The following is a 72089-nucleotide window of genomic DNA, read 5'->3' as shown; positions in this document are numbered from 1 at the left end:
ATTCACTGTCACTTATGTAATATTATTTTGTTATTTATCATTTTTTTGGTGACTACTTACTGTCAAATATATGTAGAACACAGCACAAATTGATCGCCTGCTTTTAGAATTTCCCAACAGGAAAGCCCTTCCTACCTCCTTTCAGTGAACAAAAAAGCAGTATTTTCTTTAGAGTCAGGAGTTTCATGGTATCGTTTCCTCATAATGTAAGTAAAAATCCCTCTTATATGTGTGAAATTACAAATCCCATACCATGAGAAGGTCAGAAAATGTGATTTTAAAAAAAGCTATTTTTCTTACCCTAAGCTGGAGTTCTTTATCCTGACCTATTCTGCCTGCTTCTCAGAGAGGCAGGAAACACACACAGTCCAAGATAAACCAGAAACTGAAACTCTTGACTGTGAAGGTCAGTTGTACCATTTTGAATTATGAGGTAGTTCCAAGTTTGGATCTGTAGTTGGAGAACCCAAAGTCATGGTCCTGGTGCCTGTTCAGAGCAGCAGTGGCTGGACAGTGATGCAGCAATCACTGAGTCAAGCACCTGGGTGCCAGTCCCCGCACTGAGAAGCTGGATGCGTTACAAAGTTACTTCCCCTTTCCTGGTCTCCATATCCTCATCTCCCATGGAGGCGTCGCATCAGACAAAGTTGTTCTCAAACAGAGGACTCAGGGACCTTAGAGAATATTGAATTAGAAGTCAAAAGCTGTCACTTTGGCTGATCATTTGACATCAGTATGTTCAAAATTACAAACACAAAACTTGACTATCAAAATCAAAATTGCATCATAAAACTTGATAATAAGGGTGGTCATTCTAATATACTTGCTATTTTTACAATTTGAATAAAATCCAATTTTTTTCTCATAGTCATTGAGGATGCCAAGTTAAGAAATAATACATTAGAGGAGGATATGTGTAGTTCCTTCTACCCACACTTGATTTCCCTGCTATTAGATCATCTTTAGGCAATTAGTCTTTTCCTCCTGACCATAGCCAAGGTGTACATCTGAATTTGCCCTACCAGACAGAGAGATTAAGCCTACAGATAACATGGGGTTTAATAACATTCATCTTCTGAGAACACACTGTGTGCCAGACAATTCTTGGACGATACACAAGGAAGGACGAGTGTGTGCTCCCTGCGCACCTGTGGTTTGCTGTCTGCTGCTCTCTTGCATTTTAGGTGCTCCTATCATTTGCCAGGAACTAGACTATGCATGGGGTCACAGGGAGGCCACCGTACCTTTGCTTGAGTCACTCCTCTTACCTGGAGTGCCCCATACTATCCTGCCTTCCTAGGGAACCTCTTGCTCAATCTTCAAAATTCAATTTAAGCATAACTTTTGTCTTATCATGAACACCCTCAGTAGAATTGGAACTCTTTCTTTGTGTCCTTACTGTACCTGGGCATGGTGTGATTATAGTTCTCATTGTATTTTGTTTTCATTGTTGTTATTGTTTTATTTTTTTCTCTACCAGACTATGAATTGTTTGAGGGCAGGGACAACATCTTTACTTCTCCATTTCCCAAACCAGCAACTAACTATTGCTCAGTACTTGATTAGAGAGTGATGAATATTTCAATGCTAATTAAGATCCAGAGATGTTCACCTTTACTTTGCCATAGATTCTCTGGGAAGGTGGGCGCTGTGTGGATGGGTGCAAGTCTCAGCTAAAATAACTCCCCAACTCCCTTCTCGTCTTAGCAATGCCAGGCCCTATGCCTCCTCTCAGCACCATCCCTGATTATTCCCTCCCTCTCTAATTAGAAGCATCGTCAGGTATTTCATTCTACGTGCATATACTTTCCTTTTAATTTTTTTCCTTTGGATGAGCTATTTACAGTCTCGTGTTATTTGCTTCATCATCTTTAACTCTGATGATAATTGCAGAGCCTGCAAAAGAAATTCTCATGGAGGGGAAAAGGTGCTTTCTGAAGGCCTAATGAATCCTTCAGGTGACAAGATAAAATAAGCTTCTTTTTTTAAGAGATGTTTACGTCAAGTGGCAGTTTCATGCCTCTGCAGGCTGAGGCTCAGTAATACACATTCAACTTTGCGGTTGATTTCTAATTCTTGTAGTCAGTTTGCCTTTTACTGAATAACTATAATGTTCCAAAATGTTAATTGCAATTTCTTTCTTTCTTTTTTTTTTTTTGAGACAGAGTCTCTCTCTGTTGCCCAGGCTAGAGTGAGTGCCGTGGCGTCAGCCTAGCTCACAGCAACCTCAAACTCCTGAGCTCAAGGGATCCTCCTGTCTCAACCTCCTGAGTAGCTGGGACTACAGACATGCACCACCATGCCCGGCTAATTTTTTTTCTATATGTATTTTTAGCTGTCCATATAATTTCTTTCTATTTTTAGTAGAGATGGGGTCTCGCTCTTGCTCAGGCTGGTCTTGAACTCCTGAGCTCAAACGATCCGCCCACCTCGGCCTCCCAGAGTGCTAGGATTACAGGCGCGAGCCACCGTGCCTGGCCTAATTGCAATTTCTAAAGCAGTTTTTACAGCTGACTTGTAGGCTCATTTTATAGGTGAGATTCAGAGTAGACAGGAAATTGTTCAAAGTTACACAGCCGGAAAGTGATTAGAATTCTGATACTTGTAGCTGGTTTTCTCGCTGAAGCACTTTCAATTTTGGCAGGATGTCAGTCAGCTATGACTAGTTTTATTGTACGTTTATATACTGTCAAGCTGTATCCTAATAGCCCTTCATCTTTCCTCCTTTTTTTGGGCAGAGCTTTTAGACGTTTCATAAAGGAATCTCTTTTCAATTCCTGATCTGTTTGTTATGGGCTGGTTCTAAAATGAAGGAGTTAAATACCAAGGATCTCTCAGCCCCGTCCTTTTGTCAAATATGGCAATGAGCACTATGTGTGTCCCAGGAGTTGGACTAATATTAGGCCTTTTAAGAGCTATAAAGATCAGTAGTTCAGTTCTGCCCTCAGGGAGCTCACAATCTATAATGGGAACAAAATAACGTCACAATTCATGACAACACAAGACAGCATCTTCAAACTGGCATGAAATTGTATAAACAATCCATAATGGGGAGTTGAATGAAGTTGGAATAATTCTCATATGTCTGACATGATCAAGGAAGGCTTCATAAAGGCAGTGACGTTGGCTGAGACAGGGAAAGACAGAGAAGCTTTCCAACGGCAGTGGTCAGGGCAGAATGTGTGGGCAGAGGTAACAAGATGAACTAAGACCTACACTTGCGAAAATATAGAGGAAAGGCATGAGCCCACTCTCTGTGGAAGCCTTGGTTTGGCAGACACACCAAGAGAGGGGAAGCAGCCACTCCAATAGCCCCGGCTCAATCAGGGAAGGGTAGGGGAGACAAAGAGTCTGAAGGGAGGACGGCTAGCACACTGGTCATCTCTGTTCCTCTTTCTGGAAGGCAGCCCACCCAGAATGTTCAAATTCTGGGGTCATGCAGATCCCCTGGGACCCACTGGCTCATGTGTTTCCTGCATTCTGGGCCAGAGTTGGTAAATGTTTGTGTGGGAATGAGCTAGACTAGCACTGAGGGGCTGAAGGTCCCTAGGGAGGACAAAGGTGCACAGTAGATAGAGAAGCAATATGGTGCCTGACATCTCGGCTCACGTCTGTGGAGCTGGGCAGTGACCCCAGTGGAGCTGGCAGCTTGGTGCTTTGTCCTCAAGAAGCTCCCAGTTCGCTGGCAGAAGCAGCTTTTGGGCTCATGAGGGTAGAGAGGCTCTCCAGCAGCTCCAGAGCGTCCTGGCTGCCAGAGATGGGAGGGAGGGAGAAACAAAGCCCCCCACCTACCCTTTTTGCCAGGATCCAGTCCTCTCCCAGGTTGATCTCTGCTGATATCTTGCTCTCTGCAGCTTCTTCCTGTGGGATCTCCCATTGGTTCGGCACTTTACCCTCAGAATGACACCTGTTCTAGGTTTTCTTTTTCTTTTTTATCTAAAACTTTTCCTTCTTTACGAGATGGTCTGGTTGCTGATGTCTCTGGTCAGCCATCTTTAGAATATATTTATTTCTTTGTTTAGCCTGAACAGTAAAATCTAACTTCTATGAATAGCATTTGGAGCAAGAATTAAAGAATTTTGAAAGACTTTCTAAAAGAAAGGTTACCCTCTTCTTCCTTGAACTGGCTTTTAATATTTAATTAGACCTCTGGTGTTCTCTGAGCCTCATTACACTCTTACCCTGATTTCATTCCATAACAGTCAGAAGCCCATGGCCCATGCCCTCCTAAGACGTGGTCTCAGAGTGAAACTAGCTCGGCAGCTGCCTGTACCTTAGCATCAGATCCTTGCTCCTAATTGCATGTCTTACCAGAGAGAAGAAGGCTAATTATCTCCTCCTTTGGCAAAGTCTCTTGAGAGAAAACTCCTTGTCTGTTTTCTCTCTCTTTTTTTTTTTTTTTTTTTAAGAAAGGTAATATCTTTGAACCTGATTTCTTTTTTTTTTTTTTTTTTTGAGACAGAGTCTCACTCTGTTGCCCAGGCTAGAGTGCCATGGCGTCAGCCTAGCTCACAGCAACCTCAAACTCCTGGGCTCAAGCCATCCTTTTACCTCAGCCTCCTGAGTAGCTGGGACTACAGGCATGTGCCACCATGCCCAGCTAATTTTTTCTCTATATATTTTTAGTTGTCCAGATAATTTCTTTGTATTTTTAGCAGAGACGTGGTCTCGCTCTTGCTCAGGCTGGTCTCGAACTCCTGAGCTCAAACAATCCGCCCACCTCGGCCTCCCAGAGTGCTAGGATTATAGGCGTGAGCCACCGTGTCCGGCCCTGAACCTGATTTCATCTTAGGTATGGAAGCAGGAGAGAAAAAAACTACACAAACAGACATAGACACGCATATACACATTTAATTTTTTGTACAAATAGTTTTTTTTTACCTCTATTTTTCTGGTTTTATAGATATTTAGAATGGCATAAAGGGGTTAGACCCCTAAACCTAACATGTAACATATGTGCAGTGATGTCAGTTAAGATCTCTTTAATTCACATATTACTTCTTTTGAACTCACTGTTCCCACACCCAAGCACAGCAGGACTGATGGGAAGCTTGTTCTCATGCTTAATTTAAAATGTATATTATGTCGTATTATAATAGTATAAAATTACATACACATAATGTGCATGTGTATGTATGATTTTAACAAAATGAGGTAGAGAGAGAAACTATTTTCCAACCATCTTGCCTAATGTCAGCAGCAGCTTTTCTGGACAAATATTGACTGAATCAAGACGTAAGTAAGCCGGGAGACAATATTACAAACGTCATGCAAGGGAATTTTTAAAGATTCTGTTTTGTACTTCGGAGCATAACAGAGATTTCTAAGATGGGAGTTTGGAGAGGCACACGCTCTCTGCCAGGTTCATTTCAGTCCCTAGCCCCGTCTGACGCTGTGTGTGCCTGTGTTATATTTCCTGTCTCCCTGATACATGAGGAAATGGCTCTTTGTGTAGGTGCTGCATTTGTGGATTAGCAAACTGTAAATAATCAAGTGACTCATTTCAGGATAAGGTGCTGGAGCCAAGCCTTGTAATTTTCCTCAATCTAAACCTTCTTTCCCAGTGTGAAATAAAATGATTTCTGATAAGGCAGAGCAGGACACAGAGAGTAAGCAAGGTGAGCCCAAGACAGGGTTGCATTAGACTACAGAAATTCAAGGCAGAGAATGTGTCTGGTTCAAATTTGCACCTTCCAGTGGCATTTAGTGGCCGGTCAGTTGGTGGTATTTTTTTTAGTATTCAGAATAACAATGCTTTAAGTTTACAAAGCTTTTTGAAATGCACAAAGATCTTTCACATTTATTATCTTATTTAATACAAATGCGAGTTGTTCAAGACTGGTTACAGTATCTCTGTTTTACAGATAGGGAAACAGACTCCGAGAAGTTGAGGAGTTGCCCAAAGTAACAGAGCAGGTTACAGTGATTGACTCTGAGTCTGGCATCAGCACTTCGGCCTCTAAATCGTCTCTTGTTTTGCCTTAGCTGTCCTCATTAACTCTAACGATCGGAAGAAAAATGAATGAATGAGTAAAAGAATGATGGCCAGAGCAGAGTGCCATCCACTCTGCTGGCAAAGAAGACCCAGACAGAAAATCCACCAGGATCCTCCTGAGAAATTCAGGCTGTTGGTAACAGATTACAAATCCCCAATGTAGTAGGGGAGGGAAACTCACTCATGTTACACTCTGATGTGCAAGTAATCTGCATTTAAATTTTTTATCTATAATTATTAATAATTTCATCTTCATTAAGAACCCACATACTGCTGAATAGTAGGGGCCACTACACTGAGTTCAATTTGTTAAATGCAATTGAGCTGGTAATCTCCAAAAGCTTGTATTCCCGATACCCCTTCTTCTCCCTACTCCTCCCCAGGTTGGCCTCTGGAGATATAGGGAAAGGTGTTAGGAGACTTTATGGTGAATGGAATGGGAGAGTCTCTGGGCTTCATGTGTGAGTCCTCTGGCTTCCCTGGTTTCTATGGTAACTTCATTGCCAACCTAGTTGTATCTTACCCTCCTGGATTCCTTAGCTGGTGATCTCCTGGTTTCTTCTCTCTCGGCATAGGCAGGACACTGTGTTCTTCCCTGTTTTCAAGGCCCCACTCTGTTCTTGCTGGTGACGGTAGCAGGTGTGACAAGAAGAGGTGAAGAGAATACGGGAGAGTTCAGGTATCTATCAGGTCAGTCTGTAGACAAGATCAGCATTGTTAATTATTTAAAGCAAACCAGACCTCACACTGTTCCTACCATTAGTCCTAAGAGATCACCCACTACCCACCCCCATCTTATAACAACTCTTTCCAAAGTAGCTTATATTGAGTTGCGTATACTGAGTGAAGAGTTGAAGGTTAGAAGTGGTGAAAATTCTTCCCATTAGTCAATGAATTTAGGGGGTGTGACCAGGACTTCTGCTAGTAGGAGGATTTGAGTAATATCATAAGAAGGCATCCTAAGGAGGCCCTGAGGACCAGGGAACTAAGAGTCCTGAGAAAAAATTCTATAACTGCCCTTTTCTACCCACAACCCATCTTCACAGGATGTGCTCTTTGAGGTGAGGCTTTATTTCTATCTATTCCATCCCATCCCCCAACACCTCATACTGGTAACAAGTTATTAATATATTACTTTCTTTAGAATCTGTTCAGTGTTTCTTTAATGTAAACATAAACATGGATTTATTTGCTTGTCCCCACTTCTTTCTTATATAAATGCAACATAGTATGTTTGTAATTTTTGACTTTACTTTTAATAATATATCCTGGACATCTTTCTAGATCAATATGTAGACAGCTTCTTTTTTAATTAATTTTTTTATTACAGTATAGGTATCAGTCCTTACAGATGAACATTTGGGAAGTTTCTGATTTTTTTCTCTTAGAAATAATGCTGTAGTGGATAACTGACAAGTTATTTTGTACATGTGCAGGAATATCTATCATGTAAAGTCTCAGAAGTAAGATACCAAGGTCAAAGTGTAAATGTATTTGTATTAATTTTAAAAATCATTTTATGGATGAATGATTGCCATATATATTTACAAATGTATATATTTAATGTATTCATCTCCAGAAGTTTTGGAATATGTGTACACCTGTGGAACCATCACCATCACCCAGGCCATAACTATATTCATCACCTCCCAAAGTTTCCTTCTGCCCCTTTTATGATGATGATGATGATGATGATGATGTGTGGTAAGGACACTTACCTTAAGATCTACTCTTTTTGCAAATTTTAGGTATATAATATGGTATTGTTAGCTGTAGGCACTATGCTGTAAGTGAGATCTCCCATACTTAATCATCCTGCATAGCTGAAACTTTGTACCATTTAACCATTACCTCCCCAATCTCTCCTCCCCCAGCCTCTAGAATCCATCATTCTATTACTATTTTTAAAAAAATTTTTTTCTGAACACAGAACATTTTGAACACCATTCTATTCTCTGCTTCTATGAGTTCGACTATATAGATTCCACATAGAAGTGAGAGAATGAAATATTTGTCTGTCTGCATCTGGCTTATTTCACTTAATTTATGACCTTCAGGTCTATCCAAGTTGTAAATGGCAGGATCTCTTTCTCCTTTAAGGCTGAATAACATTTTGTTCTATGTATATACCATGTTTTCTTCATTTTTTTAATCCATCAATGGACATTTTGAATTTATAATTTTTTTATTTTAAAGTATTATGGGGGTGCAGATATTTTTGGTTACATGAATCACTTTTATAATGCTTGAGACGTGGATATATGTGTGCCCGTCGCCCAGATAGTGTTCATCGTACCCGTTAGGTAGGTTTTCTCCCATTCCCTCCTCCCTGCTTCCCCCTGCCTGATTTCCATTGAGATTTACTTCCCTCTGTGAACATGTGTGCTCATCAGTTAGTTCCAGTTTAATAGTGAGTACATGTGGTGTTTGTTTTTCCATTCTTTAGATACTTCACTTAGGATAATGGTCTCCAGTTCGATCCAAATTGTTGCAAAAGGCATTAAGTCATCCTTCCTCGTGGCTGTGTAGTATTCCATTGTACACATATGCCGTGTTTCGTTAATCCACTCATGGATTGGTTGAATTTATAATTTTGATTAGATATCACACAATAGCACTCCTTAAAGGCTGAAACATTCTACACATGCACCAGCAATGTAAGAGAGTGTCTGTTTCCACACAGTTTCTCTGGCAGCTGTTGCGTTATTAAACTTTTGAATTTATGCCAATCAAATAGGTGAGGAATGCTTTTTACGCATAGTGTTAATTTTAATTTTATGACAGGGATGAGTGTCTTTTCACATGCTTAGTGTTGAAGTTGTATTTATTTTTCTGAGAAGTTGCTGTTCTCCATTTTTCAAATGGTTCCTTTTGAGAGTGAAGAGGGACTAGACTCAGGCCATTCACCCCTATCAGATATTTACAGAGGGCTGAGACAGTTTACCAGACACCAGAATCAAGCACAGGCCTATATAAGGAAAGCCCAAGGCCATATATCTCTTAAACTGTATCTTACAGGAATGCAGAGACCGGGTGATTTACCCAAAGACTGGGAAAATCTCCCACTGCTTGAACCAGACAAGACTGATCCGCACCAAGATGGACCCTAGCACTGACCTTGTACTGACCTATCCCCTCGTGATAATACTAAAAATCATACCCAGGGTGGAGATTTGACATGCTAGTGAGACATGAGACCCATGAAGAAGCATGTACTGAAACTGTGCTAGCTTGAGAAACTCTCCACCTCTGCATGCTTACGTGTCACCCTTTTCTCACCTAAGTCTTCTTCTTTTTTTTATTTTTATTTATTTATTTATTTATTGTTTTTAAAGTGTATTTATTTATTTTATTTTTATTTTTATTTATTTATTTATTTTTTATTTCATCTTATTATTATGGGGGATACAGAATTTCAGGCCACATACGTTGCCCATGTACCGCCTGTCCCCCCAAGTCAAAGCTCCAGGCATGTCCGTTCCCCAGACAGTGCGCGTTGCATCCATCATGTAGGTATATACTCTCCCCACACTCCCCTCCAGGAGGTATCCTGAAGACTTTTCCTTTGTGCCACCTCCTTGTGCTCCATCATAAGCCTCGTTAAAGCCCTGCCTGTGACTCTGTTCAGCCTCTGGCCAATTTCTGTTGCACAGATTACTCGAAGGCCACTGCTGGTAACACTTTTCACATTATAATTCTATAATATGTTACTCAAGTAGTCTGTAAAATTACTGAAATTAAGAATACTACTAGAATTTATCCCACATGGCACTAAATTTCTTTTTCTTTCTTTCCCTTTTTTTTTTTTTTTTAATACTGCCAATATGCCTGCAGTAAGTTCTTACTGTTCTTTCTTAATGTGGGATTTTTTAAAAATGATGAAACAAGTCCAGGTTAATAATGAAGCCTGCAGCATTGCCCTAAAGAAAATAAGTCAGTTCATACCTGCTTTAAACCCAGAAGCTCATTTATCCTGGCTGTCTTTTTGTGGCAAAGCATTTTCTAATGTGTACTTACCTAATATAGATAAATGTCTGTGTTGAGCATTTATCCTGGCTTATAATCTTTTCTGCGATGAGCCACTCCAGCTTTTCAGTTAAGGGAAAACATAAAAAGAAAAATAACTGATAAATCAAAGAAGGCAGTTGATGTTTTTCCTTTCATTGAATTTATATTAAACAAGGAAAAGCAGTTTTTAAAATTCTCCTACCAACTCAGTAGTGAACTTCTACTCAATGGTAATCTTTGGTTGGGCAGTCTCACTGGTGCCTTTAGTATTTGTAGTTTAAGAATGTGTATTTGCAAGGTCCTGACTTTGTCCTGAAGTGCATTTCTACCAAGAGGCATTTGTTTTCCTGTGTTTATCATGGTGTGAAAAGTAAACCACTTTTTTTAGATGTCACTACTGTTGAACCTCTCACTTCACAAGTAGTTTTTTCACGGGAAGGAACACTACTGAAACGGTACTGTTAAATTCTTCTGCTATTTCTGTGTGGAGAGTATTTGGACTCACTCACCTTGTAGATACAAGCTATTACTAAATTGATTTTCCACTTTTACATTCAAGCAAACCTTTTGTTTTCCATTTGAGAATCAATTACTTTCTTACTCTTCATTTGCATCTCCAACGCTAGAAGCTGGCTTTCTTCACAGGGCAGTTTTTAAAATCACAATGCCTTCCCCCCAGAAAAAGAGATCCATCCCTTTATATGAGTGACAATATTCACAATGAAGATGAAACAGCAAAGCTTAATAATCACTAGTTAAGTGATCCTCTTTGAACATACAGAGAGATAACTCATGATGGAAAAAAATTAAAGATGGTGGCAGACAGTAAGTCTGGGCAAGATTGCCTGAGGACCTCAGTATTCTTGGGGAGCATGTGTTCAAAGTAGGTATGATGAGCTTATCTCGCAAACTGCCAAATGACAATGGGTCTTTTTTTCTTATAAACTTCCATTATCTCCCTCCTGATGTAAAGAATTTAGTGTTAATCATTTAGGGTCTACATCTGTGCGGAGAGCCTCCATGTCTAGCCATTTTAGCTGGAAAGACAGAGGCTGCATATTAACCACGTAGTCACACAGCACAGCAGTGAGTTAGAGTTATGAACCTCGTCAGACTGGGCAGCTCTTCTGTGGGTTCCCTGCTGCCATTTTCCATTTTCGTAGGTCAAATATGATGCCTCTTTATCTCAATTTTGTTTTAACACATTTTTTACATGTTAACAGACATTGTGAACATCTTGCTTTTTAATTTTTTTCTTTCTTTCTTTTTTAAAATTTTCAGCTCTTCAAAGGAAGGAACTATATTTTTTATGCTTACCGACAGCCTATCAAATTCAAAGTGCATATTTCCTGCCTGTCCTGTGTTATTTTCGAACACTCACAACTTGCAAGAGCCACTCAGCTTTCTACTTTAGAAGAATTTTCCTTCACATCTGGAATCCCTTCCCTGGTCTCCTTTGTCTTTCTGTATTTCTCTCCTCCACACGATGAGCTGCTCAGATGTTGTATGTATTTTCTGGTTTCAGCTCCTTGGAGAGGGTAGTTTATTTTCCACTCCGACTGCTTTCCTTGCAAGGGTCTGTTCACGCTACTCTGATCTTTCTCTTTGGGGTGAAGAAAGGGGCCATTGCACCAAACAGACCACGGCTAAATGCTTAGCCTGGGCTGGGGAGCAGAAGAGAGAAGAAAATTGTAAATTTGGATACAATGACGGTTTTTGTCTGTTAAACTCTTACCAGGATCAAACTTTGTGTATTCCTGTGGAGTCATATCCATACCTAGTCTGCTTCCGTAGCCTGTTACTGACGTGTGATTTAATCTGGAATTGCTGCTGGGCAGAGCCCAGCTGAACACTTCACAGTCCTGGAAAAACCTTGAGCTAGGAAACAGTTTTGTTCAGGAGTAAAGTCATTAGAATAGAATTTAGTCTCCTTCTCCATGACCAGACGCTTTGCTGTGAGTAGGAAAAGGAGCAGAGAGACAAGCAGCCACTAGATCTCCATCTTCAACTCCTCATTACTGAGATTTAGTCCATGTCCTCTGGGCTTTCCAGTGAGTCAGATCGTGGGTGTTAATTCCCGTGTGACTCTGACCATTCCCTTTATGGCCTCCTGTGCTGTGTAGGAGGGAACCCGGGCGTGCAGTCTCTAACACGTAGCCAGTCTGGCAGTGGAGTGGGGATGGCATTTACTCATCTCCACTTGCAGGTCCTCCTTGAGTTTTATTCCTCAGTTCTGCATCCTGTTTTGCATGAGAATCGCATCTTCTTTCCCAAGTCATGTTTATATTCAAGTAGCAACTGGCTCCTTGGCATAGGGATAATTCCCAACATCATTTAATGAGTCCTGACTGTATATTGCTCAGTCGAAAACTCAGCTCACTGGCTCATGAGATTCTAAGCATTATTGTTTTTGTGGTTGGAGAATGGCGTGCCATCGTGGTTTTTCAAGTCAGGACCTGAATTGCTAACTTGTCATCCAAATCCTAGTTGCAGTCCATCCTGATGTACATTGTTTCTATGACAATGAGTCAGCCTTTCAGAGAAGGAGGAGTTTTATTGGATTCAAGTCCATCAAGAGCCATTAGAAGAGGGCCTTGCAAACTATCAAAAACAGAGACATCTCTGGACCTGTGCATCTTTGTGCTGACTACTCTGTGTTCTAACCATGACTCAAAGTCCTTTCCATTTCTAACATTGAAAGTTTGTCACCTGAATCCATGCAATCTGGGTAGAAAGCAATTTATACCAGTGGCTCCAAAGCGTAATATGAACCCAATTGCATATTAATTAGCAGCCAAGGCCCAGAGTATCCAGCCTTAACCAGGGCAGATCAAAAGGTTTCACCTGTGGCAGGGAGCGAGGTAGTGATTCTTCTTCTTATGCTCGACAGTTATTGAGGCTGAAGAGAGAAACCTCTGGCTCCAGCAACAGAGAAGAGAGTGGTCGGCCATGAGTTGGATGTACCAGTGATTGTCACTACTAGGTCTGGCTCCAGGAGGAAGAGTAGGTATTGAGTTTGGTTGTGCAGTCTAATTCTGGCTGTGTGACCAGATGGATGTAAGAGACCTCTCCTTGGACAAAACTGTGGCTCTCCAGAGCCCAGGTTACTTGTGTGTATTTTGGTAGTTCATGATTCAGTTTCAAGGCACATCCTAATAAACTGAGAAAGGGCCTGGAAGCTGGATCTGGAAGTCTTGGACCTTTCTGATGTTTGCCTGCGCTTCCTTTTTTTCTGCTATATTATATTCTGCGCCTTTATTAAGGGTGTACCTTGTGGAGTCTCATGAGTCATTTCCACTTTCCAACCCTCTGTAATTGATGCATTACATTAGTTTTGTTTTCACTCTGGAATATGATACAGTAAAATGTCTATGTATTCTCAGCTCACCTCTCAAGTGTCTTAGGTGTAGCTGGACTAGGTCCAATGGCAGGAGACAAAGTCAGCCATTGAGCAACCCAAATATCGGATTTTCAACTCTCTCTCCTTCACACTCCCTTCTCCCCATCCCCCTTGGGTTTAGCACGCCCTCCTAATTTTTCCTACATTCTCCCATCAATGCCTTCCCAGAGGTGCTGCTCTGAGAAACCTTCTTAATTCTCTCCTACTTTATCCCCATTAAATAAAATTAGTTTTTAGTCCTCTGCAGTAACAGACTATGTTTTTACAAAACTGCTATGACATATCACATCCTATTAAATCATTTTCTCACCTGATATACACTGTGAAATCTGTGAAGACAGCCAACCTGTCTTATCTTATTCATTTCCAACTCTTTAGCACAGTCTCTGATGAGGGTAGGCACTCATTAAATGTAGTATCAAAAGAAAATCAATGAATTAACAAATAGCTCTTTAGAGAGAAAGTAGTTGTTGTACTTTGAGGAGTTATTCAAGTGTTGACTGACTGTTAACATATCTCACAGGTGTATTTGCATTCCAGATGGAACATGTGGATAAAACCTTAAGCTAAATTGATGCTATTTTAATCATGGCATGTCAAACATTGCCAATCTCTAGGTGTCTCAGGCAGATCAGCTGTTTGCATATATTTGAAAGTGGAGGCACCTGGTACTTACACAAAAACAAGTGATGCCACATAGATTACTATGACCATAAATCCACTTCGAATATTCATGTAGTTTAAGTTTGGGTCCCTGGTACCCCTAGCCAAACCTATTATTTCATTGATGTCATTTCTAACATGGCACCAGTGTCCACTATGGTCAGCCTGGGGTTCTGCCACCAAATAGTTGCATGACCATGAGTCAGGTTGCTTGTGTAAAACCTTCATTTCCTTATTTGTAAAATAAGAGGTTGGAATCTAAATCTATAATCTCTGAAGTGTACATCAGCTGAGTGTTTTATGTGACCATGAGTAAATTAATCACTCATTTATACTTGACTAGAAAGAAGTGCTTTGTGTGAAATTAGTGAGATCAATCACCTTTCACTGTCTTGGCAAATGGAACGAAGGAGTCATACATGGAGGATTAACAAGTAATATTTAATTGGAAAAAAATGTGTTACATTTTTAGTTGTCATTTTGTTTGACCTAAACAATATTACACCAAATTTGCTTCCCCTTGGAATATACTTCAAGACTGGTTCTTTGTATTCTTTCTGACATCATCCAATGATCTGATTGCTCATATGGCTGGGAAAGAGACTACATTGCAATTTAATAGCTTTCATTAAGTCTATGAAGTATTCAGGTGACTCTTTATTTCCATCCATGCAGAAGACAAAAATAAGAGCATATATATAAGAAAAACTGAATATTCCCCAAAGCAGATGAGTTGATGTCTGAAAGGTTAAATCCTGTGGACTTTAGGTGTCATGAGGGGAAGCTAAGTTGTTATCAAATATCTTACAAAATATATTTACTTTGCAGAATGTAGTTAGTTTTCTAAGTACAGATCTTTATCTTAAGTGTATTTGGATTTAAGGGTGTTGAATTGGGCCAAAGAATATCACAAGATGATGATACCTAAAAGGCCCCCAAGCTCACAAGAGAATGATACATAAAAGCAGAGTGTCAGGTATCTTAGATATGTAGTTTCCATAGACATGGACATTCACATGAGCGTGATTTATTCTCGCTCCCTGGGGAAAATCTACACTGGATGAGGGGGTGTGTATACAGTAGTGTGAAGCTTGCGTGTGGACATGAAATGGGTATAGGAGCTGTTGCTATAATTTGAATATTTGGTAGCAACTGCCTCAGCTGCTCAAAGAATAACACTGCAGAGTTTCTTACTCCATATTATTTTTACCCTTTACTCTGTTTGCAGAGTTTTTTTTTTTTTTTCATGGTTCCATTTGGCAAGCTCTTCCTCTAATGGATTTGATCTTTAGATAAGGCAGCAATGGAATCTTATTCCTGTCGAATGTAATAGAACAGATCTTTCAAAATGACTTTGTATATTTTTGTTCTCAATTACTTTTCACTCACTTGTGGTTTTATTCTAAAAATGGGCAACCCTAATTTCCTTTTATTTCAAAGATTTGTTTTGGCAGGGGTAGGGGCCGTGGGAGTGGAGATGAGGCACCTTAATGTTTCTCCCATGAACTACTTACTATTTTCTAGTTTATAAACACCAGAATGATTTACTACTTACATCCTAGGTGCAGTGATGCTCCTTAAGTTTTTAAAAGGTTGTTTTAGTTCTGCAAATCAGTTAACTAACAAGAAAGATTTCAGGAGCAAATTGTTGTGAGAGATTCTGTTCCGAGTTGGTAACAGAGTTCATAATGAGGATATTGGAAGCGTACAAAGGAAGAGGAGATACTATGCTATGGTCTCGATATTGATGATAGAGTTCTAGGTTTTCTGTTGTGATTTTGAACAGGGAGAGGAAAACATTTGCAGACAGGAAATCAGCACAGCTGACATCTTTGTATGTGCAGGTGCTGCCACCTGTTGGTCGTTTCTTGTCAGTGGCCAGGTTTTGAAGGCTATTTCAGGAGACTCAATTCAGCTGGATCCAGACTTCCTGCTTCTCTTGGTATCTTAGGAGGCTTCCTGCCTTTTTTGCATGGATGGGAATCAGGAAGGCGTGGATTCTAGTTCTAACAGTGCCACTAACTTGCTCTGTGACCTTGGCCAAGTCATAACTACTTTGGGTGGTGGTTTTCTCCTTTGCAAAGCTTGTGCATGCTGAAGTCTGGGCCCTCCCACCATCAGAACTTTGATCTTAGCAGGAATGGGTGCCATTCTTTCTGTCACAGAACATTAGAGAGGCCCTGCTTATTTACTCAGGAAACATTACACCGTAATTACATACTGATTTAGCACATCAGGCCTAGATGTCTATTGTCTTAGTTGGCTCAGATGCTATAACAAATATACCAGGAGACTGGGTGGCTTAAACAACAAACATTTAATTCTCACAGTTCTGGAGACTTGGAAGTCCAAGATGCCTGAAGCTCTGGCGTTGGATGACAGCCTCCTTCAGGTTTGCAGATGGCCATTTTGTTGCTGTATTCTCACCTCACATGGTAAAGAGCACAGGGCATTAGAGCAAGCACGCCTGTCTCTTCTTAGAAGGGCACTGGTCCCATTCATGAGGGCTCTATCCTCATGAGATAATTAACACCCAGAGGCCCCACCTCCTAATGCCATCACGTTGGGGCATAGGATTTCAACGTATGAATTTGGGGAAGACACAAACATTCAGTCCAAAATGTCTGCATTTATAGATCTAAGTCCTTTAGCATTCATTTAAATCATTAATTCGGGATGGTCTATTTTAAAAACTTTTAAATTTCATTTTAAATAACAAAAGTAATTATGGTTATCATAAATCTTTCTGAAATATATCTAAGCAGAAAAAAAGAGAAAAAATCTGTGATTTTACCAAACAGAAATAACTATTTAAATATTCAATTATTTTAAAATGTATATCTGTTTTTTCCCCCAAGATATAAGGTCAACTGTAGGTAGCACACCACAAGGCATATTTAATGCTTAAATATCACACACTCATATACACACATATTCAAACATAGACACATATACAGACAAAAGCTTAGTTCCATTGTAACTGTCAGAGAAAGGACGTCTGCACTATCTTTGTTTGTGAGGGATTTAGGAACTATCCTAAGAAAAGAAAAAGAACAGAGATGATTTGTTTCTTCATAACCATCTAAGCTTTAATATTTTTATTTTATTTTTTTTGATTTTCAGTCCAGGGTGGTTTCCTAGTTTGTTTCTTAGAAGCAGAACCTGAGACAAGGAGTCACGTTTGAATAATTTATTTGGGAGGTGAAGGAAGCACCAGTACAGGGGAGAGGAAATTAGACAGGGAAGAGAAGGTGCCAATAAAAGGCAGCTAATGCTGTGAGCAACTGGAGCTTAAAACAGCTCAAGAGAGTTTGTACAAGACATATGTCTTAGAGTTAACCCATCTGAGCAGCGAGGGAGCTGGGACACTTAGATGCCAATTCTTGTCAGTCATATAGGGAAGGCTGCTCTTGGGGATCATTAATTACCCAGCAGATTGGGCCTGCCAGGCAGGTGGCAGTGAATGCCCTCAGGCAAAGAAATTCAGGGTCCATCAGTCTTAAATGTGCAATACAGGAAACACAAACTCCCCAAGTGGGTTTTTGTGAATAATCATCATGGGGGCTACTTCTACTTCCATCTCTTGGATCCCACACTCATTTATTACTGCTATCAGGAACACAGCACACCCTATAATGACCACTGGTTCAAAGTATATAGAGCATCTTAAAAAAACACTGTCCCAATAATGCTAGGCATCACCCCCAAACTGTTACCCTAACACTAGTCACGAGGCCAGTCGCTTCTGGATGACGTGGCATAAAGGAGGGCATATTGGTTTCATGCTCATGTGCTTATTGCTCCTTTCTCACCGTGAACTGTATCCCTTGGTCTGAGAGGTTAGGTGGAATCCCATGATGATATGCCAAACTCTCTATGAGCCTTTAGATTATAATAACAGACAAAGAGTCATAGGCTGGGAGGGAAAATCCATACCTGCAATTTGTGTTAGCCCAGTGAGAGCAAAACATTGCTTCCTCCAATGTGGAAGGGGTCTGCTGTGATCAACTTAATATGGGGCAGCTCAGGGGATGTAGCTATATGTGGTGTAGCTGCAAAGGATGGAACCATACTGAAGGTCTGGAATCAGTCTTTTCTACTGACAAGGTGAATATTCAGCATCAGCAACATCAGCAGTATCAACAAGGCCTTGGTGAGAGAGAGCCCCTGCTATTGGGTTAATAGATAGCCTCTTTCCCTGCCACCATGGTTACTCTGGTCATGGGTCCATTGTGCTAGCAATGAGGTGATTGAGAACAAAGGCCAGCTGACATTAACTGGTAGAGTCATCCTGTCTACCTGTTCAGTACCTTTGCCAGGGAGTAGTATTGGTTGGCATTGATATGAGGGAAAAAGACCTGCATATGTTGTGCACACACCTATAGTTACATCAACATGCTTCTCATTCAGATCTCTTTGTCTCTGATCTTCCAATCTTGCTTTTCCAAGGTACTTGATCAATCAGCCAAACTATTTGTAACATTTCAGAAGTTTGAGTATATTTTTCATTTAGGCCACTTCTTCTTCTACTAGCGTAATGATTTCTTGTAGAATGCCCAGAAAATCAAGTTTCCTTCAAAGTATTCTGTGTATGATAGCAGGATGGTCAAAATATCTATGTAGCAAGGCTATTAATGTATACTTCTATTTCTTCCAGGTGAATGTGAACTGGTTCTTATCCTGTACCTGATAAAGACTGAAAATAAATTGAAAAGGAGGGAATATTTGCAAAGCATTTTGTAAGGCTAGCATAATGCTGATATGAAAGCCAGACAAGGACACTACAAGAAAAGAAAATTACAGGCCAATATCCCTGATGAACATAGATGCAAAATTCTCAACAAAATACCAGCAAACTAAATTCAACAGCACATTAAATAGATAATTCACCATGATCAAGTGCGATTTATCCCTGGGGAGCAAGGATAGTTCAACATACCGAAATCTATAAATAAGATACAGCATATTAACAAAATGAAAGAAAAAAAATCATATGATCATCTCAATAGATGCAGAAAAGGCATTTGACAAAATTCAACATTCTTTCATGAAAAGAACTCCTAACAAATTAGATACAGCAGAAATGTACCTCAGCACAATAAAGGCCATATATGGCAAACTCGCAACTAATATAGTCAATGGTGAAAAGTTAAGCTTTTCATCTAAGATTAGAAAGAAGATAAGATGCCCATTTTCTCCACTTCCATTCAACATAGTACTGGAGTCCTAGCCAGAAAATTAGCAAGAAAAAGATACAAGAAGCATCCACATAGGAAAGGAAGAAGTAAATTGGTTCTGCTTGAAGAAGACATGATTATATATATATATATATATATATATATAATTTTATATATATATATATATATATAATTTTAAGTGTTACAGGGATACAAACATTTTGGTTACACGGATCAATTTTATAATGCTTGAATCATGATTATAAGTGTGTCTGTCACCCAGACAGTGTTCATTGTACCCGTTAGGTAGGTTTTTGCCCTTCTCATCCTCCCCTTCCCCATGCTTAATTTCCATTGAGTTTTACTTCCCTCTGTGCACATATGTGCTCATCAATTAGTTCCAATTTAATATCGAGCACATGTGGTGTTTGTTTTTCTGTTCTTTAGATACTTCATTTAGGAGAACAGTCTCCAGTTCCATCCGGATTGTCACAAAGGCATTTTGTATCTTTCATTTTAGCAGAATAATACTCCAAGGTATACATATGCCACATTTTATTAATCCACTCATGAATTGATGGGAATTTGGGTTGATTCCACATATTTGCAGTTGTGGATTGTACTGCAATAAACATTCAAGTAAAGGTGTCTTTTTGATAAAAAGACTTCTTTTCTTTTGGGTAAATACCCAGTAGTGGGATTGCTGGATCAAATGGAAGGTCAACTTCTAGCTCTTTGCGGAATCTCCATACCATTTTCCATGGAGGTTGTACTAATTTCCAGTCCCACCAACAGTGTATAAGTGTTCCTTTCTCACTTCTTTCACGCCAGCATCTATTGTTTTTGGACTTTTTATTAAAAGGCATTCTGACTTGGGTAAAGTGATATCTCATTGTGGGTTTGATTTGTATTTCCCTGATGATTAGTGACATTGAGCATTTTTTTCATATGTTTATTGGTCATTTGTCTATCTTCTTTTGAGAAGCTTTTGTTCATGTATTTTGCCCCACTTTTTAATGGGATTGTTTGATTTTTCTTGCTGATTTGCTTGAGTTCTTTGTAGATTCTGATTATTACTCCTTTACTGGATGTATAGCTTGTGAATATTTTCTCCAATTCTGTAGATTGTCTGTTTTCTCTGTTAATGATTACCTTGGCTGTGCAGAAGATTTTTAATTTAATCAATTCCAGTTTATTTATTTTTGTTGTTTTTGTGATTGCCTTTGGGGTCTTCTTCATAAATTATTTGCCTAGGCTGATATCTAGAAGAGTTTTTCCAATATTTTCTTCTAGAATTCTATGGTTTTATGCCTTACCTTTAAGTTCTTTATCCATCTTGAATTAATTTTTGTTACTGATGAGAGATATGTTTCCTGTTTCATTCTTCTGCATGTGGCTGGCTATCCAATTTTCCCAGCACTATTTACTGACTGAATAGGGATTCTTTTCCCCACTATGTATTGTCTGCTTTGTTGAAGATCAGTTGGCTGTATGTGGATGGTTTTATATATGGGGTTTCTGTTCTATTTCATTGGTCTATGTCTCTATTTTTGTGCCAATACCATGATGTCTTGGTTAACATAGCTTTGTAGTATAGTTTGAAGTCTGGTAATGTAATGCCTCCTGATTTTTTCCTTTGGCTTAAGATTGCTTTAGCTATTCAGGCTCTTTTTTAGTTCCACACGAAGTGTAGAATCATTTTTTCTCAATAAGTGAATTATAATGTTGGTATTTTGATGGAGATTGCATTGAAACTGTATGTCAGTTTGAGTAGTATGGACATTTTAACAATGTTGATTCTATAAATCCATGAGCATGATATATTTTTCCACTTATTTATATCATCCTCAATTTATTTCCTCAGTTCTTTTATAGAGATCTTTCACCTCCTTGGTTAAGTATATTCCTAGATATTTTATTTTCTTTGTTGCAATTGTGAGTGGTATTGAGTCTTTGATTTGATTCTTAGCCTCTCTGTTATTGGTGTATAGAAATGCTACTGATTTGTGTACATTCTTGTTAGCAATTCCATCTTCAAAGAATTTCTTTCTTTTTGGATTTTACTATAAGTGGTCAGGAGGAACAAAGCTGCTCACACACTTGTGGTGACCCTGCTAAGTGATCTTCTGTGTTTACAGAGATACTCCTGAGGCAGAGAAGCAGAGAGCTATCACAGGGGATGGGCCGCTAGCAGCACAGTCAAAACTGTTTGCCACAGATGCACCGAAATCAAGTACTGAGGAAAAGCAGTAGAAGACATGAAGATTTAAGAGAATTTATATAATACAGTTCTAGCAAGTGAGATGTAAGTAAATATCTGGGGGATATGGGGAAATCTTTTGTTTTCCTTACTCAGGGTATATATATGGTGTCACCCTACCATCCTTACCCCTGTTTTCCCCGCTTTGAAAGGTGATGTGATGTCTAGAGCTATAGTAGATATGTTAGACTATGACAGAACCAGCATGTGGAGAAGAATAAGAAAATCACAAAAGTGCTAGTCTTGACTCACAAACTACTGTTATGAAGGGAAAATAAATCTCTATATTTAAGCCAAAGTAAGTTGGGTTTTCTTCTACTAGCAGTTGAATACGTTCTTAAGACACTGGTCATGCAATAAGTTACATTGAATGTAAATTCACCCACCTTTGGCAATAACTCACATTCACATGTTTGCTAGTTAATCAAAAAGCTACAGACTCACTGAATCTAGATTTCTTCTTTCCTACTGATTAAATTAGGAAGCTTAAATTAGCAGCTTTATAGGCACAGATATTTTAAAATCTCCACAGATTTTTACAGGAAATTTTCTGATGTTGTAAAGCGCAAATAAAATAAAAATATCTGTATGTAGAGCTGAGTTTAAAAATATATATAAATATTTAGAAAAATAAAAGAAAGATCAAGAGTGATTTTTCTTAAATAAACAATCTTCAATGTGATAATATAAATTTGTTCAAAAAGTATTATCTCCATCTGCACACCAGGGACCAAATGCTCTTAATTTAGGTTGAATTTAGATTTTTTTCAGAAAACTATGTTTATTACTGATTGCAGTATAATTAGGTAGACCTAAAAACAGGTTGTTAGATATTAATATATGAAAAGATGCTCAATCTCATTTATACCAAGAAAAAAAAAGCTGTTCTCTAGCAATTCTTTTTTTTTTTAAAAAAAAAGAAGCAGCAAGAAGTCCCTGATGACAATAAAATGAAAAAAAAAATTGTCCTCTCTAGAAACCTTAAATTTTTGTCAACATAAAATAACTAGTGAACGTTGTTTTTCCCAATTCCATCTCAGTCCCTGGAACCTCAGATCTCAAGGGAGTGAATATTGATCCCTTAGGCCCCAGCTATAAGCTCCAACAGAGAATAACCACACAGAGAAAGACCATGGTGTGCAATCAGCCTGTACCAGTTGCAGAAAGAGAATCCGAGAGCAACTTTGGTGTTAGTTAAACAAAGCAAATCCTGTTTTCAACATAAGCTGTGTCTCATTTCAACGAGTGCAGGTAATGGTGGAGCAAAGATTCAGAGCCAAAGTTCCAGCATGTTTAACCCCAAGAACAGGAGGACTCACTCCATCCCTGGTGATGTAATGGAAATGGAATGAGGGAACTGAATTGAGCACAGTGTTGCCTGGGAAAAATGTGAATGAACACATGATTAATTGATTGATTGATTGACTGGATGAATGAAGAAATATAACATGCCCTTAATGCAACATTTGCACATATTATTATGACTAATTTTTAAGCATCCATTCCATACTGGGCCTGTGCTGGGAAGTGTATATAAATCAGCTCATTGTCATTACCCTAATCAATGTTTGAGTTTAAGTGGACCCTGACCTACTCTAGTTCCTCTGACAAGTGCTTTTATTCACTGGGTGGAAACCTCCCTGAAAGATCTGCATTTCCTGGATTTTACAACAAATTTACATGAGAAGGCAACTTACACAAACTCATTGGCCCTCAACCCTCAGTAAATGTAGAACTGAAGAGAATTATTTCTTGTTTTTTATTCCATCACTACAGAGTTAACACACACTGCTTATTTCTCAAGGTGTTGGAAAGAACCAGAGAAGCCCATATCAACAGCAGACTTAGTTTGCTCTACTCCCCACCAGTAAAGGCATGTTCTTACCTAACACCAGCCACTTTGTCTTTGGAGCTACAGCTCCCCCTGGCATTACTGACAGGAGAGGAAATGAGCCTGATACTGACATATTGGGGACGTGGTTTTTGTCTTTGATGACCAATTTCTGCTATTACACTCTATTTAAGATGTACAAAAATGTATTTTAAATGATGTAACAACCACTCCTGTAGCTACCCATTTAAATTCTGCAACTATCTTTTTATTATTCAGCATTTCATTTAGGAGATTTATTCATCAGTAGATGTTGTAGCAACAGTTTCCTAATTTATTTAATACTTTGTATTTTTTTCTATGATTATGTTGCTATAAACATTCTTGTGTGTTTATATATGTCTATATATACATATATTCATTATACATATCTGTGTGTATATTCTTGTACATGTAGTCATGAATTTCTTTAGAATATGTACCTATACTGGAAATTTTGAACCATATGGAGGCATATCCTTATTTTTTCTAATATATCCAAATTTGTCTCCAACATGACTGTACAAGTTCACCTTCCCAGAGACATGTGTGAGTCCCTGTGGCTCCACATTCTCACCTAAACTTGGCGTTTTAGACTGATGAGCATAAAATTGTATTTCAATGAAGTATTTATATGTGATGATGTGATTACTAGTGATTTGTTTCTCTTTTCATACTTCTATTGATCATTTGGTTTTCCCTTCTATTATTATTTGGTTTATGTCTTTTGTGATTTTTCCTTTGGGTTAATTTATAGAAATTATTTATATAAACTAGGCTAGAAACTAACTTTTTGACATTCATATGGCTTGACAACAAATTTACCTGAGTAAATTTCCAGTCAGTATCCAGTCTTTTGTTTAATGTTGATTTTTTTATTTGAATATACTTTAATTTCCAATGTGTTGTAATTTCTACTTTTATGTCTTCTTTCAATTTTGTCTGCATACCTAAGTTATAGACATTAACACAGTTGATTGTGGTATTTTATAAGTAGATTTTAAAATAGAAAGTTAAGTCATTTGATGGTTTAAAAATATATAAATATTTAGTACACACACACACACCTACTACTATTCTCTATTCTCTCAGCTTTCCTTTCAAAAACTAAATACTGAGAAACTACAAAAAACATTTATCAAATTATATCTATGGTATAAAGTATCACAATTCAACAAGCATCATGACCAGCAAGCCACTATTGGGGGGAAATATGTTTTATGATTGCATTTGTATCTACTGGAGAAGTGAACTAGAGAAAGAAATGAACTTAATTTTTTTCAAAAGAACAAACCATAAGGCAAAAAATGATCAATTATTATTTCAAGTTTAATGATTTCTTGTCTATAAAGGATACCATAGACAAATTTAATAGATGACAGAATGTTTGAAGATCTTTATCAACAACTTACAAGGGACACAAATCTAGGAGTAATGAAGAACATTTATAGATGATCTCAATAGAAATATTTGCAAAGAATATGAGCAGGCAAATTATAGAAAACTAGAATCCAAAATTCCAAGACAATGATAAAATTCATTTGTATAAACAGAGAGGAAGAAGAAAAATGAGATATCACATCATAGCTGTTTTCTTGGCCCACTCCCCAAAATCAGTAAAATACCAATGTTCACGAGGAAGTGAGGATATGGGAATCCCCACACACAACCACTAGGACTGTACACTGGTGCATCCATTATAGAAAGTGCTATGGCCATACCTGGTAAAGTTAAATGTGGGCATATCCTGAGATTCAACAATTTTATCCCTAAGAATATACATGAGAGAAATTTTCACACTGAGATATTTGTATTGGAAACCAGTTGTAGGGAATTTGCTGTCTATTAATATCACTAGGAGACATCAGATAATGATTTATGAAAGGAATATGATCACTGGCATTGACACTTGGATAAATACTTCCCTAGAGAACTCTACATAGCTGTGAGTCAGGATGGCCATGACAGTTAGTAAGAAGGGGACAAGGGAAAAAAGAGAATGTGGAGATAACTTGGAACAAGATCAGATAGAACCCTAAGAAGTCAGTATTTTCAGATATAAAATTACTAGTTAGGCAAATTGGGGTACTTTAATTTAAATACATACTGCATAAAAGAAAGTATAATTAAATAAAAAGATGTTTCATACATTTCTTAATTGATATATTTATGAAATGCCAATCAGAGATTGCTTGATGTATATTTGTCCAAACTATAGATGAAATTCTAAATCCAACTTGAGTGTCAAGTTTCAGCCTTTAAAATCACAGTCAATTTTGTCACAGAAATATACTCTGACCCCACTATGAAACCAATTATTATATTATTTCAAATTCTGAGATAAATTAAAGGATCAAAATGATCTCGGTTTTCTCTTTCTGTTCTTTCTTTGCATATTTTCAGCTGATATTTAATCTACGCTAACCATGGAACAAAACAATGGCACTGAAGTGACTGAATTCATTCTTCTGGGATTTGCTGGTCAACACAAGTATTGGCATATCCTCTTTATAATATTTCTAGTCATCTATGTGGCTACCCTAGTGGGTAATATTGGCATGATGATACTCATCAGGATTGATTCTTCCCTTCACACCCCCATGTACTTCTTCCTTCAACACTTGGCATTTGTTGACCTCTGTTACACCTCTGCTATCACTCCCAAGATGTTGAAAAACTTCATAGGGACAAAACAATCCATCTCATTCATAGGATGTATGGTGCAATTACTAGTCTACGGTACTTTTGCAACAACTGACTGCTACCTCCTGGCTGCTATGGCGGTAGACCGTTATGTGGCCATCTGTAACCCACTCCGCTATCCAGTTGTCATGTCCCAGAGACTCTGCATTCAGCTGTTAGTTGGTTCCTATGTCATTGGTTTTCTAAATGCCTCTGTAAACACAAGTTTTACTTTCTCTTTGAACTTTTGCAAATCCAATAAAATTAATAACTTTTTCTGTGATGAACCTCCAATTCTTGCCCTTTCATGCTCCAGTATCAACTTCAACATTATGCTACTCACAATATTTGTAGGATGGAACTTGATGTGCACTGTAATGGTGGTCATCTTTTCCTACATATATATCCTGGCTGCCATCCTGAGGATATCTTCTGCTGTGGGGAGGAAAAAAGCCTTCTCCACATGTGCCTCCCACCTGACAGCAGTCACCATTTTCTATGGGACTCTCTCTTACATGTATCTACACCCTCATACTGATGAGTCCCAAGAGCAAGAAAAAGTGGCTTCTGTGTTTTATGGCATTATTATCCCCATGTTAAACCCCTTGATCTATAGCCTGAGAAACCAAGATGTGATTGAAGCCCTGAAAAGGATAGGAAAGAAATGTTTCTAAGTTGACCCTCAATTTCTATTTTAACATGGTTCAACAACCAAACCAACAATGTTCCCTTATTTCTCAGCCTCATAAAATGTAACAAATGTTTGTGAAACACAAAGACAGTATATTAGTAGCATACGAAAGATATAGAAAACATCTTCAATGATTAATTAAAGTTCTAATTCATGTAAAGAAAATGCATTTGAACAGATGTATTTGAAGTTGATTTTGTACAGTTTAATTAGCTTTTTTTAAATGTCTGCCATCAGAAAAGAAAACTAAAGTTAATAAAAAAGAAGTGCATAATCAATGTTGTATAAGTACTTCCAACAAATAGAGTATATAGACTCACAGTGGGGGCAATCTTTTGATCTTCTCTTGAGAGAAACTGCTACTCTTGTTATTTCTCTACTGTGAACCTATTTCTTATTGTAGAGTAAAATTTGAAAGACCATTTCTTTGGATAATACGTTTAGAAAAGAAGAGGAAGAAAGAAAGAACAATTGAATAAATTCTCATAGATATAGGGGCATAGTTTCCCAAACAAATTAGCAAATTGACATAAGAGTCAGGAAGCTATGGATCATATAAATTTTATCATTGATAAATATAACTAAATATTCAAGTCCCCTGACGTCCTTTCTTGCAATATGGAGATACCTTAAACAGAGACAAGTAGACCTACCATTTGATCCAGCAATCTCATTATTGGGCATCTACCCAAAAGAGCAAAAGACATTCTATAAAAAAGACATCTACACTAGAACATTTATAGCCGCACAATTCACAATTGCAAAGATGTGGAAACAACCCAAGTGCCCATCAATACATGAGTGGATTAATAAAATGTGATATACGTATACCGTGGAGTACTACTCAGCTATAAGAAACAATGGTGATATAGCACCTCTTGTATTTTCCTGGATAGAGCTGGAACCCATTCTACTAAGTGAAATATCCCAAGAATAGAAAGTACTCATCATCAAATTGGTTTCACTGATCATCACCTAAGAGCACATTTAGGAATAACATTAATTGGGTGTTGGGCAGATGTAGGGGCGGGGAGGGGATGGGTGTATACATACATAATGGGAAATATACGTAACCTAAACTTTTGTACCCCCATAATATGCTGAAATAAAACAAAACTTAATTTTCAAAAAAAAATATTTAAGTGAAAGAAGAACCATTACAACTGATACCACAGGCATACAAAGAATCATAGGAGACTATGAATAATTATAGGCCACCAAATTGGATAACTTAGAATAATGGATGAATTCCTAGACCCATTCAACCTACCAAGACTAAATTACGAAGAAATAGAAAATCTGAATAGGCCAATAATGAGTAAGGAGATTGAATCAGGAATCAAAACCTTCCAACAAACAGATGCTCAGGACCATAGGTCTTCATGGATATATTATATCAAGGATTAAAGGAGAATTGGTGTATTGGCATCAAGATGTCAATACTTTCCAAATGCTTCCAAAAAATCAAAGAGGAGGTAATATTTCCAAACTATTTTGATGAAGCCAGTGTACCCTGATACAAAATCCAGACAAGGACACTAAAAGATAAGAAAATTATAGGCCATATCCCAGTGAACATACAAAGCACGTAGTAATCAACCTGGCCAAAGTCAAATTGAAAGAGGAAATTCTGTAAGCAGCAAGCAGAAAGCAACAACTAACCTACTAGGGAAAATCCATGAGGCTAACTGCAGACTTCTCAGTGGAAACCTTAAAAGCCAGAAGGGATTTGAGCCCCACCTTCAATCCTCCAAAAAAGAACAACTTTCAGCCTAGAATTTTGTATCCTGCAAACTTAAGTGTCACAATTGATTAGAGTGAAATTGGACCCTTGTTTTATACCATATACAAAAATTAACTCAAAATGTATTAAATACTTAAATATAAGATATGAACCCATAAAACTCCTAGAAGAGAATATAGGAGAAAAGCTCCTTGACATTGCTGTTGAAAATATTATTTTGGATATGACATCAAAAGCACAGGCAAAAACAAAAAAGAAAAAGTGAGACTACGTCAATCTAAAAAGCTTCTGTTCAGCAAAGAAAACAATCAGCAAAGTGAAAATGCAGTGTACAAAATGGGAGAAAATATTTGTAAACCATATACCTGATGATGGGTTTATATCCAAAATATGTAGTGAATGCACACAATTCAACAGCATAACAGAAAAAACAAAACAAAACAAAAAGACAACAGCAAAACCAACAAAAAACCAAAAAATATAACCAAAAAAACCCTTGATTTAAAAATGGTCACCTGAATAGACACTTCTCCAAAGAAGACATAAAAATGGCCAACAGGTATATAAAAAGGTGCTCAACAGCACTAATTGTCAGAGAAATGCAAATCAAAATCACAATAAGATACTACCTCATGCCTGATAAAATGGCTATTACTAAAAAGATATAGAGATAAGTGATGGTGAAGGTGTGACAAAAAGAGAATCCTTGTACAGTGTTGGTGGGAATGTAAATTGGTAAAGCCCTACTGGGAAATGTTCTGGAGATTTCTCAAAAAGTTAAAAATAGAACTACCATATCATCCAGCATTCCCACTAGTGGGTATGTATCAAAAGGAAATAAAATCAGTATGCCCAAAAATTATCTGCACTGCATGTTTATTGCAGCATTATTCACAGGAGTCAAGATATGGAAACAACTTAAGTGTCCGCCAACAGATGAATGGATAAAGAAAATGGGATACACACACATGCGTGTGCACACAAACACATACACACATGTTCACACATTATGGAGTATTATTCAGCCATAAAAAGAAGGAAACCCTGTCAGGATGAACCAGGGAGGACATCACGCTAAGTGAAATAAACCAGGTAGAGAAAGACAGGTACTGCATGATCTCACTCCTGTGTATGGTATCTCAGACCTTTCCTAAGAAAGCACCTGCTCCACCGCTCTTTTCCTTCTTGAGAGGGAAGTGTTAGGATTGTGCGCCTGTTCTCCATCCTGAAAAGCCAGGCTGGGTACTGAGAGTCTCCTGTTTATTTTTCCTTGGGCAGTGGCCTGAAGTGTTTAAAGTTAGGCATCTTCTCCTAATCCAGAAAAGTCCAGTCGGTGGTCTGTGTGTGCTCATGAATGACCTGCAGAGGTGCTTATGGGTGCCTTCCGGGAGAGGAGGGGCAGAGTGCTGGGGACAAACGTGGGCTTGTTGGGGGGGGGGGGGGGCGGTCCACAGGTGATGAATTCTAGGAGGTTCATGGACAGGCCTCTTGGGGTCTGCAAGGCAATTAGTAGACACTATGTCCCTTTAAGTTCCACACACTGTTGCTGTAACCCCAGCCCCTTTACCCTGCTCCTAGTTGTCCCTGGAGGCATGCAGATCCCCTCAGTGCTCTAGGAGGGGTGAGGAAGAAGAGGGCCCCTTGGGCTGGGAAGGCCAGTGGCTCACTCTGCTCTCACTCTCCCGTGTGGGAGAAAGCGCTGCCCCAGCAGGTCTCTCTGGCACTGAGTGGTGCCGCCTTGCCAGAGGGCTGATGTGCTTAAAATGAAATTACTCTTCTTACCCTTTCCAATGTGTCTGTTCTCAGATATGTGTCTCCAACAGGCTGCTTGAACTGCTCTGTTGGCCTCCCAGCCACGACGAAGGTACTATCCTCTGTGGGTGGTTGTCAATCTGTGTTTCTGTGGGGGATGAGGGCTGAAAACTCCTATTCCAGCAAGGTGGTGGTGGTCATCTTTTCCTGCAAATATGCCCTGGCTGCCATCCTGAGGATGTCTTCTGCTGTGAGGAGGATAAAACCTTCTCTCCACGTGTGCCTCCCACCTCACAGCAGTCGCCTTTTTCTGTGGGACTCTCTGTAGGCAGAATGTTGCTTTAACCACATGTTCCACTGGATGGCGGTAGAGTGCAGAGGATTTGGAATCCTTTAGCATATGGTTTAGGTCCCAGCCCTGCCACTCATCAGCAGTGTCTCTTTGCAAGGTACTTGAGCTTTTAAGACCTTGTTTCTCATAGTAATACATATCGCATAAAATGTTTTAATTTTTTTATTTCCTTATCTGTTAGAAATAGATAAGATAATGTATAGAAATCATAAACCCTCAATAAATGTTGATAGTAATAACTATTAGCAATATGATTTCAACATGGGTGTGGCAGACACTATGAGAGCACCCTCATCACATGCTCACACAAACACACACGTGCACACATGCAAACTCCATACGAATCACCTAATGTTTGTTAATGTGCAAGCTTTTCCCCTCTGGGAGGCTCCTCTCTCCTTCAACAGAAAACTAACTAAAGCTAGATTGTCTTCTTTGATCCTGTCTCAGCACCTAGAGCCACAGACCCCCAAGGGAACTGGTATTGATCCCATAGACCTCAGCTAAAAATGCTCTGTGAGGATCTGTGGAGAAATCATTTGGTGGGCAATCAGCCTACACCACTCTGTAAAAAAATTTTAAAGGCAAATCTCCTATAAATAAATTTACATTTTTCCTATTCAGCTGTGCATTATTTTGACATGTGAGGACCATAGTAAAATCTACAGAATTAGAGCCAGAATGTCAGCATGATTAACTCCAAGGTTGGGTAGACTCATCTTATGTCTGGCAAAGTAAAATATAAATGGAGAGAGGGGAGGCTCTCAATGGTATTAAGCAATTGCAAAATCACCCTGGAAATGGCAGTTGGTGTATTATCCATAATGTTCCCAGCTGAACATAAATCACCATTATAGACTATAAGCAATAAGTAGACAAGGCTTCTCCATGACCAGAAAGGAACAAGACAGAGAAAATTCTACTCTGTGGTTATATCTGAAATCAAACAGGAACAAGAACTCTTGAAACCCACAAAAATAGCTAAGCATTTCCCTCTTGCAATGAACATGAGTAATATGCCTTCTTTTCCTACTTTAATTTTCCTGCCTCTTAAACATAAATTACCAAGACAGTCAATCACCAATTTTTTTTTTTATTTCATCTTATTGTTATGGGGGATACAGAATTGCAGGTTACATATGTTGCCCATGTACCGCCTTTCCCCCCAAGTCAGAGCTCCAGGCGTGTCTGTTCCCCAGATAGTGTGCGTTGCACCATCATGTAGGTATCTATCCCTCCCTTCCCCACCCCCCCTTCCCGAGTCAGCACCTTCAAGTGTTACCATTCCCCAAAGGGTGCGCAATGCACTCATTGTGTAGGCATACCCCCATCCCCTCCCCCACCCCCCACCTCAGTCTGATATCCAATTGGTGTCGTTCCCAGATGTGTATTTAGGTGATGTTCAGGGAAACCAATTTTCTGGTGAGTACATGTGATGCTTGTTTTTCCATTCTTGGGATACTTCACTTAATATAATGGGTTCCAAGTAGACCTGCCATTTGACCCTGCAATCCCATTACTGGGCATATACCCAAAGGAAAAAAGGTCATTCTATAACAAAGACACATGTACCTGAATGTTTATAGCAGCACAATTCACAATAGCAAAGATGTGGAAACAACCCAAATGCCCATCAATACATGATTGGATTAGTAAGCTGTGGTATATGTATACCATGGAATATTACTCAGCTATAAGGAATAATGAAGATACGACATCTCTATGGTTCTCCTGGAGAGAGTTGGAATCACCAATTTTTTTGATAAAACTCAATTCAGAACTCACCTCCATGTCCTAAATCCTTCTTGGAATCACCCAGCACAAATCTAAATCCTATCACAGGCCTTCCCAATTTTGTCTTATCCAACACTCTGGTTCCTTTGGTGCATGTTCTATCTTCCTGCAGCCCACAAAACAAGCTGGACTCTATGAAACTGAACATGTGTTCCTGGTGCTGGTTGGCTGTTGGGCATCGACAGGGTGAATTGTACCGGGCATATCTACTATGTTTCTTGAACCCAGCTTATTTTTATTATTTGTTTTTTATTGCAAAATTAATTCATATGGGTTCATTACTTTTTAAAATTCAGCTGCTTTTAAAGGTTAAAGAGACCATCAGAATTATTCCTTCATTTAAATTTGTCATGTGTCCTTCCACAAGGCATTTCCCTCACATAAACACACATGCACACACACACACATAGACACACAGAGTTTTTTAAAATTAAAATAGATTCACCCCTCATACATTTTTCTGTGAAATATTTTACTCGATTAATAGTATTTCATTAACTTTTTTTCCATAAGAATGCATATAGATCTGTCTCATTATTTTAGTTGTTTAATGCAAGTGAAAAACATAAACTAACTCTGATTTATTTGAGCATCACCTTATCTATTTCCAATATTTTGCTATACATAGCAATACTGCCTGGAATCCCCCATATTTCAGGTAAATTTTTTCAATCTGATTATATCAAAAATTAAACTGAGGTTGAGGAAAGTTACTTTTTTTGCCTAAGATTACACACCAACTAAATGGTATTTCCAAGATGCAAACCTAGCTATCTCTAACTTTGTAACTGCAAAGCTATTTACTTTCCATTGCAGTTAATACAAAGCAAAGCTTCAAAGGGGCTTGGATACAAAATAGTTTGAACAACTTCAAAACACTTATACTCATCCAGTTAAAAATCCTTTCCAGAACTTCTACTTCTAGCCAAGATAGGGTGACCATAACTGGATTTACCCTCCTGCCTAAAACAAGGAAATTGGACAAAAATGTATGAAATAATACTTCATAAGACACTGTGTACCAAGCAATAAAGAACAAAAATCTTTGAGAGTCAAGAAACAAATGAGCTCTAAAATTGCCCTGCTCACTTCCTTAGGACAGTTTCCAGGTGGCAACACAGAGAGGGAGCAGGAGGGAAGAGCTCTTTGGACTTCCTAAAGGAGATGGAGCTGCACAGCTCAGTCACAGCTGTGGAGCTCCCTCAGCAGTGCAGGGCAGGAAACACAAAATGAGGCATGCTGTGGGAGGCAGCAGAGGAGACAGGTCAGAGATGCCTTGAGTGCATCTTCACTGAGAGTCTACCACATGTCAGGCAGTTCTTGCTGTCATGGCTATTGCAGGCTACAGGGGGAGGACAAACAAATTAAGGAATTATACCAGTGAATGTAAAGGCGAGTGGCAGCATGGTCAGGTGAGAGGGAGTGAGGGCAGGGAGGGTGACAAAGTGGTTCTGAGACTGGAATCAGGAGCAAAGGCCCTGTGGCAGAAGGGGACATGAAGACTTGAAGACAGCCCGTGGACTGAAGCAGAGAGAACAAGGCCAGAGTGGTACCAGGCGGGGCAGTCTCAGGGTTGGATCTTTACACCAAGAGTCATGGGAATCCACTGGAGAGTTTTGGGTAGGGCTGTGACATAACTCTTGGAAGTCACTTAGCGTAAAGAGGCAGGAGCCTGGCTGATGAAGCCACCTTTATTCATACACCCATGGAGCCACGCCCCACAGCATGAAGGACAGAGGTAAGAAGACCTGCAGGACAGGTCATCTAAATATAACTCAGTGCTCAGCAGTCTGGGAAGTTGTGAAAGCAACAGGCTTTGGTTCTTCTCCTCTGGGAAGCGTGTTGAACAAGCAATGGAAATACAGTCAATGTCTCATCAGTGCAAATACCAGTCAGCACAGGGTGAGTGAAACAAATCAACTGAGATGGGGAATTCAGAAAAATGATGATTTTTATTGAGTAGCAACCCACTAAGCAAATTAAAATGTACTCCATCAATAAATTTCCATTCTTGCCTAGCACCCTTTTTCCTTCTTGATCCTTAATTTTGTTTTACTATTCTCTTGATTCTCTTATAGCATTTCTATATGTTTATGAATCCCTAAAGAAGCAACACATTGTTTAAGATTCTAATGAAAAAATAAAAACAATAGAAACATTGGGCTTCCACTTCCTTTTTGCCACCCTGGCCAATGTCATCTTGTGTTTCCTGGCTTCTTATTTGCAGAGAATAACTTCGGCAAGGGGTCATCAGTTATCCTTGGGATTCACATTCCTAGCACAATCAGATATGCCCATGGTGCTAATTAATTTCTAGCTAAGCAGGGAAGGGCTCTTGCACACCCACCACCCCCCTTCAGAGATGCAATTGCATGCACGCATCATGTTTCGTAGTAAGCTTTCTTCCAGAGCGCTCCGTATTTCTTCAAAGCCCTGTGGGAGGAGTAAATAAAATTATCAGTAGGTGAGATTGCAATGTAAAAGGGGCTTCTCAGTTTGCTCATCTGCCTGGTTCAGGGCAATGTCATCATTTCCAGCTACATTTGATAAATGTCATTCTCTGTTCACCAGTGGAGATGGGTCACCAAATTGCTTTTAGCAGGTGAGTTCACCTTTCCTTTATGGAGGAGATTGAGATTTTCTTTCATTTTATTTTCTTCTCTGCCCACATACCTGTATAACAACCCATCCTATATCTACCTACCCGCCCTATTTTATAAGGTGGAAGATATTTTTCTTGGTTCTAGGGGTACAGCAATGATTAGGGTAGATGTGAATTCTGTCCACTGAGTTCCTGGTTTAGCTTGAGAGACAGATGTGAAACAATTTGTTACCCAGTATGTTATTTAAAAATGATTGTGATACAGGTCACGATTGAAGAGAACCAGGCGCTACAAGGCATGTGATGGATTCAGTGCTGAGGGTCAGAGAAGACTGACATGGGGAAAAGACATTTGAGATGAGACTTGGAGAGTGAATGGGAATTGACGAGGTGATGTGAGGGGAGGTAATGGATTGGAAGAAAAAATGGCAAAGGCACAAGATGGCCGGTGGCAGGGAGACTATAGCAAATGAAGGTGGGCCAGATATCTAGAGGGCAGGAAGGGAGTAGGGTGGTGGTGGAGAGTCTGAAATTGGATAATTATTCAGGAATAACGTCAGAACAGGCCTCTGCTGTCAGTCTGATTCAAGATATGTTTTGTTTCCAATCCTAAAAGAAAGAGAAAGTTATTAAACCCCGACCTCTAGCTGTTAATTTGACCAGCACAATCAGTGTTCTCTAGGTAATTTAATGTGAACACCTAAGGATGAGTGTGGATTTTAGTTCCTGCACACTTCACTATTCTTAATCAGTCAGCCCAGCCTGATTCGCAGGTTTATGTCGCACTGGACCCTGAGGTATCTACATTTGCAACACTGGACCAGATGGTTCCATAGTCCCTCCCACCACGTAAGTTCTAAAGTGTGTGCAAAGCTCTGTGGGGGATAGAAAAGCACATAACACACATCTTTGGCTTCAAGAGAGTTGACATTTAGTAAGGAGTAAGGCATTTTCACTAAGAAGTACCTGTAGAAGGCAACAGGTGAGTGGTATTATTATTGTTTTTGATAGCTTTGTTGTTGAGATGGTTCCCTATAGAGTCTTGTGTCCATGCTGTGCACGCAGGTGCCCCTCAATAAATGGGTGTTGGGTGAATGACTCCCAAGCCAGTGAGTGGTCTGGAGACTGGCAGTGAAGAGAAGTGACAGCTGTGAGCCGAGAAAAATTATGTTCTTACCTGCCAATATCTCCAAACGCCGTCAGCAAGGGCTTTTTCACGTACGGCAATCCGTGCTTGGCACACAGTGACCTCACCAGAGGTGCCACTTTGTGATAATTATGGCGCGGCATTGTGGGAAACAGGCTAGGGAAACAGACGGGAAATACAAAACTTAGACCTGAAGAGAAGCCCAAAGGACTTTTCTTTCCTCTATTACCAAATAAAATTATAACAACAATGCAGACCCAACCTTGACATTGCACAATACTTCTGTGAAGTTCAAAAACGCTTACTAAAATACTCTCATCTTCTCTCTTAGCACCTCTGTGAGCCACGTGAGTGGTAAAGATTTCGACAATGCTAATAGAATAAATGTTAGCTCATACAATATGTTTATTTTTGGCCAAATCAAATGAAGGTATGTGTTGTCTATCATTTTGAATTAGCTAGGAGAGCTGGAGATATTCCCTTCCCTGTCTCTGTCTCTGTCTATCTCTTTCTCTCTATCCATCTAACTCCTACCCCATGAATAATGACTATTCAATAAGCTCTTGTCATGGCATATAGGGAAAAGCCTAAGGAAAGGAATACGGTAATGGCTTCTTAACTAAAATTTTCTACTAACCAGCCAGGTGAACTTCTTGGGTTTTAACCTCCTCTTTGATAAAATATGGATAATAATCATTCCTTGTTTTGATGAAGTTTCAAAGGACTAACATGAAAAAAAGGATGAGAGAACCCTGTGCACAGCTAAAAGATCTTTTTTCTTCTCTGCCTCTCCCAGATATGCCTGAGATAAAAAGGATATGAAAAGTCTCTCCCCTGAATACTCTAAAGAAATTGGCTCTCCAGGTGTCATTGTTTTCTCTTTCTTTGTTGCATGTCCACATAACTGACCCATTGGTGAAGTATTGCCAGATACCATTTGGAAATTGCATCAGAGATTGGGGTTCATTGTTGATTATTTTGTAACTTTGGCTTTAAAGGGACAGGTATTTAAATTCTAATTAAATTTCAAGACAACTTGCTTACCCAAGTGATGTGATTGTTTGTGGTTTCACCAACAAACCAAATACATAGAAAACAATCACAAATTCCTAAGCCTGCAGGTGTCTGGAAACTTAGCCACTGGAACTTTTCCAAGATTCTACTCCATACTCAGAATTGTTAATGCCTCCTTCTTTTCTTTCTTTCTTCCCTCCCTTACCACTGATGCTAATAGAAAGATAGCAACCTTTAGAGAATCCTCATTCATATTTTCCCCTCTGAGGTCCTGAGCCTAAGGCTCTGCTCTAGACTGCATTTGGGTTGTTATAAGTGACTACTCTTGCCCCTGTCATGGACTATTTCTGTTACTCACTGGTGCTCAATTTGGTAGTTCATTTGCCCAGTGAACCAGTCATTGAAAAAAGACTGTTCAACATTACAGGTGCTCAAGACCTGCAAAGAAAAGGCTTATATTAGATATAAATGATCCCAAGTGTCAAACAGAGAAAATGTTTATTTATTCTTCTATTTAGTGAACCATTCATCAAGTACTTATGGAAGACTTATGAAGTATATAGAAGATACACAGTCCCTAGTCTCAAGAGTTTACAATTCAAGAAGAAAATTAGATGTTTTGCTAAGAAGTACACACAAGGTGATCCATATATTAATAAAAATGTATGTCTGATTTGAGGGGAAAAGTCTCTGTTGACAGGGAGATATGGAAGACTGAGGTGTCATAAATGAGGGCATTGGCAGATGGAAGTAGGATTGTAGGATTTTGGTAGGCATTGCAGGGGTAGAATACTATTTGTATATAGTGGACTTGATGGACTTCTAAATAACAAGTAATTTGTTCAAAGGTTCTATCCAAGGAGTTTTTGCATGGAAGTGCATTCCAATTTAAGCAGTTTCCTTTGTAACCTTATGTTGTTTATGCACTCAAAAACGTTATCCTCAGAAGCAATTTGTAGCTTCTCTATGCTGCCAAGTTTAAGAACCCTTATGAATATCATCTTATTCAATTTTTTTAAAGGTTTCATTCTAGCTGGGGTTGTTCCCATTTTGATTACTATATCTACTGTTGCTGTATGTTAATGTTTCTCAAAATGTAGTTCAGAGAATCTTGAGGCTCCCCAGGATGCCTTAATGAAATCTGCCAAGTTGATGCTACTTTCATAATAAATCTAAGATGTCATTTGACTTTTTAATTCTCATTTTCTCATGTTTGTATTGTGGAATTTTCCAGAGGCAACTGAACATAGGATGGCCATCATCACTCTGATGTCAAAATGTATTGAATTTCTTTTTGTTAATTTAAAATTAATTAATAAATACAGATTGTATGATTTATATTTTAATTTCAAATTCAATAGCTATAAGTCGATATAACCTACATAAACCAAAGCTTTGAGGTTCTCAACAACTTTTAAGAGTGTGAGGTGGTCCTATAATTTCAAATACAATAGATATCAGTGGATATAACTTACATAAACAAAAGCTTTGAGGTTCTCAACAGCTGTTAAGAGTGTGAAGTGGTTCTACAGTCTTTGGTCATTGTAAGTGAGATGGAGGGCATTCTGAGGACCAAGAATCTGGCAGGCTGGTGAAGAGGTCTGCTAACATCATATAAAAGCTACAGATATGATATGGTACTATATTATTTTAATTAAATTTCTAATATAACTTTGTGCCATAATCATTACAAGGGAGGCTGTGTGGAAAAAAAAGATTGACCAGTTCACTATCACAGACATTTTCAAGGACCCTACATGGAAGACCATCTGAAATATTAATAAATGCTTTCCAAATTAAAATTACAGGGCAAAAAATCAACTGGGCAAATATTTATAACATGTTACATACAGTGTGTTAATATCTTTACTCTATAAAGAACAATTGAAGTTCAATAAGTAACGTATGTATACCCAGATAGGACAATGGATTAAAGACATTGGCAAGTAACTCACAGAAAAAGAAATACAAAGAAATGATAAATACATGAAAAGTATTCAACCTACTAATGATTAAATAAATGAAACGAGAAGTCTATAAGTTGGCTTGATAATCCAACTGCCTAGGTTTTAAAATATGCTTCAACCACTTAGTTGTGTGACCTTATATAAGTTATTCAAAGTTATCATCTGTAAAGTAACAATAATCATATTTTTTTACAATTAAATAATACCTCCTATAGATAAATTCAAATCACTTGATGGTGCTTGGCCCCCTGCCCATACTTTTTAAGTGTGAGTCATTATCATTTGAGGTAACCAGATTCTAAATCAGTGTGGTTTGAAGGATTCTCCCTCCACCATTACCTGAGTGCTGAACCAGTCCCGGTTCTCCTCCATGCTCATTTGCATTGGTATGTGGCTCATCTGGGTAACATATGTAAACCAGGGACTTTCAAGAAACCTTTTGGGGGAATAAAAGGAGCAGGTGAGGACTCTCTGGGTTTTTTCAGTAGCATCCACATCACTGGGCTTGCATAATCCCTGGAACACCTGGCTCAGCATTGCAGAATCGAAGCTTCCAGTAAAATGGTGGTCATTCTTTTCCTTCTTCCAAAGCCCTTTGTGTCCTTTATAACCAGAGATGACACACGAAGGATTTAGCTACATGACCTGCCCTGCTGCCGAACATATAGAGCTGTGCCTCTTAAGTTTTCTATAGTTCTGGTTCAAAGATCATAAACACCAGGGGAACTCTAGGGCATATGCAAAGTGGTTGACAGCCTGGGCTTTGTCCTCAGATAGAGTGGGTTGAGGTTCTGCTTTGGCACTGGCCCTAGCCCTAACTTGCTCTTACATACCTTTGGGCATGTCATTTAATCCCTTTGAACTTCAATCCTGGCAGCAGAAAAATGAAGGTGATACTCCCTTACAGGGTTGCGAGAGGATTACATCAAATAAGATAATACATATAAAGCCTTTAACATTGTGCCTGAAGTATAGTAGCTACCATTATCCTTACAACTATTTAGGATTGAGAATAATAATGCAACAAAATGAGGGAGGAATACACTGGAAAGTTGTAGAGGGCCATTCAGGCAAAAGGAATAGTCTGAGGTCACTTTGCTTCTGGGAAAATCTCTAGTCATAAAAGAACTTTAAAATATTCCTGTTCTGTCATTTCCTTTGGCAGAGATTATGATGGGTGTCAATAGATTATGTTTTGTAAGGACTTGGCCATCCCCTGAAATGCTTCACTGGGAATCAAGCCAGTAGGAAAAAGTGGAGATCAGGGTGACAGTTCTTGCAAGGAGCTCTTCTTGTTCAACTATTTCAACTTTTTTTTTTTTTTTCACATTTACTTGAAAATACCTGAGTTCTAGGAAATGGGGCATGGTGACATCATCTTCTGGTAAAGACAAATAGCTCTGATAAGGAAGGTAAGAGGGCCACCTGGGTTATGGTAATAAGAGAGTATTCTTACTTGACAAAGTATATGAGCAACAGGGTTCCGAAGATTCCATAGAAAGGGCCAAATGTGATGAAATGTCGGATATAAAAGCTGCTAACCCAGGCGATGTCCTGCAGAGAAAAGCACTTGAAAGTTAGATGCCCTGAACATAATTTCATTTCCTCTTCATTGGCCTGGGGTCCCTTCAGGTACTGGCTAAATCTTATGCCCTGCTGCTCAAGGAAGCTATGTCTGGAGGCATCCAAGCATTTTCACGTTCTCTCTTCTAGTTGATCTGGTTTCAGAGAATGAGCCAAGTTACTCACCTCCCAGTCTCTTTTAAGGTACATCATTCGGAAGGATTTCCGGTTGGCATGTACAGGCATGAGGAAGGGGACCATAACTGAAAAGAAACAAAAAACATGGTGAATAAAATGATCAGAATGTGACCCCAGTGCAAGTCTGCAGGAGTGTCATCTCCTTACTGTGTCACTTCTGCAGTGCTGGCCCTGAGAAGGGACGCAAGTCCACATCCTGGACTCCATTGGACTTTCCAAGTTCATGGAGCTGAACCAGGAATTTGGTCAACAGCTCCAGGTTCTAGCTCCATTACAGAGGCTGGGGAAGCTTCAAGATTTGGGTCATTTTTGATGGAGGCATCTCCAAAGAGCTTCTGCTCTGAGATTTTAAGTATATTCAAGGTCCTTGGGATCCTTCAGTCTCCCAAAATCCTTTGGATTGGGCCCTGTCACAATGTTAGGGTGGTGGAAATAGAGAAGGTGTGCTCATTTCCTGGTCAAAGAGTTATTTACCTGTTTCTCCCCCAGCACCGTTGAGGCTGCTCAGATCTCACAGGAGTCTTATGGAGACCCTTTCACTTTCGACAAAGACTCTCTCCTTGTGCAAACTCTAGTTAGGTTCCTCTGAACCCTCTTCTCCTGGACAGGCTCTCAATGTTGTCTTATGAGGACTGCAAACTCTCAGCACAAATGATTTCATGCACCCACACACTAAGAAACTTGAATAAACACTAGCATTGTTTCTAAAAGCTCAGTGTCCTCTCTCTAGGAAGACTCCAGCCCCCTTTAAGCCTGAGAGAGCTCAATGCTGCCAAAAAATTTACTGTTTATTTCAGCCCAGACCTAACTATAGGCACCTGATCTCCTTTTCTTAGAGCATTTACTTTAGAAAACTTACAATTTTAAATCCTTCCTCTCTTGGTTTGAGATATATCTTCTATAACCCAGAAATGTCTTTCTGTTTTTCCCTCTTGTATATTTTATTGTATTTTATTTTATCAAATTGTATGTTTTTATTTCAATATATTACAGAGGTACATATGTTTTGGTTATATGGGTTGTTTTTATAATGCTTGAATCAGTGGTATAAGTGTGCCCAACTCTCAGATAGTGGTCATTGTAACCTTCATGTCAGATTTTGCCTGTCTCATCACCCCACCCCTTTGGCTCATTTCAGTTGAGTTTTACTTCCCTCTGTGCTCATTTGTGGCCATCCATAAGTTCCAATTTAATAGTGAGTACATGTGATGTTTGTTTTTCCATTCTTTAGATACTTCACTGAGGATAATGGACTCCAATTCCATCTAAATTGTTCTAAAAGGCATTAAGTCATCCCTCTTCAAGGCTGGTATACCTATACCTCATTTTTACATGTACCTCTATGATATACATATACCACATTTTATTAATCCACTCATGAATTGGCAGGCATTTGGCTTGATTCCACATCTTTGCAATTATGAATTGTGCTGTGATAAACATTCGAGTGAAGGTGTCTTTTTGATAATATGTATTCTTTGTCTCAGGGTAAATATGCAGTAGTAGGATTGCTGGATCAAATGATAGGCCTACTTTTAGTTCTTTGAGGACTTTCCACACAGTTCTCCATAGAGGCTGTACTAATTTGCATTCTCACCAAGAATGTGTAAGCATTCCTTTCTCTCTGCACCCACACTGACATCTATTGTTCTGGACTTTTGGACTTTTTAATAAAGGACATTCTGACTTGGGTAAGGTGAAATGTCATTATGGTTTTAATTTGCTTTCCCTGATTATTAGTGATGTTGAACATTTTTTCATATGTTTATTGGCCATTTGTCTATCTTCTTTGAAAAGCTTCTATTGAGGTATTTTGCACTGTTTTTAATAGGGCAGTTTGATTTTTTTCTTGGTAATTTGCTTCAGTTCTCTGTACATTCTGGTTATTAGTCCTTTATTGGGTTTATATTAAATAAATATTTTCTCCCATTTTGAGGGTTGTCTATTTGGTCTGTTCATTATTTCCTTGGCTGTGCAGAAGCTTTTAAATTTAATTAAGTCCCATTTATTTATTTTTGTTCTTGTGATTGCCATTGTATTCTTCTTCATAAATTCTTTGCATGGCAATATGCAGAAGAATTTTCCAACATTTTATTCTATAATTCTAAAATTTTCATGCCCTAATTTGAGTCTTCTATTCATCTTGAATTAATTTTTGTAAGTGGTGAGAGATATGGATCTTGTCTCATTCTTCTGAATGGGGCTAACCAATTTTCCAAGCACCATTTACGGACTAAGGATTCTTTTCCCCAGGGTAGATTGTTGTCTCTTTTGTCAAAGATCAGATAGCTGTATGTAGGTGGGTTTGTATCTGGGTTCTCTGTTTTGTTCCATTGCTCTATTTCTCTGTTTTTGTGCCAATACCATGCTGACTTAGTTACTACAGCCTTGTAGTATATTTTGAAATCTGGTAATGTAATGCCTCCTGATTTGTTCATTTTGCTTAAAATTGCTTTGGCTATTAGGGCTATTTTCTGGTTCCACATGAAGCATAAAAATATTTTTTTTCTAGGTATGTGAAATATGATTTTGGTATTTTGATGGAGATTGCATTGAATCTGTGAATCACTTTGAGTAGTATGGACATATTCACAATGTAGATTCTACCAACTCATGAGCATGATATGTTTTTCAACTTATTTGTATTAATATCATCTGTGATATATTTCCGCAGTATTGTTCTTTTTGTTGAGATCTTTCACCTTCTTGGTTAAGTATTTTCCTAGGTATTTTATTTCCTTTGTAGCTATTGTGAATGGCATTGAGTCTTTGATTCTATTCTCAGCTTCATTGTTATGGGTGTATATATATGGCGCTAATTTGTATACGTTGATTTTGTACCTGAGCCTTTGATGAATGTATTTATTAATTCCAGGAGTCTCTTGGTTTCATCTTTGGTGTTTTCTAGATGTAAGATCATGTTGGATACAAAAAACAATAGTTTGAAATGGTCTTTCCCCATTGGGGGACCCTTAATTTCTTTCTCTTGCCCGATTGTTCTGGCTAGGACTTCCAGCACTATGTTGAATAGAATTGGTAACAGTGGGAATTTTTGTCTTCTTCCAGTTCTTAGTGGGAATGCTTTCAACTTTTCTCCATTCAGTATGATGCTGGCTATGAGTTTGTCATCTGTGGTTTTTATAATTTTGAGTATGTTTTTCAATGCCTAGTTTGTTAAGAGTTTTTATCATGAAAGTGTTCTGAATGCTTTTTCTGCATCAATTGAAATGATCATATGATCTTTGTTTTTCTTCTGTTTATATGGTGAATCACATTTATTGACTTATGTATGTTGAACCATTCTTGCATCCCTGGGATGAAGCCCAATTGTTCATGGTGGATTATTTTTTTGATATGCTGTTCAGTTTTGTTTGCTGGAATTTTATTGAGGATATTTGCATCTATTTTCTTAAGGGATATTGGTCTGTAGTTTTCTTTTTTGTTGTGTTTTTCCTGGCTTTGATGTCAAGGTGATATGGTCTCATAGAATGACTTGTGGAGGATTCCCTTCTTCTTGATGCTATGGAATAATTTCTGCAGAATAGGTACCAATTCTTCTTGGTGGGTCTCATACAATGTGGCTATGAGTTCATCTGGTCCAGGGCTTTGTTGTTGTTGTTGTTGTTGTTGCAAGATTCATAAAGAAAACTCTACTAGATCTAGTGAAGACATAAACAGCAACATTGTAATTGCCAGGGACTTCAACATTCCACTCACAGAACTGGACAGATCATCCAAGCAGAAAATAAATAAAGAAATGTTGGACCTAAATGAGACTATAAAATAATGGGGCCTAACAGATATATACAGAATATTTTATTCCCAAACCATTGAGTGTACATTCTACTCAACAGCACATGGAACATTCTCCAAGATTGATCACATTTTAGACCACAAAATGTGGCTCAACAAATCAAAAAAATCAAAATCATACCATGTATCTCCTCAGACACAGTGGAAGAAAACTAGAATTCAACTCTAAGAGAAACACACAATTCTACATAAAGTCATGGAAATTAAGCAACCTGATACTAAATGATCATTTTACCAATGAAAAAATTAAGATGGGAATTAAGAGATTCCTTGAATTGAATGACAAAGAGGACACAAGCTACCAAAATTTATTCAATGAAGGAAAAGTAGTCCTGAGGGGAAAATTCATAGCCAAAAATACCAATAACAAAAAGACAGAAATATTACAAATTAACAATCTAATGATACATCTCAAGGAACTAGAAAAGAAAGAGCAAACCAAGCCCAAAGCCAGCAGAAGAAAAGAAATAACTAAGATCAGAGAAGAACTAAACCAAATAGAAAATAAGAAAATAATACAGATTAATGAAATCAAAAGTTGGTTCTTTGAAAAGATAAACAAAATTGATAGAGATCTTGGTAGATTAACCAGGAATAGAAGAGAAAAGACTTAATAAGCTCAATTAGAAATGAAAAAGGAGATATCACAACTGATACCATAGAAATACAAATTATCATGTGTGAATACTAAGAAAATCTCTATGCACATAACTCAAAAACCTAGAGGAAATGGAAAAATTTCTGGAAGCATATAACCTCCTAAGACTCAATCAGGAAGAACTAGGACTCTGGAACAGATCAATAATGAACAATGCCATTGAAGCAGCAATAAAAAAATCTTACTTCCCAGAAATGCCTTCCTCAGAGACATGAGAGCCATCCCTCTGAGACATAGTCATCAAGAAGGATGAGGCCCCTGCGTCCTGGTCTGTGTGGGAGGGCAGGAGGGAGCCCATCTTCAATAAGCTCCAGTCAGCAGAAACAATGCCCTGGACCAATCGCGTGATTGGTCACGGGAGATGCCTTTTATTCCTGGGCCTCTCCTTTCTCTGGTGTCACACTAAATGCTTCAGGATTATTTTCCCACCTCCTTTCCCTCCCCACCCAAATACCCCTCTCCTTTTCTCTTGACATGTGTTTCGTCTTTCTAGGATGAGAGTCCCGGGTGCAGGATCCCTGGACTGGCAGCAGCATTCCCTCCCTTGTGGGGCATCTCCCTCCTTCCCTGCTCACCACACAGAGTGAGGAGATGCTGGTTAAAAACGCCTATTTGCTTTTCCATTTCCCTTTGCAGATTTCTACCTTAGTGAGTCTGAAACGAGACATGCTGCTTTTCCCAGTAACAGTAAGACCTGGCAGGTTTCTGTGAGAGAACTGCAGTCAGCCTTCTGGCTGACAAGTGCTGGCTTCAAGGAAATGGGATAGTAAGGAATGTGCCTCTGGCGGACTCACCTATGTAGAAGTACAGGTGCTGCTTTTCATAGTTGATGTATTTGATTTTCTTCTTGCCATACTGAATGGAGAGAGAGAGAAAAAAAACTAAAATAGAAGAAAACACTTCTGCTCATTACACTCAAGAACATGCGTGTGTCTGAGAGAGGGTGTGTGTGCGTGTGGTGTCAGTGTGTGTATCTTCGTGTCTAAAATCTCTGTAGAAAGAGCCATCTCTGTTCAGTTTTTGTTAGCTGTCAGACCTGAGTCATTATAAGAATCAAAACTGGGATGGGAGTAAATCTTGTGGCATCTTTTTGCTTTAATTAAACGTGAGCAATTCTTGCACGAATGGATTGTGGGGATTGTGATCATTTGATTATGGGGATTGTGATCATTTTTTTATTCCCATGAATACCATTTTGAAACTTTTTCTCCTTATGTAAAGTGGAATAGTGACTGAGAAAGAATATTTCTAATGAGTTTTTCTAGCTTTTCTTCAACTGTGTGATTTAGGATCCTGTTTGTGACTCAGACTCCATTTTCATTCATTCTTCCAACAAATACCAAATGGTCATATGATAAAAGATATAGGCATGAGACCCTCTTATCTGTCTCATTTTTCTTCTTTTGTGTTCTCATCATGAATCTCACACTATGAGTTACTATTTTAAGGCATGATGCTAATATTCATAATATTTATTATATATTATGCACAATTATTTATTACCTATTATCATATAATTGTTATATTATCATTACTATTGAGAATTTGATTCCTTTTTCTATGAGTCACTGTAGTTAATCTGGCTGTGTTTAGGGCACAAAAACAGCAAATGCTTTGAGAGGAGAATAGAAGTAATGGTTATATCTCCAGTAGGTGGCAGACATTCAGTAAATGTTTATTGAAGGAATTAATGAATGAAAGATAATTCACACCCACTCCATATTTTTCCCTTTGTTTCCTGAGTTGCAACACTACAAGCAGTGTTTGACTGTTGTTTCCACCATTCCTTAGGTATCTTCCCTCCTATGGATAGATTTTTTTCTCTTATTTGGATGGTGTGGTTGGTTTCTCCATCTCTTATTATTACAAATTAAAAGAACTGTCATGGTGATGAAGTAATAATAGCTATTTGGAGTTACTCCCAAATCTCCAAATATTTCAGTAGTGGGAAATATGGAAAAGGGACTAGGTAGAAAATGGTCTCATTGTGATTATCACTCCAAAGGAGGATTCCAAGTCTTTCAGGATGAGAGCTCAGGACATACAAGATTCAATAAACGCTTATTGAAGAAATTAATGTCTGAAGAAAGTAGTGGAAAGACTTTAAGTAAAGATGGAAGGAAGGAAAACTCAGGGGTCATCAGAAATGTTTTTGATGAGAAACTGCTGAGTTTTAGGATCTAAATAATTTTAGCATTTAAACAGAGTATCAACAATGTCCTGTACAGCGGCTTTGAAACTATGCTACAGAGAACTCTAAGGCTCTGGGCCTGTGTCCCCGGGGCAGGTGCAGAGGTTGGAGAGGGGCCTCCCTCATCTGTGCAGAGGCAGCAGGTGCACTGAACGCAGCTCTGGGGAAGGCAGATGCGGAGAGAGCCAGGCTGCTTCATGAACTGCGGTGGGACAACCTCCTTTGCTCTGGGCAGTGGGGGGAAAACTAGAGAAATCAACATGTCTCGATTCTAGTGATAAGCCTAGAACTTGACAAAGTGAAAGGGGTGTCCTTGTAAAATTAACGGGAAAATATCTAATCTGCAATTTCCTAGTAACTGTTAAAGATCAATAATATGAGTTCTCTCTAACAGGTACCCATCAGTTCTGTTTTGCATAACCTCTGAAAAGAGCTGACTAGATGGAAAAGAGATATTAAATATAAATATCTCTCTTTCAAAACTGCTTTTATAATCTGTTTTTTTTTTTTTTTTTTTTTTCTGCCTAAAGGGTCCCAGAGTGAACAGCAGCTGCGAGCTTCAGGCCTCAGCCATAGCTGGAGGGCAGGGTCACATCTCCTGCCATAATCCCTTCTCCAAGGAAAGGCAGGGGAGCCAAATCTTAGGTTGTGACATCTGCTGCCCCTTCTGTTATCATCTTGTCATACAGAAGAAAGAAAGCAGGAGATGCAGCAGTTTCTCAGCTGTACCCCACTGATTTACACCCTCCCCGTTTAAAATGTCTGAATGGCTGGTTTTCAAGGCCAGCACATCCTCCCTTTCCCCACCTACCTGCTGGCCCTTTCTCTGGCCCATCTCCACCCAGGAAAAAGTAAATAAACTTCTTCCTACCCTAAACTTTGTCTGGAGAAATCTTTCTCAAACCTGGGTGCACTAGCTCACACCCTAACACAAACATCAGGAAGTCCAACTTGTTTGGGGAGCCACGGTCAAAAGCAAATGGTTTCTGATCACAGCCAACAATTTTTTTTAAAAAATTGAAATAAGAGACATTGTTTCCTATTTCAGCTGGGGAAGAGGGTGAGTCTCTCCAAACTGGGAAAAACTATTTTTGAAAGGTCCCAGAATTTTTGGGATAGGCCTAGGTGACAACTGACAAAGCTATACTCCGCTATTTTATAAATCTCTTAAGTTTTTCCAGAAGGAGATAGCAACCTCTGCCTAAGTACCTGACATTCAGGAGCCAGTATTTTCCTTTGAGAAGAGATACATTTCCTTGCTTATCCTTATACCTAATACCTGGCAATTTAAGTACTACTTAACATGATGGTTTTAAGTTGAAGTTAAAAGAATCAATAACTGAGAAATTCTGAAGATGACTTTTCTCCTCCTTTTTCTGTACTTTAAGAAGCTTAGAGCTGGCATCTCTAGTTAAGTTAAGAGAGATTTAGGCTGTGGTTTATTTATAAATGTACCAAAATTGATATGAACTAAATATAACCGCACAGTCTCTTTTAACTGGACTAGAAGTAGTTGCGATAACTAGATATTTAGATATTTGTGATCTAGTGCTTATAGAACATACTGTCCTGTCTTCTCTTGGTGAACATTTCTCCACATCCTCATTAAACTCTGGACAGTCACTGCCAAACTCACTCATTTAGATCCACTGTCTCTTCCTGGCTGGGTGTTGCCTCAGAGGTATTGATATAGGCACTGGGCAGGGACCCATTGTCACTGGGATGGCTCAAATACAGTGATGTGGGTTCTCTAGTTCCTGGAGCAGGAGGTTGGACCAGATGACCTTTAAAGCCAGGAGTCATGATTCCAAATTTTAACTCTAGGTTCAGTTATTTCAAGTCTATATTTTGAACCTAAAAGAAAGATCAATGCTCCCAGACTGAGTGTGAAACCAGAACTTTCAGCTTGATCTTTCCAAGGTAAGGCCAAAGGTCCCCCTCTGCAGGAACCACTTCCAGGAACATTTCTCCGCTGCTAGGATTTCTAAGCGTACCTCGACAGGTTGCAAATCTCCAACCACAAAAAGTGGGCTCATTTTGACATCCGGGTCTGCGGTGTAGTCATTTGTTTTTAAATGATGTTGGAAGTGCCCATAATTCCACCAGTTTCCTGACAGGCCCTGAGGAGAACAGAGGGCTTGTTAGTTGGAAGACCTCTCTCCAGAAAAAGCCTTCACTGTCAGAGTTTTCTGAATCCGTCCCCAAAGTCAAAATAAGATATTTGAGAGTCTCGACCTTGCCCCACTGCTGGGTCACAGAATGACTCATTGGACAGAGGCTGTCATAGCTTATGAAGAAATAATTTCCTCATCCAGAAACATAACTTCAGGCTAAAACAATTTCTGATAGTGACAATCATAAAAGCCTTTTGAAACAAAATGTTTTTCCGTCCTTCTCTTATTTGATCCTCATTTCCCCCTGCCAAAAAAATCTGAAGGGAGGTGAGGCAGAGAGTATTATTGCTACTTAACACGTAAAGAAGTCTCAGCTCCAAGACTTTAATTAGTTCTGGAGAAAAGAAGTGGCCCCGGGTTTCCTACTTCAGTGAATATTTCAAAGACTCATGGATCTGAAGGGATCTCTCTGTGGGGTTTGGCTCAGATCATCGCATGTTCTGGCTTCAATGCTTTCATATCAAAGTGAGTGAGAATAAAAATATTTTAGCTGATGGCAAGCTTGAATCACCTCTGATTGACTTGTTTGTGATTCTCTCTCTCATTGAATGTCTGAAAGTTGTAATAAAGCAAAGGATTTGGAGGCACAACAACCTAGTTACATAAACTAGATGTACAAATACTGCTGTGTGGTTTGAGCAAATCACCCACCCTGAGTGTATCCAGAAACACCTCATCTGTCTAACACTGGTGGATAAAGGGTGGAATAATGTGCCTACAGGAATTTTCTGGTTAGGTGCAACTTGTCACATAGAATGACAATTTATTATTCATTCTAATCATTTTGAGTGACAGATATGTCTCTAATACACATCTCATTCCAAATCAGTGCTATTTAATCTACTTAAGGTTCAGTCTGCTCAATGGGAGAGAGCGTAAGATGAGAACAGCGGCTAGTGTCTAGCCACTCAATAATATTGTGACTTATCATCCTCACACCATCACCATTAAACAGGTGTCTTCATGATTCTTGGTCCTTATTTGGTTATAGAAGTTTGTTCCTACTATTAGTAGCAGCTAACCATTATTAAGCATTTTCCATAGCCAGGCACTGTGTTGAGCATGACACATAGGTATCATATGTAATCCTGACAACGTCCCTATCAGGTCCCTAACCTCATTTTACAGTTGAAGGAACTGAAGTTCAAAGACATTCAGTAACTTGTTAAAGTGACCCAGCTAATGAGTGGCTGAGATCCACAGCAGGCAGGTCTGCTGTTAAAACAGCAGTTCTCCATCCTGCCTGCAGGTTAGAATAACCTTCAGGAGATTCAAAACCATGCTCATTCCAGGCCCCAGCACAGATGAATTTGATCAAAATATCTAGAGATGGTTGCTAGGCATCAGGGTTTTTCTTTTTCTTTCTTTTTTTTAATTTCTTCAGGTGACTTCAAATGATAGCCAAAAAATGAAAAGCACTGTTCTAGAGCCTGCACTATTTAATACTGTGCTAAGAGTTCTTCCACTTACCAGCTTGTGGCCATTGGCGTAAATAGTTAACCACTTCGAACATCAATCTCAGCTGAAAAACAGGGGTGCTATAATCCCCACTCATGAGAATTACACGGGACAATAGCCCAATGGGGCTTGTTCTGAACCTGGCACGTGGCAGGCTGTCATCTGACGTGGGTCCCATCTGCCTTTCCTCACCATTTGCTGGCAGTGGTTACTGCTCATGGCTCTCTGTGGGCCTGTCCCCTGCATTCCCTTCACCCTTTTATAGGGGACACTTTTCAGCTACTGTAGGTGGGGGAGCCAGATACCCAGACAGGTAAACATATAGGAAACTGCTGAGTTAAGGAAGAACAAATGGGCTCTGAGTCAGTCAGTTTTCCTTAAGAGGCCCTTGGTTGAATGCAGGCTTGGTTCGTGGAAGGGCTCTGGCCTCCCTCTGGGCCAGAGGACAGAGTCACCAAATCCTAGAAAGTTCCAGAAAAGCTGAAATCTAGTTTTACTCCTAATATTACAGATGGGAACACTGAGGGCCAGAGACAGAATGTGCTTTACTCAGGACCGCACCATGAGCACCGTCACAGCTGGGGCCGAAGCTGCTCTTAGGAGTCCTGTTTGCTCATGAACTCACTGATTCATTCCTTCATTCATTCAACAATGCTTATTGAAGCCCTACTATGTGCCAGGCACTCTCCTAGGTGCTGCATTGCAGTGGTGGACAGGACTGTGTACTTGCTTCCTGGAGCTTCCTAGCTTATACTGGGGGGATTAGACCAGCTGTCGTATCACTCTGCTTTTTCCAGTGGTCTGGGATGTGTATTCCTGAACTCTTGAGCAGAGCCACCTGTCTTTCCCTGGCTACTTTTTCTCTTTCTCTTCACTTTTATTTGTTCTTCTGCATCTTTTTATTTCTTGACAGCCCCACTCTTCAAGGACTAATGAAGCCTGCTGAAGTCCCCTAACTTCCCAGCAGTAAATGTTCAAATCCCTTCTAAGAATATCCACATTCATGATGTTACAGTGCACATCTTCATTTCTAAAGGCACAAACTTTCTCTGGCAAGGTGGTTGCTTAGGGCAATGAGGTGCCAGGGATTGGGGCAAGTAGACTATCATAAAACTAAAGATTTTTCTCATAAAATTCTTATTTTAGCACATATTTTATAACACTGCATTACGTATTAGAATTTATATTATCTACAGTATTAGTACATTTACATTTATTAGTAGAGTATAATAAACATTTTTTAGTGATACAAATGCACAGTCAAACAAACGTGAAAGCCAGTGCCTGAGGAAATGACATTCAAGAATCCTCATCATACCCCTGACATCCTGTACCTTGAGATGGCACATAATAAATTTTTGAAACAGATGGTTCCACTTGGACTTCTTAAATATGGAACTGTGTCCCGCGTCATGCTGCAAAAGTATACTCTGACCCTAGGAGAGATGAAGTTGCTGTTAGAGTTGTTGGGAACTCCAGAAGAAATCAATATATGAGCCCCATAGTAGATTTATGAGCCCATTTGAGAATTTTGGGTGGTCTCATCTGAAATTAAGCCAAGCTTTTATTTTCCACCCTGGCCTGCTTTTTCTAACCACTGTGCCTTAGTGCAAGTGGTTCTCTCAGCCTTGAATGCTCCCCTTCCCACTGCCCAAATCTTCCAGGATGGACTGGAAAGACCATGGTCTTGGGAGTCAGACAGATTTGGATTCTAAATGTTCTTCACCACTGTTGTGCTTTATGACTCAGGGAAAGTAACTTGGTAGCTCTGACCTTCAATTCTTCCTCTGATAATGGTTACTAATACCTGACTCATGGGCTGCTGTGCAACTTACATAGATGCAAAGTGCCCAGCTCCTGCTAAGCACCAAACAACGATTGGATTCTTCTGTTGTTTCCAAAAGTCACTTTTTAAGATATAAAGCATGATGGCTTTTCAGGAAAAAAAATTAACATTCAAAATTCTATAATTTGGTAACACATTGCTGTTAGTTCCCTACAAAACCTTCTCCACTTTTCCCAATGAGAATGAAATGCTCCTTTGTACTCCAAGGGCACACACTGTTCCTCTCATTGGCATTAATACCATCCTGTCATGCAGTATGTTTAGCCGATTGAGTAACTCTCTGCTCCACTAGATGTCTCCTTTCTCTGGAGCAGAAAGCATGTGAATTTCCCTTCATACTCACAACACAGTGTAGCATTCATAGAAGGCCGTGTTCAGAGATCCATACTTTATTCTACAAGAATTTCTCAGATATTTTGCTAAGTATCAGCTGCTGTTTGTCATTTACAGAAGGACTTATATGTTCTTATTCTCATATTATAAGATAAAGTCTCTGCCCTTGGAGAAATAATGGTATGATGCATTGATAAATATTGGTCCGTTAATCAATGAAAGATAAAGGTCAATGTTACATGGCCAAGGACAGATCCTCAGTTACTGAAATTGTGAGAATAAAATGGAACAACCAGTAGCAACTGTCATTAATTAAACATTTACCACAAGCCCTACACTGAGCTAGGTATTTTACACTGTAGTTTGTTTAGTCCTCCTCAGAATAATTTCATATTCATTTTTATCCCCATTTTACAGATGAGAGAACTGCGCCCAGTGACGTTTTGTAACTTGTTGCTTAGTGCCTGACAGTGATGAGTATCTGGCCAAGAATCCTCAGACAGCAGCTGACATCAATCTAAAGATAGAAGAAAAAGATCCAAGCCATCATCCCGTGAGGACACTGCCTGGGCTTAGGATATCTGCTCACCTGGGAAATCGTGAGCAGAAAGGCAATGAATATTGTAACACACCAGCCAGTGCCAAAATGATACACTGTTAGCCAAGCCAGGACTTCCAAAATCAAGATCTGGGCTAAGTGAAGGAAGAAGAACCCCAGGTTGGCATCGAACATGTTCATAGCCTCTACTGTCTTCCGCAATTCTTGGAAATCTTTCACCAACTGGGACTGTGAAATAAGTATTTAAAGAAAAATAATTAGTTCATTCAGGGAAAAGGGAATAGAAATTAACATCATTAATATTACATTTTATTAATTTGTGATGAATTTATTTTGTCAGTAGAATTTTTTTTAATTCTTTTTCTTTATTACAGCATTTTACGGAGGTACAAATGTTTAGGTTACATATATTGCCTTTGCCCCACCCGAGTCAGAGCTTCAAGTGTGTCCATCCCCCAGGCGAATCTTGAATAGAATTTGTTTAATATTAACAAATTTAATTTTCCAGAATTAAAAACAACAAATAATGAACCAGTAACCAAAACTTTCAAAAAAAGGTGATGAAAATTTTTTTTTCCTGGAGAGGAGAAAGATGATTAGTGACTTGCAAACTGTCCTCAAACTGCTATGGAACTCAGAATTAGGTTTTTGCAGAGGAAAAAGGGAAAAAGGGCTCGGTAGAAGGATAAATAACCCTAACAGTTGCATTTTAAGCCATCAGTATTATTTTAGGTGTTGATTAAGCTCTGGTTTTGCTTTGGAGAACTTGGTCATCTATATGGTTCTGTGTTACCATAATTATTGGTATAATTTACAAAGTGCTGTCCAAGTCAAGTATTTAATGTGTAAAAAGGGCTCTTTCATAGAAAATGGTGAACAAAGAGCAACGTAGTTCAATTAGAGTAGCTATAAGGATGAATTTTCTGAGACCTACTCAGTAAATCTCCCCAAATGAGACAGCATCCCCAGTGGCATTGGTGTGTATCTACTGGTTAGAGTGATCCTGTATAAGTACACCATGTGTATGTGCATGTGTGTATGTTCATGTACAATATTAGCATTAGTTTATAAGCTTACCATGGCATCCTGGGGAGTGTGCAAAGTTGGAAAGAAATAGCTCTTGGCTTATTGAGTATAATGGGTTTCAAACCAAGACAGTCGAGAAAGTGACCAGGGTATAAGAAAGACAGTAGAGCTTTACAGATATAAGAAAGGAGAGAAATTAGAAATAAAAAGAGCTATGAAAACAACTATAGAAGTCAAAAATACCAATTCAAAATTCACTGCTGAAACTGTTAATTTTATTCTTAAGGACAGGATCTTGGTCTGACTCCCAGGCTGTAGTGCAGTGGCATGATGGTAGCTCACTGTAGCCTTGAAGTCCTGGGCTCCAGTGATCCTCTTTCCTTGGCCTCCTAAAATGCTGGGATTATAGGTATGCACTGTGACACCAAGCCTGACGGAACTTTGAAAGGACACAATGCCTGGCAAAAGTCTGGATAGGTTCATTGACTGAAGCCCCCATCCACCTTGCAATTCTTGTGGCCGTAGATCATTTCAATAATTTTGTAATATTAATTGGTCATATCTAGGCTGCTTCCCAGCCTGGGCATTTTTCCCTGCCCATTTATTGCAGGGTAGGCCATCATCAAAACCCAGAAGAGTGACTGATCTGAAGTCATAAGGAAGTCAGTGACAGATGCTGGACCTAAACCCACCCCTGACACCCACTTTCATGCTCAAACACTAATTTTTCTACACATAGTGAGTTGAGTATCCCCATAGATGTACAAGATCTGGGATACAAAAGAAAATTTATAGTAGATCTTTACCCCAGAGACCAATAGTCTTTTATATAGTGATTGTCTTATATCTCTCAGCCATTAGTGGGATTTTCTTTTTCTTACAGGGAATTTTTAGGAAAAGCAATAGAGCTTTGTGTCATCTTCCCTTTTTAACCTAGGGCCACCTGACCCAAATGGTGGAGCTCTATCTGGAAGTTTGTACATTGCTAGTATCAGCATTGGGTTCATGATAAGGATGATATTTAAAGTTTATCAAGCATTTATTATGTTGAGAGACTTTTGTAAGCACTACAAATGACTTTACTTCTTTCAGTCATCTTCCCAATAACTCTTCTCAGGTTGGTCTGGTAGTTGCTATTTTACAGGGAGAGAAACTGAGCCATACAGAGTTTTGAGAACTGGCCTAAACTTACACAACTCGAGAATGGCAGGGTTGGGGTGTGAGTTGAGGCTGTCCACCCTCAGAGCCCAGTCCTCCCAACAGAGCTGTGCTGCAGGATGCTCATGGGCCCATGGAGTGACCCTAAACATTAGTCAGATTTGCACCTAACCAGCTGTGTGTTCTCAGATGAGCCTTGCTATGTCTGTGAGACCGTCTCCTCATTTCTTAGAGAGGGAATAAAATCTTCACTATTTCTGCTTCATAGTTGTATATGGACCAGTGTTTTGTACTAATTATTTCAAAAGAATTAAGAATCAGACAAATTAAAGCTTTTAGAAAAATAAATTGCAAAAAATGGAATTGCTACATATTAAGTAAAATCCATTTAATGTTTATGTAAAACTGTTCAAGTGAATTTTTAGTCCTATGGAGACCCTGTGAAGACAATACTTCATGTAATCAAACTATTAAAGAAAGAATGGCATTCATCATTGGGAATACCCAAGGGATAGGAGCAGAAAGAAGTCATGTGGAGTTTCAGCTCTTTGATATACAAGCCATGGACTTTCTGAAAGTAATTTATTCTCCCTGACTGACAATTTCCACAAATGTAAAAGAGCTGTAGTTAGGAAATATTTACATCTTTCACTCAATGGCTATTCATGGAGTTCTTACGACATGTCTGATCCTGTGCAGGTAGGTCCTGAGGACACAGCAATAAGCCAGATAGGCAGGTTCTCTGTTCTCATGGAACTTAGTTGAGCAGGGAACATAGACACAGGCAGAAAATGCATAATTACAAGCAGCCACTAAAAAGTTGTATGTGTAAGTTGTGTGGCATGAAGTGGGTGCTTACAGCAACGACATTACTCATTGATACAAGATCAAAAGTTCCATTCTTTTGTTTCACAGAGGGTTCTGAGGACAAAAGAGGAAGACATTGTTTTGAAATATACAGAATCCACTCATTTACTCTGTGGTGGGCACACCCAGGCACAACAGCTGGTTTCTCACAGAAAAGAGTAAATTGGCCTCTATGCCTTGTCTCCATCCTTCCACACACTTGGATCCTGAAACCTCACTCACGTTTTTGTGTCTCTCCTGGCTGGGCTCTCCGGGGGCAAGCTCTCCAATGAGCAGTGGCTTAAGGTACAGCTGCACAACGTCAAGCTCTGGGTGTACAGCCCTGAAGGCATCCTGTAAATCAGAGAGACCTGTTAGAGGCTTAGAAGAGACATCCCTTGGTTACCTGATCCTGTGCCCACGCTGGCAACCAGCATAGAGTCCATTACAGAGCATTTGCGTCTAACTTCAGGTTAATGCTTCAAGTTGATTGATCAAAATTACCCTTGAGAGCTCCTTTATGAAAGTCTCATGCTAGAAACCCACCCACTGTACACAATCCTTCTCTAGGCACAATGACATAGCCAGGTTACCCTGGGGCATTGACAAGATCACTGTTTATTTTGTGGAGACCCAGGAGAAATAGTTGCTTGAGTTTATAGGCCCTGATGAGTCTTTAAATCCAGCATCAGTCTTGGTGTGGAAGTGGCTCACACGGTCTGAGGCATGCCCTAATTGAGATCATCTCCCATTGAGGGGTCCCTCTCGGTTCTTGGCCAAGGCCCAGGAGAATGTTATTTCTCCAGTTATTTCTTCTCTAGTTATTTCTAGACAAGGGCAGGTTAAAGTTAATGATGGTTTAAGGTAAAGGCAGCATGAGAAATCATGGGAGCACAGCCCTTGGTCCCTGTGTTGTCTGAAGTAGTACACTCTTACACACTTTACCTTCTGTAATAAACTCTGTGGCTGTCTGTGCTGGGACTAGGCAACAGCCAGGCACAGAATAGCAGTGGTCAACTGTACTTTTTTCATCTCAGGTTCATGTTAAGTAGCAATTCCATGGGCTACAAGAAGCAGCAGTGGTTCCTATATCCTGTGGATGTTTGGAAGTAAGAGATTCTTTACTTCTATGGATTGAAACAGTTTTTGAATGGAAGAAAGATTCTTCAAAAGGAAGATTTGGACTTCCTGATATTATTCTTGTGGATGATTAAGAATGATAAAATATCAACAAGTTTGTACACTGAAGACATGGGAGCCATACAAAGTACTCTGGGTTGGTGCTGTTCCATAGTACTGATTAAGAAAAGTGGAGCCCATAGCTGAATTCCTACATTTAAGTTCTGGCTTTGCTACACACTAGCTGTATAATTGTGGACAAGTCTCTTAAGTTGTCCATGGTACATCTATATTCTCTTCCCTAAATGGGGATGATGATACTAGTTACTCAATTCATAAAGTTATTACAATGATTAAATAAATGAATGAGAATGTTGAATAGTATATATTAAGTTTTTTATACACATTAGATCTTTCTTAACATTTATACCTCTGGAGATAAGAACTTACTACTTACTTTCTCTTCAATACAGCAATTCAGAGATTTTCTTCCTGAACACCAATATCTAATGTGGAGTGAGCTCTGAATTATGTTAGTGAATATATGGAATCCAACATCTTCAAATCCTGAAGCAATTTTACATGCATCCAAGAGCTATATGCAGGCCTACTTATAAGACGGTCCTTATATAATGAACAAGGTTCATTAGAAGGCTGCCATATCTAATCCTCAGATTTACTTCGCCTAAGGGTCCCTAGATGCAAAGATGCAAAATGGGCTGTTATCTGCTAGAACCAGTCCAGACACTAGTGTCCATTCTGCTTTTGCACACTTCCTCTGACCCCCTTGGAAAATGCTGGACCACAGGACAGCAAAGGTATTATCTAATTTTCACATTCTATGATACTAAACTTAGTTCCTCTAACCAAGAAGGCAGGAAGGCAGTGTTTCAATGATTAAGGGGGTGATTCAAGTGTCTCACAGTGATCCATATTGAGAAATCATGTTCAGCTTGTTGCTTTGGAGCAGATTAGGACAGAAAACAATCTGATGGATCAAGATGAAGATGCAGGAGAGTATAATCTCTTGCAGTTTCATAGTGCTCTGAGCAGCTATCTAGAGCCCTGAAACAATGTCCTGACAATAATATTCTTCTGGGGTTATTGTTTCTTCTGATTACCAGGAAAGTCCACAGGTCAGTACTGTGACAATAGATACTGCAGAGCTATAGTTTTTCAGAATGGGAGGCATTGGCCTGCTCCAGGGAATTCATTTGCTTGCATTGATGAGGCAGTACAACAAAGGAGGTTAGGTGGTCCTATAATATTCTTTTTTATTTATTTCAGGATATTATGGGGGCGCAAATATTTTGGTTACAAGTAATTACTTTGCCTTGCTCAAACCAGGGCTAGAGGTGTGCCCTTCCCCCATACAGTGCATATCACATCAATTAGTTGGGAGTCTATCCATCCCAACCCCCCACCTGACTGACACCCAGTGAATATTACTATCATGTGAGTACCTTAGTGTTGATCAGTTAGTACCAATTTGATGGTGAGTACATCTGGTGCTTATTCTTCCATTCTTGTGATACCTCACTTCGAAGGATGGGCTTGAGCTCTACCCAGGATAATATAAGAGGTGATAGATCACCATTGTTTTACATAGTTGAGTAGTATTCCATAGTATGCATATACCACATTTTATTAATCCACTTATGGATTGAAGGGCACTTGGGTTTTTTCCACATCCTTGCACCAGTGAATTTTGCTGCCATAAACATTCTAGTGAAGATGTCTTTATTACACAATGTATTTTTTTCCTTTGGGTAGATGCCTAGTAGTGGGATTGCTGGATCAAATGGTATTTCTATTTTTAGCTCTTTATGGTATCTTCAAATTGTTTTCTACAGGGGTTGTATTAATCTGAAGTCCCACCAGCAGTGTAAGAGTGTTCCTATCTCTCACTGGAGTTAGGTGATACCTCATTGCAGTTTTGATTTCGATTTCCCTAATGATTAGAGATGTTGTGCATTCTTATATATCTTTGCTGGCAATTATTCTGTCTTCTTTTGAAAAGTTTCTGTTCATGTCCTTTGCCCATTTATTGATGGGGTTGTTTGATATTTTCTTGTTGATTTTCTTAAGTTCTATATAGATTCTTGTTATCAGCCCTTTATCAGATATGTAGAAAGCAAATATTTTCTCCCATTCTGTACGTTGTCTATTTGCTGTAATGATAGTTTCCTTGGCTGTGCAGAAGCTTTTTAATTTGATCAGGTCTCACTTATTTATTTTTATTTCTACTGTGATTGCTTTGGGGGTCTTCCTCATAAATGTTGCCCTCCCCAACTCTTTCTATGAAGCCAATATCACCTTCATATCAAAGCCAGGAAAGGATGTAACAAAAAAATAAAACTACAGACCAATATGCCTCATGAATATAGACGCAAAAATCCTCAACAAAATCTTAGCAAACCGAATCCAACAGCACATCAAAAAAATAATTCATCATGACCAAGTGGGCTTTATCCCAGAGATGCAAGGCTGGTTCAACATACACAAATCTATAAATGTAATTCACCACATAAATAAAAGCAAGGACAAAGACCATATGATTCTCTCAATAGATGTAGAAAAAGCATTTGATAAAATCCAGCGCATTTTTATGATAAAAACTCTTAACAAAATAGGCATAGATGGGACATTCTTTAAAATTATTAAGGCCAAATATGATAAACCCACAGCCAATATCATATTTAATGGGGAAAACTTGAAAGCATGCCTGCTTAGAACTGGAACCAGGCAAGGTTGCCCACTTTCTCCAATTCTGTTAAACATAGTGCTGGAAGTCCTTGCCAGAGCAATCAGATATGAGAAGGGAATTAACAGTTTCTGAATGGAGACAGAAGAGGACAAACTCTCACTCTTTGCTGATGATAGGCTATTATACCTAGAAAATCCCAAGTATTCAACCAAGAGACTCCTGGAATTGATAAATGAATTCAGTAAAGTCTCAGGATACAAAATTAATACACACAAATCAGTGGCATTCATATATGCCAATAACAGTCAAGCCTAAAATCAAATTAAAGACACAACACCTTTCACAATAATATCAAAGAAAATTAAATACTTACGAATATATTTAGTGAAGGAGGTGAGAGACATATATAGGGAGAACTATGAAATACTGAGAAAAATTGTAGAAGGTGTGCATAGATGGAAATCTCTACCATACTCATGGATTGGTAGAATCAATATTGTTAAAATGTCCATTCTACCTAACGTGATCTACAGAATTAATGCAATCCCTATCAAAATTCCACCATCATTCTTTACAGATTTAGAAAAAATAATTATATGCTTCGTCTGGAACCAGAGAAGACTTCGTATAGCTAAAGTAATCTTGAGCAAAAAAAAAAAAAAAAACCACAAAAAACAAACAAACAAACAAACAAACAAAAAAAAAACAAAAACAAATTGGGAGGCATCAGTCTGCCAGACTTCAAACTTTACTACAAGGCTATAGTAACCAAAACAGCATGGTACTGGCATAAGAACAGCGATACAGACCTTTGGAATAGGACGGAGATCCCAGACATAAAACCATCCTTATATTGTCATCTAATCTTTGACAAAGCAGACAAAAGTATCCATTGGGGATAAGAATCTCTATTCAATAAGTGGTGCTCGGAAAACTGGATATCTGCATGCAGAAGATTGAAACTGGACCCCACCTCTCACCTCTCACCTCTCACCTCTCACAAAAGTTAACTCACTATGGATAACAGACTTAAACCCAAGGCATGAAACCTTAAGAATTCTGGAAGAAAATGTTGAGAAGACCCTTTTAGACATCGAGAATTTTAGATATAGAGAATTTATGAAAAAGGCCCGCAAAGCAATCACAGCAGCAACAAAAATATATAAATGGACCTGATCAAATTAAAAAGCTTCTGCACAGCCAAGAAAACTATCATTAGAGTGAATAGACAACCTACAGAATGGAAGAAAATATTTTCTTTCTACACATCCAGTAAAGGGCTGATAACAAGAATCTAAATAGAACTTAAAAAAATCAACAAGAAAAAAATCAAACAACCCCATCAATAAATGTGCAAAAGACATGAACAGAAACTTTTCAAAAGAAGACAGACTAATGGCCAGCAAACATATAAAAAAATGCTCAGCATTTCTAATCATTAGGGAAATGCAAATCAAAAGTATAATGAGATCTCATCTAACTCCAGTGAGAATGGCCTCTATCAAAAAGTCCCCAAATAATAAATGCTGGCTGAGGATATGAAGAGATAGGACCACTCTTACACTGCTTGTGGGACAGTACAACCCCTGTGGAAAGTAATTTGGAGATACCTCAAAGAGCTAAAAATGGAAATACCATTTGATCCAGCAATCTCACTACTAGGCATCTACCCAAAGGAAAAATGACATTCTATTATAAGGACATCTGGACTTGAATTTTTATAGCAGCACAATTTACAATTGCAAAGATGTGGAAAAAACCCAAGTGCCCATCAATACATGAGTGGATTGATAAAATGTGGTATATATATACCATGGAGTTCTACTGAAGTACAAAAAACAATAGTGATCTAGCACCTTTTATATTATCCTGGATAGACTGGAGCCCATCCTTCGAAGTGAGGTATCATAAAGATGGAAAAACGTGCACTACATGTACTTGCCATTAAATTGGTAGTAATTGATAAACACTAAAGCACTCACATGGTAGTAATACTTACTAGGTGCCGGTCACGAAGGGGGGTTGCCGGAGGGGGGGTTGTGGAAGGGTCGGGGGGTAAACCCACAGCTATAGGAAACGGGGTACACTCTGTGGGGGAAGGACACGCCTGTAGCCCTAGCTTGGGGGAGGCAAATGTATTTCATGTAATTAAAATGTTTGTACCTACATAATATGCTGAATTAAAAAACAACAACAACAACAAAAACTACCAAAATCTAGATACCGGAAGAGGATTTGAAAAGGTCCCATTTTGTTGCATAAAAGACTCTAAGTAGGGCTTTTATTTTTATTTATTTATTTATTTATTTATTTTTAAATGTTTTTTTAATCTGAGACAGAGTCTTGCTTTGTTGCCCAGGTTAGAGTGAGTGCCGTGGCATCAGCCTAGCTCACAGCAACCTCAAACTCCTGGGCTCAAGCGATCCTCCTGCCTCAGCCTCCTGAGTAGCTGGGACTGCAGGCATGTGCCACCGTGCCTGGCTAATATTTTCTATGTATTTTAGTTGTTTTGGCTAATTTCTTTCTATTTTTAGTAGAGATGGGGGTCTCGCTCTTGCTCAGGCTGCTCTCAAATGCCTGAACTCAATCCACCCGCCTCGGCCTCCCAGAGTGCTAGGATTACAGGCGTGAGCCATCGCACCCGGCATAAGTAGGGCTTTTAATTATTAAAGTAATATTTGCTTATTGTAAAATATTTTTTTAAAAACATGGAAACATGTAAAATAAAAGGTCCCCCCCCCAAAAAAAATCATATATGAATCCTAAGGTGTCATAAATGTTTGTTCCTAAGATCCTGATGGTTTCCATTATATTCATTAATTCCTCCTCTTTGGCTACAGGTGGATATGACACGAGGGTCTTTTCCTGACTTCTGAGATAAAATTAACCAACAAATTACAGATTTATTGTCTGGGCTGCCTTGAACCCAGTGAGGTGATCAGTTATTTACAAGGTGGTTGGAGACCCACGTCCTCACCGGCATGGCCTCTGAAGTGATTCTGTGACTCACACTGGAAAAGCTTCTTCCATATTTTCTCTGAGTTGGGGAAATGAGAGGATGGATAGCTAGGGGTCTGTTGTATTTTTCATTTTCTTTTTGTTAATTTTTCTGCTGTTACTCTCACACAAATGTTCTTCACCTTGATTCTTGCACTCTCTCCTCTGTAGCTTTCTACATAGTATATGGAAATCCCTTACTACAAGCTCATGCACATTTCCAAATAAAAGATTGAACTTTGTTTAAAAAAAGTCAAATCTGAGAGAAATGGTAGGGATGTACCTGGGTATATTCAGAAAAGAAGAAAACAAGCTTCCTATGGAATATTTTAAAAAGGGTTCCAAAATGCACTTAGGATTTTGGGAGACCTCCTTTTCAAATATTCAGTGAAAATGTTATTTTCTTAAGGATCCAAGTGTATTTCAAAATGTGGCACTATCACTTGCTGGCTATATGACACATTATTTACCTGTTTGAACATTAATTTTCTCATTTGTAATATAATAATAGTCAGCCTCCTCCTGGGTAGGTCTATGCAAGGTGATGCATTTGAATGTGCCCACAAAAGTGGGTTGTATCACCTGTATCCCAGGGAGTAAGCTTGAGGATGCAAAAGAGCTCTGTAAGCTCTCAAAGCCTAGGAAATTGTAGGCTTTCATCATTATTCATGACTTTTTGAAGCAGACTGAATGGATTGCTTTCTTTCTTTTAGACACTCTGATTGTAAGAGTTTCAGAAATGTCTAGTTGGGTGTAGATTTTTTTGTCCCCCATATTACATTTACCTCTTTGTATCTTTCTTCTTACAAGACAGTGACTCCACTTCCAAGCAAAGCCAAACAAAACACTAAGAATACACGAATGGAATGTTTACTGTTAATGCTTAAGCTCATCCCAAACTGGGTGCAGCTAATAGCCAGACCTTGAGGCTTCATTTGCTTCCAAGTTCTTGCTATTCACAGATAGGAATCTTGAAAAATTGGTTTGGGAGGAGATGAGTGATCGTGGAGCCTGAACACGTACTTGAATGCATTTGAGAAGACAGCCAAGATCTCAGCCACTCAGCAGCTCAGCATGGTGGAGAGAAAGAGAGAGAGAGAGTATCTTACCGTGGCATCTTCCCCGGCATAGTAGGTGAGAACTCGGCGCCCACCTGGATGCCTGTCGGCCCAGCCAGTGACATCGTAAACCTTGCGGTTGATCACCAGCCACTGGTCAGCCTGCTGGTTGTGTCTCTGGATCTCCTGCCAGGTGTACATGTTGAGGCTTTTCCTGGGAACTTCCTGCTTCCCATTTGCCTCCTGCTTCCCAGAGACCTTAGCCCCTGCACTTGCCACCGCTTTCCTGTGTGCCTGATGCTCCTCACCCAGGTGTGGCTGTCTGCTTCCCACAAGGCTCCCGTTGATCCCACACTTTTCTTCGAGCTTCATTGTTGTTGAATCCCTAGGATTTCTGGGTTGACCCCTGAAATGCCTAACCCTTGCCTCTGCTTGGACCACAAGATTGTGGCTTTTCTCCCTTTTCTCTCCACTGCAGTATGATCCCTGCACTGAACACTCTTCAGCCAAGTTGTCTCTTCATAGACCTGGTAGTGAGCAGCTTTCCAGGTTCAAACCTCTCTGTCTGTCCTGAATCTTCCCTGCCCTGATGGAGGCTAGACCACCTTCCTCTCTTCACTCCTCTCCCTGCTGTCTGGCCTCCTCTTCAGCATCCTCCTTGACCGATGCCCCCTGATAAAGAGCAGGGGCTGGTCACAGTCTGGCCTAATTGGCCAGCCCCGAGGGAGGAGGGATTAAGCTCTGGCCACTGTGATTCTCCTGCACTGGGTGGAGGTGGGCTGGCTTCACTGGCTCCCTGACCCGCCTCTGAATGGAGGTGTTTCAATGTATTATTTCAACATACTAGCAAAAGCTTTCAACATCTTCGGGATGACACCAATGGTTGGTGGACTTGGGAAATGTTTTTTTGACAGTTGTTATTTATCCCAAGGGCTTTTAAATTCTTTTAAACTTTTTTTAAAAGAAAAGTTTGGGTTTTATTTTACGCAAAAAGCAGCTGTATGTAAATAGGTTTTTTTCTTTTCATTTCTCTTTGAAAGCTGATAATCAGAGAAGATATGTGATTGACCCTAAGTTGTACAGCAAGTGAGTAGAAAATGGTGTCACTTAGCACCTTTCCTATGGAGTTGATAAGAGAAGTAAGAAAATGCCTTTAGTTTAATGCCAGGCGCAATTGAAAGAACCAACGAATGCTGGCAGCTAAAACATAGTTTTGTGTAGCAGAATGATTAACAGAATGAAGATGAGGCATCTTCTATCATTTCTTTGCCCTGATATCCTGAGATTTTTGAACCATAATAGGGCCAGAATTAGCAGCCAAAATGCCTATTTAGCACATTTTGGCTAATATATGGGATCTGGAATTAGATTTAATATGTTTGGAAAAAGTACACAATGTATTCACTAAGGCTGTGTGTAGGTGACATTTTTAGGGAATTTAGAACCCAAAGATGTGGGAATAGTCAAGGGATCTGGAAGAAGTGGGATCAGAAAAACATAAGGGTGTTTTCAAGAGTTAATGCTATAGAGTTCAGAAAATACAAGAAAACAACTTGAACTATTTCCAAAACTAATTTTTTGTTTTGCCGTACTCTTTTGCTTACTACTTTAAGACTGGATCACACGGTTACTTTTCTTTTTTTTTTTTTTCAAAACAGCTTTATTGAGGCGTAGGTTATATTGAGGTAGAACTGTACAATTCGACATAAACTAAGCTGAACATATTTAAAGTGTAAAATTTGACACGTGTATATACCTGTGAGGTCATCACCACAATGGAGATAGTGAACATGCTATTTCCCCCAAAGTCCCCTTTTATCCCCTTTTAGAGACATCCCACTCCTCCTCCTCAGTCTTGGCATCATCCCCAGGACACCAATGATCTGTTTTCTCTCATTTTTCTAGAATTTTATATAAGTGGAATCATCCACTATGTATTTTTTTCTTTGGTTTGGTTTCTTTCACTTAACATAATTATTCTGAGATTCCTCCATATTGCAGCTTGCACATTAAGAATCATCTGGCACTTTAACTGTCACAATTAGACATATTTTATAAAGAGTTATCTAAAAAACATGTGGAGGATATGTCAGTGCAGAAAATTGATGGTCAGGAGCTTAGCTAGTCCATTTCCCTGGGAAGAGATCACAGGAGGAAAAGAAGGGTGGGGAGGGTGCCAGTTTTACACTTGCATTAGATATGGCCCTTCCACTAATTTGCTTTTCTGGAAGGATGATTTTCAACAGGCCTCACTCTTATTACAAAACGTTTAATGGATATTTTCTTGCCTATAGGATGATTTCTAAACTCATTAGCCTGATAATTACAACGTGGGCCCTGCCAGCTTCACTTCCTGGTTCCCAACACAAACTCTCTACTTCATTAAAAACTTCTTAGCAAACACCTTGCATTTGTAATTCAGTTCAAACTGCCTCTTCTCAGAGAAGCTTTTGTCAGTCATCCAGGCTGGAGGTGACCTCTTTCTCTCCTGATTCAATAACTTTCTACTATACCCTTGAGGATGTTATATGTATCAATAATAACTCCGTGAGTGGAAAGATAAAACACAAATCAAATTGATTCAAGATAAAATGGAATTTACTGTCTCACAAAATGAAAGTAAGATAGAATTGATTGGGTCCAAAAGCACAAAAGTCCAGGACTACACATGTCTTCTGTAGATAGTGATGCCTGGCTGTTGCTGGCAAAAATCTTTTTTTTTTTTTCAGAATGTTCTTATCTCTCCTTTTCGGTATTCACCTCATTTCTTCTCCACATTGGCTTCATTCTCAGAAATATTACTTCCTTGGTAAAAGCTAGACGTTTGAGCTTTCAGCGCATACAAAGGGCTAGTCTTTTTGTTGTAGTGAAAACAAGGACACAAGATTGACTTTCATTCTGTGGCCTAAGGAGGAGAGATTTTGGGATAGCTGGCCTGGATCATGGACCCTACTTGTGAACTGAGCCCAAAAAGTTGCAAGGCCACCTAATGAGGTTGCCTCCCTTGAGACACATCCATGTTGACCAGGGACAGGTATTTCCCCAACAGAAAATATGTGGAGGAACAGAGAATGAGACAGCAGGTATCTAGTTCTTATATTCTGCTTTATATTTGTATTTTGTCATGTGTAAATTACATCTCTTCTGCCAGACTGTTAACTCTTTTTAAGGATAGGAACTTGTTAGCCATCTTTATATATTTCTCTGACTCTATAGAAAATATAAAGAAGAACACCTTTTTAAATGACCTGTAATTCCACCAAACATTGATGTTCCCTTCCCGTTTAGGTGGATCATTAGACCCATGCACATTCACACACATATACAATCATGTTAATATATATACGAGAGTATGCACATATATTCATATATTTTAAATAAGCAGCACAAATTAAATTATACTGCTGTTTTGTATCCTGTTTATATCCACCTAACATATGTTTTCTTAACATTTTCTCCATGTAAAATATTCTTCGACAAAAAACAATTTTAAATGGCTACCTAATTTTCTACACTAAGGATACATCATCTTTTATTTAGAAATACCCCTACAATCGGAAGTCAGCACTTCAGGTTCTTGCACTTGGTTAGAATTAGGGTAATGCCATGAGTTATCACATGGTAATCAGAAGCTCCAAATAGCAGTAACTTAACGTAGTTCAGAAATAAAAACTGGAAATAGAAATTTGCCTTTTAAAGAACGTGGTATTAATGATATGATATGCTTGATTTGGAGAGTCACTACTTGTTGAGGAATAGCAATAATTGGTTGTATCTTCTTTAAAATCTGCTGCCTCCTGTGCTCTTTGGACCCTCTCTTTCCAGGTTGGCAGTGGGTTCCATTAATATGATTGCAGTCAAATGCCTTAGCTGTGCAGTCATTTTAGTTATTAAAACAATCTCATTTGGGTTATTTAGACATAGCACTTTCCATTTTAAACCACCTGTCTTATAAATGGATCACTTATGCACTGTTGATGAGAATGTAAAATTGTACAGATTCAGTGGAAAACAGTTTGTTAGCTTCTTATAAAGGTAAATGTACATTTACCATGTGAATGGTGAGCAATCACACTCCTGGGTATTTGTGCTAGAGAGATGAAAACTTATGTTCACACAAAAAGCTTGTATACAAAAGTTCATGGCAGCTTTATTTATAAAAGTCAAGAGCTGGAAACAACCCACATGTACTTCAATATGTAAATGGTAAATAATCTTTGGTACATCCATATAATGGAGCATTATATATTAGTAAGAAGGAATAAACTATTGATACACACAACAACTTGGATGACTCTTTAAGTGCACTATGCTGAGTGAAAATTAAAAATAAAACCAGAAGGGCTATGTACTGTATGATTCTATTTATATAAAATTGTTGAAATGATAAAATTATAGTGGTAGAGAACAGATCAGTGATTATTAGAGATTATGGTTGGGGAAACGATGTGACTATTGAGGGGTAACATGAGAGACTTTCTTTGTGGATTTGGAACAATCTGTACCTTGATTATGTGATGGTTACTTGAGTCTACCCGTGTGATAATATGTCACAGAACTATATACTAAAAACACACAGACAAAAAGAGTGCAAGTAAATATGCTTTTTACAGGAAGAAACTGAAAATGAAGGCCTGTGATCCCAGAGTTTTTGAGAGAGAGAGAGGGTAGTGGCTTGGAAAGAGTAGAGAGGTCACAGATGCAAGATTGTGCTGGTATCTTGGTACTTTGGTACCTTCATGGGGTTTGGATTTTATTGGAAGTATCAATACAACTGGTCATCACTGAGAGGTTTTAAGTAGCTGAGGGAAATGATCTGATCCGAGATTTTCAAAGATCATTCATTGTGGAAATGGTGTAGAAAGAGATTGGAGAAGAATATAAGTGACCGTCTAGGAAGCTCTTGCAGGACTTCAGGCAAGAGGGTACGGTAGATTGGATAAGGCGAGTGTCAGAGGAAATGGAGAGATTGTACAACAGAATTCATCCTTCAAGAGGCTTCCCTGATATGTTGCTTTTCTAATAAGAAAAAAAAAATAAAGTTGAATTTTAAAAAGGCAGCCCCTTGGTCCATGTAATCATTTTACTATACTCCTATAATACCTAATGCTTAATCCTATCAGAAACTGTATTTGGTTAAATCATATATAATTGCCACAGTTTTGTATGTCAAGTCACTCAAATATCTTTAGTTTCATAGGGCTCTGTGTAACAAATAAATTCATATCGGTTGAACATACACCAGTGTCTATTATGTGCTAGCTTGTGCTGGTTTCTGCTACACTGCATGTGCCTATTTACTTATCTGGCTTTGCTGCCACACAAGGACACCCTTCCTCCACAAACACAGGCGCACACACACACACACACACACACGCACACACTTAGAGGCAGAAACCATGGGTTTCCCATCTGTATTCCCAACCCCATATATGGTGACTGGACAAATTTAGCAGCAAAAGCATTATTTTTGCAGAAGCAGCAGCCTGGAAATGGTTGGGGTCTGTGGGTAAGCTGGGAGAAAATGTAAATAGAATGAGCAAAGAATGTGGCTCTGGGATGGATACTCTGGTTCAAAATGTTATTGTGTTTATTGTTGGTAATTGATTGAAAAGATAAAAGAGAGGAAGAAATGGAAAGAGTTCTGTAATTTCTACCAAAACCTGAAAGGGCATTGATCTCACCTTTTGAGCCAGTGTCCCGAGAACATGTAGGCAATTGTTCTGAAGTAGATACTTACTTCCTTGTAGAATATTGGTGCTGTGCTCTTCAAGATTGGCTCATACTTTGGAACATTCTTCTGGAAGACAATGGTTAGATCCAAGTTTACAGTCTCCATGGTGGGGGCTAGGCTGAGTGATTGGTGTATGCAGTAATGGTCTTTACGAAACAAAGTGAAGTCAGCATCTCCTGATCAGAGACTGTAACTGTGCAAAAGTGACAGGTGTCTTCACCTGAACTTGCTGCTGTGTGGGATTGGGTATCAGGAGTACTGAGGTCACACTATAGTGGAACTTTCTTTCCTAATCCTATGGAAGCTACCATGGCCTTATCAGCAATCTAATGCATGTAATCTCTGAACTTACTACTTTTTATCCTGGGCCAAGTTCATATCACCATCTCTGTGGTGTGATGATAAACAAATCCCCACACCCTGTGGCTCAATCACCTCCCACTTCTAAGCTACTTATGCATTCAGTGGGCATTTATATAACATCAGTTAGTCATTTATTCCTATTTTCCATGACTACTTATTATCAAATATATATAAAACACAGCACAAATTGATTGTTTGCTTTGATGTTAAAATTTCCAAACAGGAAAGCAGTTACCATTCCATTTCAATGAACAAGAAAAGCAATCTTTTCTTCAGAGTCAGAAGTTTCATGGTACCGTTTCCTCACAATGTAAGTAAAAATCTCTCCTATATGTGTGAAATCACAAATTCCTTGGTATGAGAGGGTCAGAGGATGTGGTTTTTTTTTTTTTAAAAAAGCTATTTTTATTACCCTAAGCTGGAGTTACTTATTCTGACCTATTCTGCCTGCTTCTCAGACTTTTAGAGAAGCGGGAAACACACATACTCCAGATAAACCAGAAACTGAAACTCTGACTGTGAAGGTCAATTGCACCATTGTGAATCATGAGGTAGTTCGAAATTTGGATCTGTAGTTGGAGAACCCAAAGTCATGGTCCTGGTGCCTTTTCAGAGCAGCAGTGGCTGGACAGTGATGCAGCAATCACTGAGTCAAGCACCTGGGTGCCAGTCCCCGCACTGAGTAGCTGGATGCATCACACAATTACTTCCCCTTTCATGGTCTCCATATCCTCATCTCCCATGGAGGCGTCACATCAAACAAAGTTATTCTTAAATTGAGGACTTGGGGACCTTAAAGAATATTTTCCCTGTCCTTTCATCAAATTTGGTAATGAGCACTCTGTGTGCCCCAGGAGTTGTGTTAGGCAAGTCAAGAGGTAAAATTTTGATAATTTAGTTCTGCCTTTAGAGAGCTCACAATCTATAAAGGGAACAAAATAATGTCACAATTCATGATGGCAGAAGGCAGCATCTTAATACTTCCATAGGGAATCAGATGAACTTGGAAGAATTCTCATTTACTTGACATGATCGAAGAAGGCTTCATAAAGGGGACAACACTGAATGAGATGACGAAAGATAGAGAAGTTTTCCAACGGCAGTGGTCAGGGCAGAACGTGAGGGCAGAGGTAACAAGATGAACTAAGACCTACAATTGGGACAATATAG

The 72089-nt window shown here is 39.0% G+C and overlaps 2 protein-coding genes across 2 annotated transcripts; one reads left to right on the top strand and one right to left on the bottom strand.

The window, feature by feature from the left end:
• Positions 1–25799: 25799 nt before the first annotated feature.
• Positions 25800–26729, top strand: LOC138384501 (putative olfactory receptor 5AK3). The gene has a single exon (XM_069470008.1). It carries the CDS (start codon positions 25800–25802, stop codon positions 26727–26729), a length of 930 nt encoding a protein of 309 aa, XP_069326109.1.
• A 7999-nt stretch (positions 26730–34728) lies between these two features.
• Positions 34729–65229, bottom strand: LOC138384500 (fatty acid desaturase 2-like protein FADS2B). The gene is made up of 12 exons (XM_069470007.1): positions 64874–65229; positions 57185–57295; positions 53942–54139; positions 52508–52609; positions 49536–49661; positions 46145–46205; positions 40868–40944; positions 40575–40672; positions 39458–39554; positions 37510–37589; positions 36168–36293; positions 34729–34821 (listed from the first exon to the last, which is right to left on the bottom strand). The coding sequence occupies exons 1-12, from the start codon at positions 65192–65194 to the stop codon at positions 34770–34772; spliced, it is 1449 nt and encodes a 482-aa protein (XP_069326108.1). The 5' UTR covers positions 65195–65229; the 3' UTR covers positions 34729–34769.
• Positions 65230–72089: the final 6860 nt, after the last annotated feature.

The sequence above is a fragment of the Eulemur rufifrons genome, chromosome 6, assembly GCF_041146395.1.
Source record: "Eulemur rufifrons isolate Redbay chromosome 6, OSU_ERuf_1, whole genome shotgun sequence".
NCBI classification, from domain to species: Eukaryota; Metazoa; Chordata; class Mammalia; order Primates; family Lemuridae; genus Eulemur; species Eulemur rufifrons.
The sequence above is the reverse complement of the archived record's forward strand: the minus strand, read 5'-3'. Positions and strand labels throughout refer to the sequence as shown.

Coding starts and splice junctions, on each gene's coding strand:
- LOC138384501 (XM_069470008.1), top strand. CDS start 25,800: ATGGAACAAAACAATGGCACTGAAGTGACTGAATTCATTCTTCTGGGA.
- LOC138384500 (XM_069470007.1), bottom strand. CDS start 65,194: ATGAAGCTCGAAGAAAAGTGTGGGATCAACGGGAGCCTTGTGGGAAGC. Junction 52,610..53,941: donor TTCTGCTCACGATTTCCCAG/GTGAGCAGATAT, acceptor CATCTCTCCTAG/GGTCAGAGTATACTTTTGCA. Junction 34,822..36,167: donor GCGTTTGGAGATATTGGCAG/GTAAGAACATAA, acceptor CTCCTCCCACAG/GGCTTTGAAGAAATACGGAG.